Genomic DNA, 60948 nt, shown 5'->3' on the forward strand with positions numbered 1-60948 from the left:
GTTGAGGAGAAGGAGGAAGAGAGGAGGGAGGAGAAAAAGATTATGGGGAGAAAGAGAGAGAGAAAGAAAAGGTACCTGGGAAGATCACAAAGAGGTCCAAGGGGGCCCCGGTCTCAGGCCCCCAGGAAGCCAGGGAGCATGCCTGCCATCCTGAGGTGGCTGTTGTGCACACTGGGCAGCTGACCCTTCTCCTCCAGCAGCATTCTCTCAGAGGAGGTCCAGCAGGATTCCAGGTTGCTCCGACACGAGGCAGCATCCCTTGCTGAGGCATCAACTGCCTTGACATCCAGCATTTCTGTGTTCTCACTGTTACAGGCCACCTTGAAGACAGGCTCAGTTTTTTCCGAGCTCTTCTTGTTCTGTCATATTTTGCTTTCCCTGCCCAAGACAGAGCTCTAGAAGCCACGTAACATGTCCACTCATGTTAGCTCTGTATGACCACGGAGTGTTGTTTGTTGTATTTGGGGGAGGAGCTGGGAACAAAGTCAGGTGGGCCTCATAGGATGCCACAAGAGATCTCTCCCATTGAGCCAGCCTGCCAGCCCCCCTCAGCCCTCCTGAAGATTTCTGGTTCAAGTCATGTGAAATGGATCCCCATCTATGGAAGTGTTGGCTGGTCTAGTTTTTTTTTTTTTTTTTTTTTTTCCACAGCCTGCTGGGATAGCTAAGTTGTCTTTTCTCCCTTCAGGGCAGGTCAGATTCTAAGGAAAAGGTGAAGTTAGTTTGGCTTCTGCCCTTCTCCCCCCCCCCCCCCGCCCACTCATTCCCCACCCAACAGCGTTGCTTGTTCTTGGAAGTCTCTGCTCATGAGCAATCTGCCCTTTCCCTGCCATGATTGTTTCCGTCTCTAACAGTGCTTTCATTTGCTTCTTTTCTGTTTTTGATTTCCATCTGTATATATAGTTTTCAATGCTTCTTTGTCAAACAAAGTGCTCTCCACCTTAGAAGAGACCACATGATCCCATTTCCTCCTCATATTTTAAATTCTAAAAATAACATATTTCCTACTTTGATTTATGTTGTCATTTTAACTGTGACACATTCTTTGGAGAGTGTGTTAACATTTTAGGTGGCAAGTGTCAGGAACTCAGTTCAAAGAAACTTAAACAAATCCCAGGGCTTACTCATGAAGCCACAACCCAGGGATCTGGCCTCCAAATCAAGTAGGGTCAAGGGTGAAACAAAGTGTTCAGTATCTTTCTTACAAAGTCCTCTACCCATAGGGAACCAGCCATTCCTATTTGCCCAAATCTAGGGGGTGGGAGTGGGGCATGGACTTTAATGGCTAGAACCAGGCATACCCTTGGGCAACACGGATGAGTTGGTCTCCCTTTCTCTGTCTTGTTCTAACTTAGCTTCTCTTGGGCAGATTTTCTCTACACAGTGTCAGACAGGCCAGAAATGGCTCCAGCTTTACTTGGTTGGCTGGCTTTCCTGGGAGGAAGAGAAGACCTTTTCCTGGCAATTCTAGGAACAGATCATGGAGGGAGGACCTCACATTGGTACTGCTCTGTCCCTATTACCCTCAGTAATAAAGCCAGGGGATGAAAAATGCTGACATATCTTTCTGGGGTTGTTTTCCTGCCCTGACACTAAAGGCAAAGGGCCAGCCCTGGTTCCAAATGGCACTGTGGCAGGGTGCACAAGCCTGTGGCAGGATGTTTCCTTGTCCTACATGAGAAAGCTGTTCTTATTGTCCTTACTTGGTATTAGAGGGGAACCACCTATGTGACTTTAACCACGTGAGAAATTATAACTTGGAAATGTATCCTCATGGGAAAGGCATGACCTCTTCACCATATCTTCTTCCTGCATAAAACACTTATTTTTAATATATATTATTTGGATTGTTTCTTGAAGAATTTCATACATGCATACAACAATGTATTTCAGTCATAATTACTCCTCTCCCTAACTCCTCCCAGAGCCACTCCTCAGCTCCCTACTGTTCCCAATTGCATGGCTGTTTGTTTGTTTGTTTGTTTGTTTTTATAACCTGAGTCCAATCTGTGCTTCCCAAATGCTTCTGATTGGGGGCAATCCATTAGAACATGGTCAACCTACCCAGGAGCCATATCCTTAAGGAAAATTGACTCTCTCTCCCAGAAGCCGTCACCTAGCAATAGCTCCTCTGTGAGAGGAGGGGGCCTGATCCATGCTGGAAGGCTGACTGACTTGATCTTGCTCTGATCTTGTTCAGTCAAGCACCACGGCTGTGAGTTCATGAGTGCAGCTGTCATGTCCCAGAGACACTTTCTTTGAAATCTCTCTCCTGCAACCTCTGACTCTTCCTTCCACAATAGTCCCCAAGCTTTGGTGCGCGGGTGGATGTTACAGATGTCTTGTTGTGGCAGAGTGAGTGGATGTTACAGATGTCTTGTTGTGGCAGAGCATCCCCACAGATGTTTATTCTCTGTACTTACAACTTACCAGTTGTAAGTTTCAGCATTAACCACAACATACTGCACAAAGAAACTTACCTGATGAGGTCTGAAAGCTGCACTCATCTATAAGAGAAATGTATATGTAGAGATGAGTTTGATGCTCTGTCAGTTTAGCAAAGTGATAGTAGTTAGTAGGTTCATCCCTTGGGCCTGTGAGCTCCCCAACGATGGGTTCCTAGCCAGATTTACAGTCCCAGGCATGAGTCTCTTCCTGTGGAATGGATCTTAAATCCAATCAGAAAATGGTTGGTTACCTCCATCACATTTATACCAATTGTTATATCCATGGGTGTATGTTACCATGCCACTCATTATTGTAGTTCACATGGTTCACAGCTGGAAGGAACTGTGGATGAATCCTCCCTCCCCCGAGAAGCCTACATGGCATCTTCTAGTACTATGAAAGCTAGACAGAAAGAAGGAAGGAAGCTTCCTGGTCATTATCAACATGGTCTCTCCACATCCTGTGCCTAAAGTGTGGCTTTAGCAAAAGAGCTTTGCCATTAAGCTCTGTAGACAACCAAGAGCAGTGACAATTACCTGTATTATTTTGAAGGTCTCCAGAATATACCTGACAATAACTGGAGGGATGTATCCCATACACTGGGTTTCTCATTTGGGAACCTAAATTGAGAGGGAAACTTAAGCAGGGAGAGTGATGGGAAAGTTAGGGCAGATATGGAGATAGGAGGAGATATAACTAACACTAAGAATGTTTGAAAAAGCCATATGGAAACCTACTATAGAAGCTTCCTAAATATATGCAATGTGTGTGCATATCCCTAAATATAAAACATACATATCTGTATGCATTCACAAACACACATACACATATATACATACACATACACATTCACAAGAGTTTAATTGGAATTAGCCTGCACAGGGGATAATGCTTCTCCCAGAAGCCACAGAAGTCTTGGAATCACAATGTGACTTCATTGCCTGTGAATGTACTTAGTTTGCAAGAGGATTTCTTTTTTTTTCTTAAAATATTTGTTTATTTATTTTTTTATGTGAGTGCTCTGCCTTCATGTACACCTACATGCTGGAAGAAGTCAGATCCCATTATAGATGGCTGTGAGCCACCATGTGGTTGCTGGGAATTGAACTCAAGACCTCTGGAAGAGCAGCCAGGGCACTTAATCACTGAATCATGCCTCCAGCCCCGCAAGAGGATTTCTAATGCTGGATCTCTTTCAATGCTTATAACGGTCCTATGAAAGGAGGCCTGCTATTCCCAATGTACGGATGAGGAAACTAACGTGACAGTGTATGACAGGGGAGGAGTGAAAAAGCATCAGGTATACTGGCCTGGGACTAGTGGCACAATGGTAGAGGGCTTGCTTAGGATGCTCAGGGCCCTGACTTTGAGCCCCGGAAATCACACACACACACACACACACACACACACACACACACACACACTGATACATGTGTATGAAATGTCACAGTGACACTCATGTCTTTCTAGGCTACCAAATTAAAAAAAAAAAAGAAGTAAAGAACTTGTCCAAATACAAATACTAAGTATCCCTGGTAAGAAGGAAGAACAAACAGATCCATAGAATAAACGGGGGAAAGCAAAGTAATACATTATGTACTAATTTTAAATTAAACCTGGTTTTATTAATCCTTTATTTAATTATTATAATAACTCTTAAGAGTCCAGATAATGAAAGAACAAATTCTCATTTCATTATGCTGTGGAATGGTTATATAATTGGACCCACAAGAGTTTTTCCCATTCCTCCTAATGGTCTATTTTCTCAGAAATCTTGGCTTTTTCATGTGAGAGATCCCAGAAAGGGGAAGGAAATTCACATTTACTGATCATCTGCCTATGGGTCTACATCATCTCTGTTGAATCTTCACAGGAATCCTATTGGTGGGTACTTAAATTAGTGTTGCAAATGGGAAGATGTGCTCTGGGCGGATGAGTGACAAATACACTGTGCTGCAAACACTGGAACCAGAGAAATGCACACACATCTGGTGCTGTGCTATCCACGCTCACGGATGAACTCAGATGCTTCCCTCTGCAGGTCCCTGAACTCTACCTCTGTAGACTAGGATGTCTCCCACTGCCTCTCACCCTCATGGTGGAGAGCTGGCTTTGTCTGGGATGCAGGCTTCTGAATCAGAGAGTACCAAATCAGAGTCCTGGCTCTTCCAGCCCCAGCCGTGCAATCTGCCATTTGCAAAGTTTGTTTAGAAAGCAGATTTAGTCTATATGCTAAAAGCATACATCCTGTAGCCCAAAGTTTGAACCTTGGATAGGTTACCTAGCTTTTAAGTCCCAATGTCTCCGTCTGTCAAACACATGATGAGGCTTTAGTTAGTTAGCCAGAGCTTTGAGTGAGGGCTGATGGGTTACTATTTGTGGTAACTGGAGTTCAGGTTCAGTATCCCACATCGGAAATGTCTGGATCCAAAAATGTTCCAGAGTTTAGGATGCTTAAGCCCTTAAACAAGTAAAATGTAGTGCCTTAAAGATGGGACTCAAGTCAAAACATAAATATAGTGGGAAATTACCAACACGGAGTCAGGTAGAAATATAAGGGTATTTAATAGGGAAAAGCCTTACTTACAGAGCGAACCAGCCAGCTGGTGGTAGCAGTCTGTACAGCAAGAAGCAAAAAGAGAAACCGAAACCAAAAATGCAGTCCCCCTACTCACTCTGACCACACCCTCACAAGCCTGGTCAGGTACTCCTGTAGCCAGCCCCTAAGAAGGTGTGGCTACAGCTTCCCCTACAATTCCCCTTTTAGTCTAAAAGAGGATTAAAACTTAACAGTATAAAGGTATTTAATAGGGAAAAACCTTACTTACAGAGCGAACCAGCCAGCCGGTGGTAGCAGTCTATACAGCAAGAAACAAAAAGAGAAACCGAAACCAAAAACGCAGTCCCCCTACTCACTATGACCACGCCCTCACAAGCCTGGTCAGATACTCCTGTAGCCAGCCCCTAAGAAAGGCGTGGCTACAGCTTCCCCTACACATAAATTTCATCTATGTTTTATATACATAGATAGCCTTAAGGTACTTTCATACAATATTTTTAATAATCGGGTACACAAACATCCATGGTTGAATTCTCCACTTGTGCTGCCAGTATTTAGAGTGCTTCAGACTTTGAATGTTTGGATTAGGGATGCTTAATGGAGAGCATGGCTTCATCTGTCAAGTGGTGATTCAGTCAATAGATACATATGGAGCCAGATGCTGACTAGTTATGAGTTTGACAAATAAGGTCCCTACTTTATGGAGTGAATATTCTAGAAGGGAAAGGAAGAGGATAAAATTTTTGAAGCTAAGTCAGAGAATTAGAGATTGTGGTAAGTGCTATGACACAAGAAAGGACATTCTTTTGTTGTTGTTTGTTTGCTTTTCGAGACAGGGTTTCTTTGTGTAGTCCTGAATGTCCTGGAACTTGCTTTGTAGACCAGGCTGGCCTTGAACTCACCAAGATCCACCTACCTTTGCCTCCCAAGTGCTGGGATCAAAGGCATGCGCCCCCACTGCGTGGCGAAAGGACGATCTTTAGATCAGATAGGTTACAAAATCTTCTTGGCAAGGATGGCATACATCTCCAATGGCATACATCTCCAAATGAGAGCAGGCCATGCACTCTTGGGAAGGAAGTCTCAGGCAGAGAGAATAGGGGCTGCAGAAATCCTGTGGTGAGAGAGCCGGAAAGCAGCAGTGTGGCTGTGGCAGAGGGGTTGAGGGCAAGAGCTGGGGTGGAGGTGAAGTGGGCAGAGCATGAACTCCGTAGGCTCTTGTGTGAATACTGTAGGATGGTAAATACAGACAGTGCCCTTCCCAGGGAGTAGTGGCAAGTGAAGCCAGAGACAAGGGAAGTGCCTGCCAGGCTGAGCACTAGGTATGGGCATTCAGTAAGCTGCACCTAGTCACCAGCACCCCCGGCACCAGCTGCCTCCCTGTTTCCGCCTTCCGTCAAGCATCCTATGCTCCTCTCTCTTCATCTTCTAAACCTGACTCCATTCCAGACCACTCAAAAAATGGTTTGTGTTCCACTTTTATTACGGGTGGGTGTATGTATGCCACACCACAAGTGTGGGGGGCAGAGGACAACTTACAGTCAGTTCTAGCTTCCCACTGCAGGTTCTGGGCCTCAAAATCAGGTCATCAGTCTAGTGGGACAAGTGCCTTTATCTACTAAGCCATCTCACCTCTCCTGACCACTTTGGCCTACCCTCCAGTGACAGAATGACCTTTATAAAAGCATCTCTGGTCACACGGTCACTTCTTTCCTTAGAAACATGCATCTACCCCCTACAGTGTTACATCCTAGCCTCTTTGCTGGGTCCATGATGCTCACTGCCACCTGGATTGTGGACTTGCCAGCCACTCCTCTATCTGGGCCTCATTCTGTTTCACATTTTAGTTCTACCAGATACCTTGTGGGGGCCAGCTGTGCCATGTCCATCATCCCTGTCACAATCTCTGCTATTCCCTTTGCCAGGATAGCATGTTCTGGGACATTCTTCTAGTCTCATCCATACCTAACTGGCAGATGTTTTTCTTTCCAAATACAGCTTAGAATCACATTCACCAGAAAGCCTATTCTCATTCTGCTCTGCACTCCCACACTGTGGCTGTCAGTCTTGCACCATTGTCTTAACGTTGCTCAGTAGTAAGGGGTAAAACTCATGCCCAGCTTTCCTTTAGATACACCACAAACATGGATCCACACACTAGCAATGCTTAGTGCACAGGAGCCTTACATTCATGTCATGTACACACACTGGCCTGGATGATGGCTCTTGACTTTGCCTGAGGATTGGTGCAGAAATGCCTGTTCACTCCCAATAGGGTCACAGCCCACCAGAGAAAGGATTCCAGTCAAGGAAAAGTGTGTGTGAGTAAGGGGCTACTAGCAGGAGATTACTTACAGGAACATAGGAACTGTGTCCTGGGATAGCCCAGTGACTCCTAAAAACTGTGTCCCTGGATTTCCTGTACAACTTGAGAGACTGGGCATCTGAAGACACTCTTCTTCAATAGTAACCATTTACTGTTTCTATAACATCCTGGTAGGGTCTTTAGAGTTCTGTAAGTTTGTTTTTTGGTTTTTTGCTTTGTTTTTTGGCTTTTTTTTTTCAAGACATGGTTTTTGTGTGTAGCTTTGGAGCCTGTCCTGGCACTCGCTCTGTAGACCAGACTGGCCTTGAACTCACATAGATCCACCTGCTTCGGCCTCCCAAGTGTTGGGATTAAAGTCATGTGCCACCATAGCCCGGCTGAGTTCTGTAAATTTTGCCTAGCAGTGGTGGCACTCATCTTTAATCCCAGAACTCAGAGGTGGCAGAGGCAGGCGTATCTCTGAGTTCAAGGCCAGCCTGGTCTACAAACTGAGTTCTATGACAGCCAGGGCTAAACAGAGAAATCCTGTCCAAAAAAAAAGTTCTGTAAGTTTCTTATGGGTGTCATAAGACTCCAAACCTCTCTCCTCCCTTCAGGATAGAAGTTTCAGTCCTGAGGAAACACCATAGTATTCATACACTCTAAAGTAAGATTTATTTCCTTATTTCTTCTATTTGAGTCATCACTTTGTAATCCAGTCTAACCTCAAACTCATGTTCCACTTTTCTCAGCCTTTTAAGTGCTAACATTATAGGTGTATGCCCAAATTTTACATAAATTTAAGTGGTGGGACCAGGTGGTGGTGGCACATGACTTTAATCCCAGCTCTTGGGAGGCAGATGCAGAGGCAGGCAAATCTCTGTGAGTTCGAGGCCAGCCTTGTCTACAAAGCGAGTTCTAGGACAGGTAGAACTGTTACATAGAGAAACCTTGTCTCAAAGAAAGAAAGAAAGAAAGAAAGAAAGAAAGAAAGAAAGAAAGAAAGAAAGAAAGAAAATTAAGTGGTGGGCTTGGCCTCTATTCCACCCCATGAGTCTGGGGTCCATAGAGAGGCAAGGACACTGCTCGCCACTGTGCTGTGGTGTGGTCCCAAGGCTGGTTAATGTTAAGGCACAGTGTACATCAGGGCTGGCCAGCATCTTCATCTGTTGCTCATTAGGAGAAACAGCCATCCGGAGCGAGACTAAAGGGGGAACTTGCCTGTGTTGGAATGATAGAAAGCCTACATGTCGTCTTAGTATGACACATTCCCAAGGGATTTTCCCAAAGGGATTATGAATGTCAGCATCACAGTTTTCCAGTAATACACAGACTTTGTTGCCTGGCCCCTGTGAGGATATATAAAACTGCCTTAATGGCTTGATCCAACTGAACGTATAGAGAAGCTAGCAATGGCCAAAGCCACGGAAAATTTGTTGTCTTTTTTCATGCAATTCAGTGTTCTGTCCATTGTTCACAATGCGATATGCAGAATCATTCTTCCAGAGTTGTATGGTTGTTGTTGATGCTTGTTTTCTAGAAGCTGTCTCACATTGAGAAGGCAGGTTGGATAGAAATGACAGGGAGAGATGGCTCAGCAGTTAAGAGCACTGGCTGCTCTCCAGAGAACTGAGGTTTTGTTCCCAGTAGCTATAGGGAGGCTCACAACTGTGACTCCAGGGGATCCAGTGTCCTCTTCTAGCCTCCTTGGCACAGACGTGAGGATGGTACACAGGCATATCTGCAGGCAAAACACCTACACACATAAAGTAAAAATTTAAAAGATAAGTAAGTAGAAATAAATCTATCACAGAGAAAGACAGAAGCTAGCCGTCTTTGAATTGAGAATTTGTCATGAAACTCAGCTCCCACTTCAAGATCACGACAGGGCTGTCACACTGCCAAATGGGTCAGAGTTCATGGCTTTGCTAATCCCTCATTGGTGAACTTCCACTGAGATGGATAATTTTGTCCTTTGTGTATTCTTGGTCACCAGTTTTTGAAATGATTCTGGGATACCAGCTGAGTGTAGCCTGACTGTTCTTGGAGAAATTGGAATTTGAATGAAGGAATTTGAGGGTTTTGGTGAACGTGTTCCTTAATTCTGTTCTTGGTTTCCGTTTTTGGCTCTCACTGTTCCTTGTCTCTTGGCCATCTTGACATTGGCAGCACATCTCTAAAACCATGCACAGTTCACCTGTCCCTCCTGTACGTTTTCCTTTGCTTTTGGGGTGCCTGTTTCTAATCTCCTACTCATACTTGGCAGATCCTCCCTTCCATCTGCCTCCGAGCCCCCCCACCAAACTCATGTCTTTAGTCACCACCATTATTCCTGGTAGCCAACTTCTCTCCAGCCCAGACTTGCTGCTCCCTTCCTGTCATCCAACCAGCATGTTCTGGGCATCTGCCTGTGAAGATTCCTAGTGAGTTCTGGGTTCTCACAGTTACCACCCTTATCTCAGGCCCTTCAGCCCTCATAAGTGGACTGCCTTCTGATCCACGCAGATGGTCCCTGGCCTGTGTGCCCCTTCAAAATAGTCTAACTCTCTGGACATATTTTCATCAAGGCATAGCTCTGACAAAAACATTTGTTGATTCCAGAAGTTTCTTTAAGTTGTCACGACTTATTGAGTCACGTGGGTAGACTGGACTCTCAGAGAGAAAAGCCTTAGCATCCCGGGAAGTTCAGTCTGTTTATTATTTACAGTTGAACAGGATGTGTGCTTATTGTATACAGCTGAACAAAGAGACAGGGTAATTAATTAAGATAAACAAGGAGGTAGGGTTATTATATACAGTGGACCTACGAGGCAGGATTAGGTAATCTTGGCTAGAGCAGTCCCTATAAGGAAGCAGTCTTTAGGCCATAAACATGCAAGGAGAGAAAGGTGGGTGTTTTCTGCATACACTATTAACATCTGCACTCAGATCCTTGGGAGGCTTTGGCATCCCCGAGCCTCACCCAGGGAAAGCTTTGCCACTCCTGTGGGGCTGAGGTATTAGTCCCTGACATGGCTGTGCCCATGTCAACCAATACACATCCACTCCGGACTTTACTTAGTCACTACCTGATGGGGAAGGATTCTTATCCCTCTGGAATTGCAAACTCCAAATAAATCCTTCTTTCTACAATTTGCCTTGGTCAGGGTGTTTCATTACAGCAGTAGAGAAGCGGCAAAGGCAATGTGCCTGCCTGCTGAGTCACTGGTGGAACCTGGCTGTGGGACTGCCACAGGGCTGGGGAACCTCATTTCCTGAGTAGGTGGCAACAGGCTGTTCTCCGGGGGGGGGGGGGGGAGGGGGGCGCGACTAGGTGCAAATAGCGCAAGAGAAGGTTCTAGGGGAAGAGGGGCAGCAGAACTCTAGGAGGCAGGAACCTTGGGAGGCGGGAGGCAGGACACAGAGCTGGGCAGGTAGAGGTGCCTGTACTTCCTCTGAGGCTTGGGGTTTTAGCCCTTCCGGAACAATCTGCCCAAGAAGCAGGAGGAGAGGCTGCATGTCCCTGGACCTGGACTTCTTGATCTAAATGGGCTTTCGGACACTGGGCTTGATCCCAGGAGTGGTTTTCTCAGTTCCCACAGGACCTCCAGCTGGGGTAGGGGGCTTCTTCTTCTTCTCCTGGATGGTTTGTCAGGAGGCCATGGGGCAGGTGAGCCTGGTGGGGCCCACCAGCCAGGAGCCTGAGGCTCTGTGGGAGCAGGGAAGGAGGCATCATTGGCCTGTTCCGAAAATAGGCTGTGCTTGTCGTGAAGGTGCTGTTGCAGCACTGTCTGGGCCTTCTGGTAGGTGTCAGGCTCTGAGGATGGTAAGGGAGCCTCCCTCTGTGCATTGTTCACTGTGCACTAAAGAAGCAAACATGAGCAGTCAATAGCAAACCAAAGGTCAATGCTTCAAAGAACACATCTGGGTTATTATAAAGCCCCCCTTTTCATGGAGCTAACCTATCATGAGCTTAGGAGATGACCTTGCTAAAAGGGTTTTTTGGCAAGAGTATCTCAGTAATGGAAGAGGGGCAGTATTTGTAAAAGTCCCCAATAATATTGAGATCTAGGGTGCCTAGGTAGCCATTTGGATTGGTTATCTAAGGGATATTTGAGGCTAAATTTTATTGCAAAAGTGAATAAACTTGGAACCCTTTAGGTTGGTTACCAGGTGGAGATGCTGGAGGCTTTCTAAGAGGCATCCCCAAGGGGATGAGATGTTATAGAAGACACTGTTCTCGTGGATGAGAGCCAAGGTGTGGAGGGAAAATGTCACTGCGGGTGGACTGGAGGAAGACACAAGCTATTCAGTGGGTCATCACCATACTCAACAAGAGTCAGGGCAAATAGTTCAAGGAAATAGCATGAGGAGATTTGGTGCCTGGTACCAGGGCTTTCAAGTGAAGCCAAAAGGTGAAAAAACAAGCTCAAGAATGAAGTTTTACCCAAAGGAAAGGGTCGAGACTGGGGTTGGTGAACGGTCCGACCATGGCCTTAAAGGCCATGGCTAGGGGTACCTCTGCCTCCAAGAGTACCAGAGGGGTGCTGGACCCTCAATGGTCACTTTCTTGAACTCAGGGGTGTGTTGACACTGACTGAGAGGGATCATTTACCAATTGACAGTGATGGATGGAGGGTGGAGCAATTGGTGAGCCAGAGGTGAACTAACAGGACCAATGAAAGGGGTTTGCAGGGAAAGAGTATCTTGGCAATAAAGTCCAAAGAATGCCACAAAAATCACACCACAATAAAACAGACCTCATGCAAGAGATGTATTGGGGTGGGGGTGGGTATGTAAAATGGCTGTCTCTGGGCAGGGACAGAGATAAGGTCAGGACAGGCTATGATGGCAGGCGTTATAGGATGTATGGAGCATGTGCATAGGGAAAATACTTCTGTGGTACATTGGCTGTTGGTGATGGCTGGGATGTTGGTGCTGAATAGTTAAAGGTGGGGTGGAGGATGGGTAAACTCCAAAGTGTTCTGGTGGAAGCTTTACCTCAGCCCCTGGCATCCATATACTCAAAGAGTTTGGAATTTCCACCCCAAGCCCCCTCCCCTATCTCTCTACAAACCCTGCTGCATCTCAGAAAGCCTAAAAAATGATGACCTCTGCTCCAGAGATGCTCAAGTCCACTCCCACAGGGTATTTAAACTGGTCTGGTCTCTCTTCCCATCTCCTCTCTGGGGGGCTGGAAAGCCATCCGGGAGCGTTGTGTCCATTATGTGTGGACTTTTTTCTAGTTCAGTTTGATTTGGTCTGATTTGGATTGCTGCATTGGCGGAGAGGCTTATCAGGGCACAGAAACTTTTCACAAGGAACCTGGTTCCAGAATGTGGGCAAAGGACTTCTGGTGGCTCTTAGAATGTCCAATATTTACTATCACTTGGTGCACCCCTGCCTTTAACCCCGAGTTTTGCAGCAGACAATTTTTAACCTTAGAAAGCTGTGTGTATTTGAAGCAAATTTGCATTCATTGCTTTCTCCTCTGCTTTTTTTCTTTTTCCACACCATACACCAGACTGACCTTGAGCTCATAAAAATTCACCTGCCTCAGCCTCTAGAGTTCTGGGAGTATATGCATTACAGTGCATTCAAGGTGGGCATGGTGGTGTATACTGGAGTTCTGGGAGCCTAAGTACACAATGGCATGCCCACCTTGAACAAGAATTGAAATAGATTGTGTGTGTGTGTGTGTGTGTGTGTGTGAGAGAGAGAGAGAGAGAGAGAGAGAGAGAGAGAGAGAGAGAGAGAGAGAGAGAGAGAGAGAATGTGCAGCATGCATGTGTGTTTGCAGACACGGGTGTATCTGTGCTATGGCTCATGTGTGGAGGTCAGAGGACAACTTTTGGGAGGCGGTTCTCGCTTTCCACCTTATTGAGGCAGGGTCTCTCTTGCTTCTTCTGTGCTGTATGCATACCTGAGGATATCTGGCCTGCTGCCTACCATGTTGCTTGGGCCCTGGAACTCTGGATAGGGGGCAGTGAGGCAATGAAGAAAGGACCTATATAGTGAAGCTGGCATTAGGTGGGGTTCTCTAATCCCTGCAACCCCAGAATCTCTAGTAAATTCATTGAGTATGTGAATGAGGAGGGGGTATAGGGGGTGAGGCTTGGTTAGTATCCACAGGAGATCTCTCCAGGGGAGCAGTCTTAGGCTGTAAATGTCCTGGAGGAGGAAGCTGCAGTTGTTGTCTTTGCATACACTCTGATCTACGGCTGCAAGGGAGTCTTTGCCATTCCCTTTGAGCCTGGCCCATACAGCTTTTCCAATTTGCCATAGGCCAATTGGTCTTGGAGTTCTCCACAGGCCATGGTCATGTCAAAATATATGCTCACTCAGGACTTGGCTCACTCAGGGCTCTACTCTGCTCCCTGCACCACACCGAAGGCTGATTCTTGCCTGCCTCTCTTCTCCACTCTAGGAGCGCTGGGATTACAACAGCACACCACTACATCTGCTTTACACTTAACTCGTGGGTTCCGGGGTTAGAACACAGGTCAAACTACTTCATCAGGCTTGTGGGGATGTTAGATCCCTAACTGTCTGAACTACATTTTAATGTGATTCTCCATGTACTCAGAGAACTCTCTCGCCCTCTGACCCACACACTATGTGAGTCTTTCTTAAGCAGTTTCTGGACAAAGGCGTGAGTGTCAGAGATGTCCCCAAGTGTGTTTACCTTGTGTGTCCCTTCAGGGTTCTGATTCTAGGAAGCAGTAGGGTGGAGTTTTCGAGATCAAAGCCTGTGTCCCTGAACCTTGCACTTCCACAGTCTCCATAACTCATGGTCTTTCTCTTGACCGAAAAGATCAAACTTTAACTGTGGAGATACAGGAGGATTCAGCGTGGTTCTTTCTCAAGAGAGTGGATGCGCACTCAGGTCAGTTTAACAGATTTAGCTTTGTACCAAGGTCAGCCTGTCCCCTCTCCGGACACTTCGGTTTGACTGCCTCTGCAGCCATCTCCTTTCAGCACCCCGGTCTTTGTCTAACTCCTCCTTCATGGAGGCGTACTCTAGTCAAGTCTGAGTTCCATCCTGATCTTGGGGTTCCGTACAAAGAAAACCCCAGCCTCCATCTGCAGCTCTTCTCCTGTTTCCCTGGCCTTCTCCAGACCCAGCAGTGCCAGGAAAGGGCTGACCACTCCCTGTTTGCTTTCTCTTCTCCTACACAGTTGGTGCCTGAGCTGGCCGCCCTCTACCCCACTTCACAGCCTCTTTGGTTTATCTCTATTCTATTATCTTACAACATTTGGGCTTCCCCTGGCAACCCCTCAATCCAAACCAAGCCTCCCATTGCAACTTCCCTATAAAAACAGCCCCCCCTCTTTGTGCTGGAAGCAAGACTAATGATGGTATTTCAAGCCAAAGGGAGCCATAGAATGCGTTCCATTCCAAACCTAATGCACGAATTTGAAAATTATGAGCCAGAGAGATGAAATGACTGGTTGATTGGCCTGACCTTTAAAACAATTTTCAAGCCTCTTAACCACTTCCTGGCCGTCTTAGAATAAACATTCTCATTCATAAAATCATCCCCCTGTTTTTAATTAATGCCGTGCAACCTAGCAAGACCTCCAGCTCACATTACTGGGGCAGCGGGGAGTAGATATGGTATCATTTATGATAAATATCATCTTTTTAGGTTTCCCCATCAGTTGTGACTAAGACCTCATGTCCCCATGGGGGAGTGGGGAAATCGTGGTTAGCTTGGTTTAGGTGCATTCTTCTAGGTTCACTGAGAAGCCATCCTGTGAATACTAATCACTCTGCCCCCATGCCTCACCAGTTTGGAGAAATGTGAAGAAGTGTCACGCAGACTTTTTGTGTGCTGGGGATACAGTGCCAGTTTGGTTTATTCCCCAGCCTTGCTTATGGTTTGGGGGTTCTCTTTCCCTTTCATTCTGGTCAGTTAGTGGCTATTCTACAATCAATAGTACCATTCCAATAATGACTCTCAATCTGGAGGTAGTTGGGGCCAAAGGTACCCAGGGGAACCAGTTCTTCCTGGTTTGCCTAGGACTTACCAGGTTTCAGCATTGAGCACCACATGTTCTGGGAACTCCCTCAGTCCTGGACAAACAGGGATATCTGGTCACCCTGAGACTCCTGGCCCCATCCCCACTCACCCTTTTCCCCAAAGCATATCAAAATCAAGAAATAGAGATCTAAGATGTAGCCCAGTTGCTAGAGTTCTTTCTAACATGCACACCACCCTGGGTTTGATCCTCAGCACTGTATAAACTGGTATGGTGGCAGTTTGGTCTCAGCAGGTGAACACTGGAGGACCAGAAGTTGGAGGTCATCCTCAGCTGTATGGTCACAGGCCAGAGTCAGCTCTTAAGATTTCTCTGTTCCCTTCACTGATGCCTCTTGTGATAACTGCTTAGCACCTGACTGGCTGTCCAGAAAGGCTTTCAACGGCAGCTCAGCAACTCCTGTAAGTACAGATACGCAAGCATCTAGACACTTGAACAACACATTCTGACAGGTTGAGCAAAGTACTGGATACACAGTTTCACCATCTTAGGAAAAACAAGGTTATAGGTTAGTTATATTTATTTCAAACGTTAGTGAATTCAAGCATAGCAACTTTGAAACTGGAGTAGGTGCTCATTTTTACTCATTTGGGTAAAGAAAGAAAGAAAGAAAGAAAGAAAGAAAGAAAGAAAGAAAGAAAGAAAGAAAGAAAGAAAGGAAAAGGAATTGTGGTTAAAAAAATGAAATATCTCTGTCCCCCGGACCAGCACTTTGAAACTAAAGCCAGTTCATACAGGGGGAGCAGCAGATACAGAACTGTGGTGCTAGGGAAGGACATATATTACAGGCAGGTTTGTGTCACTTATAATTTCCAAGGGAGCAGAAGAAATACCTGAATTTGGTGATTTGCCGATAAACTCTATCCAAACAAACTGTCTAAACTCAAGCAAACATCAGACTCTGTTGAGAAAAAGTGGATTGGGCAAACTAAAAACAAATAAAAAAATTTTATAGGGTTATTGAAATTAGAACTTGGAGCAAACAGCTGCCTTGTTTTGTCTCCATTTATTTGAAAATGTCCAGACAATGGGATCTTGAATATACAGACTCCTGGCGGCAGCTATGTTATAAAATGTCTGGTCTCCCGTCTGGTTGGAGCTTAGTGGAGGCTTCACGCTTAGCTTGTGGGAGTTGGAGATTCTGTTCCCAGCACCAGTACAGTAAACCAAACAAACAAATAAACAACAAATCCAATTAACCAAACCCTTGTGGATCTGAGAGCAAGTTGGAAGTAGTTGGTGTGAGATGAGACCCCCACCCCACCCCCAGAACATGCAGATTTGAACCCAGAGTGGGGAGACTTGTCTCATGAATTTGCAACTTTTTCTTTTTCCCCAAAGGAGACATTGGGGATCAGATAAAGGTTGTTTCAAAAGATAGATGGTTACTTATGCTATTCTTTGAAATGGAACCAAATAGGAGCATATAAAATGTAGGGTTGAGGTTTCCTGTTCTCTGCGAGGTTTGTTTTTTGCTTAGGTAGAGATACAGCTGGTGAAAGGAGTAAGTACTGCTACCCAGTGGGGCTGGCTAAGGAGGCAGAAAAAAGCGAACTAGGCATGAGGGATTTTAGGGAAAGAAGACACAGGTGCCATTACTGTTCCCCTAGATTTTTTTCTTTTTTAATTGGAAGACTTAGCTGAGCATGAAGGCACATACCACTTGAAATCCCAGCACTTGTTGCGGGGAGGGCACAGTCAAGAGGATCAGGAGTTCAAGGCCAGCCTAGGCTACATAAGATTCTGTCTCAAAAAATAACCCCCTCCCCAATTAAACTTAATAATTCTCAGGGTACACAATTGAGCCACCACACTGTGCTGTGCTTTCGTATTTCAGTCTTGTAATAAGCCTGTAAGGCTAATTGTGAGTTCTTTTTATTTCTTCTTGTGTGTGTGTGTGTGTGTGTGTGTGTGTGTGTGTGTGTGTGTGTGTGTGTGTTGCTTGCATATGTGCCAGAAGAGGATGCTAGATCCTTTGCTACCAGTAGTTGGGGGTTGCCATGTGGGCACTGGGAATAGAACCTGGGTCTTTTAGAAGAGCAGTAACTGCTCTTCACTACTAACCCAGCTCTCCATCCCCTTTCGGCTGTGTTTTTAATATCCCCGTTTTATAGAAGGAGAAAGGAAACTGAGGCATACAGGAGCAACCACCAAAATGACAACATCGGACTCTGCCCTGACATGTCTAGGTCTAGCCAAACAAACTTGTCCACTCTTGATTCTTCTGGCACCCTCGTAGAAACCAGGGATGGGTGGCACCAGGGTATGTGTATGCAAGTGCTTTTGTGCATACTAGCCCATTTGATCTCCACAGCGCTGTAGCTTCTGCTATCTATATCCTACAGATGAGGAACTTGAGGTTAAAAGTGTCAGTTACTTGTCAAAGCTCTTTGTTAAGTCCAGCACTGCGCCCTGTCAAACAGTGTAGGTAAAAGGGCTTCTCTGTTTATATAAGGATGACCAAGGTTTCCACCACTCCATACTTCCTCCTGGGGAAAGATGCAGATGTTACCGTGGATTTCAGCAACAGTTAAGGGGTGATATTCAGCCTGAGGGGTAGAACTAAAAGTCTAGGGCAGAGATCAGCCTGAGACCGCCTGTGGCCTTACTCTGTTTTGGTATTGTCTACTATTTCTTCCTCCTCCTCCTCCTTCCCCTTTCTTTGTTTTGGTTTGCTTGTTTTCAAGACAGAGTTTCTCTGTGTACCCCTGGCTATCTTGGAGCTCACTATGTAGACCAGACTGACCTTATACTCATAGAGAACTGCCTGTCTCTGTCTTCTGAGTGCTGGGACTAAAGGCTTGTGCCAGCATGCCTGGCTTCAGTTTTTTCTCTTTAAAATTTTATTTTATGTGTATGAATGTTTTGTTTGCATGTATGCCTGTGCATCGTGTGTGTGTGGTGTCTGTGGGAGCCAGAAGAGGGCATTAGATTCCCTGGAACTGGGGTTACAGACAGTTGTGAGCTGCCATGTGGGTGCTGGGACTAGAACCCAGATTTTCTTTCTGGAAAGATACCCCTTGCTCTTAACCCCTGAGCCAACTCTCCAGTACTAGTTTGACTTTCTGTAGACCAGGTTGGCCTTGAACTCAGAGACCTGCCTGCCTCTGCCTCCCGAGTGCTGGGATTAAAGGTGTATGTCACCACCGCCTACCTGGTTGATTTTTGACCAGTTGAGAACAGCATGAAAAGAACACATTGCTTCTCGATGTGTGTTGCTTTTGGATTTCAGTGTGACTTTAAAACAGTCACAGTATGATTTTGTCACATTTGTGCTATGGCAGCAGGAGAATGAATGAATGAGCTATCCACAAGCTTAAAATATTTACTACCTGGCCCTTTGAGAAAACGTATTATCGATGGATATAGTATGATAAATATATTTGCCTGGAATTTTTGAAGAAGAAGTTGGATCATGATTGTGAGTTTCCTAGACAATACAAGCCTACTCTTTTAAGCACAAAATGATTAGTTAAAACATGCTGCAGGGTTGATGAGCAACTCAGCAGTAGAATGTTTCCCTAGTGTGCCGAGGTTCAATGCTCAGCACTACACAAAAAAGTTACTAGATATGTTTCAAAACTGTGCCCTTTTTGTTGTTGTTTAAAAAACAGGTTTAACTCACTTGATTTTTCTTGTATAAAACTCTATAAGGTTGCTGGGGGATATAGCTCAGTAGACAGAGTACTTTCCCAGGCAAGGTTGGCTCATGCTTGTAACCCCAGCACTTAGAAGATATAGGCAAAAGGGTCAGAAATGGAAACTCATCCCTGGCCACATAGTGAGTTCAAGGCCAGCCTGGGGCACAGGAGATTCTATCTTGAAAACAAAAACAACAGCAGCAACAAATATGTATGTGTCTCCCATATCCTATGCAGAGAGACTCTAGCATGAGTTTTTCAGAACATGGTCTACGGATTCCTGATGGGGAGAGTTGAGAAACATGGTATGGACTTTGAAGAGGTTAGGGGTCAGGTAGCTATATGTCTTAGAAACAACATGAAAAGTGGCCTCAGTGAAGTCACCCAGGTGTCAGCACAGCCTCTTTTGATCTAGAGTGGTCACTAAAAAGCCAGCATCAGCAGGAGGAAGGGACGCTGTACAGAGGTCTGTCATCTGTCACAGGATGGTATGGTACTTAGTGACCTTGTCATCTTAGCCGTCTGTATGGATCCGTGGAGATCATGACCAAGGTGGAGTAGTTAATACCAAAGCCGTCATGACCACTTTAGTTTCCAATGGTGACAAAAATCTTCAACCTCGTCTAATGGCTAATAGTCTACTTCTACACCAGCCTGATTTTCAAAACCTCACCCTTGAGGGATACCCACAGGGAAAAGCCAATAATCTTGGACTCCTTGATGGTCAGAGGGAAAAGACTGATCTTTCCCAGGGACTTGCTCTTTGTAACCTTGACTCAGCCTCTTAGATGGAAGGCTATTCCTGGTCTTCATCTCTGCCTTCATGATCCCTGTGGTCTGGCCCCAGGCTTCCACCACAGTCCTGGGAAGCCATCATAGTCCCCCGAGGCCACTGCTGAAGCATCTGTGACCTTTCGAGCATAGGTCCCTGGAGCATCTGCCATTTGCTGTTTTCTCAGGAAAGACGGAAGCCACTTTTTCAAAAGGAATGTGCAGACTATATGTCTGTTAGTTTGTCTGTATTTCTATTTTAGCCTTTGTACTCTGCTTATTTTCAGAGGAGCATCTGGCATTGATTTAGACTTGCTGGCATGGTTTTCACGTCCTTTCACAGCTAATAATTTGCCCAACTTTGTAAAGACTTGAGGTGTTGGTCTTACATGGTAACAAGATAGGCATTGAAAGGAGATATGGAGGGGGCACAGAGTTGTAATCTCAGGCCTCAGGAGGCTGAGACAGGAGGACTGCTGAGAGTTTGAGGATAGCCTGGGTTGCCTAAGTGAATTCAAAGCCACTGTCGGCTACGTGAACAGAATCTAAATAAAAATATGGCTTCTGAGCTATACCATGGTGGCTACTTGGAATCCAAATGAGCTCATGTGTTTTTGAACTTGAACCTGTTTCATTCTTGGACCATCACCTGTTGCTCACAAAAGAGTGCCTCTGTCTGCTGGTTCCATATCCCTGCTTGGCTCTGAGAAAGTTTGTTATGATGGTATGCAAACAAAGGCCAGCTTCCAAAGGGACTAATACCGCCTGAGTTTCGATGTGTAAATGGAAAGTGGTAAAAGCATTATCCTGAGGACCAGGTGTGTGTGTGTGTGCGCGCGCGCACACACACACTTTGATTTTAAAATCTTTTAATTGTCTGATAGTAATTTAAAAGCTGTGAACTGTTCTGATAAAAGTCAGATTTTTCTCATCAGAAGATGTGGCAGCACCAGGCCCCTGGTTCAATGTGGTGCTAATAGCTAGCATGGCAGGGGAGATGCTTGCTTTGGGAGGAGGGTAGGGGTACAGGTCCTCATTCCCTCCCTACTGCCCCCTCCCTCTTCTGAAGGCCAAGTGGTAGCTGCTTCTGTTAGCTCATTGTCAGCCTGCCTTCCTGTCTCCACCAGTACCATGCTCTTATTTTCCCGTGCATGGGAGAGCACAAGGCCTACCCACAACTTCTGATCATTGTGTTGGTTGGTGGAGGATTTTCTGTTTACTTTCTGAACTCCTTTTTAGCTGAGGAGTTAGAAGTTGCTGGACAGATACGACTGAAGACTTCCATACAGGACAGGATAGAGTGATCTGACTGGAGCCTGGAGGATTCAGTCAAAGCAATTCTTTTGGAGTTCCCACAAATGAACGGGACCATGCAGTATTCACCCTGTGTCTGAGAAGAGTCCTTGTGCTGTATGGCATGGGAGAGCAGCCATGATGAAAAATCAATTCTGCCTTTCAGAGTAACCAGTGCAAGGAGATAGAGGGCTCCTAGCAGAGAGGTAATGGTGATTGAGCAATGGAAATGTGAAATTCTCTGATGGGAGCCCATATGATATGGGAATATGCTGAATGGCAATGCTGTGCCCTACATATGCAAATGTTATGTCAGTCGACACATAAATAAGCATTACCTTGGTCCTATAGCCAAGAATCACACCCAGCTTCACCACCCTGTTCTGCTTTCGTTAACTGCAAGTAAAGCCTCTGCAAAGTTAATGAGAAGTCAGTCCTTGCAGGGCAGATGGTCCTACGGCTGCCTCCCGATTGCTCAATTTTTTTGTTGGTGTGTGGGCCCACCCATGTGTGCTGTGAGTCTTCTTCTGTCTCTTTTGTGACCATAAAGGTTATCCTGAGCCACAGAGGGGTGGGATACAAAATACTCACTTGAGGAGTTTTTAGTAGTTTTATCTACCTAGAGTGAAGACAGCAGAAACAAAGCCCGTGTTGAAAGTTAAGCACTCAGCTCTCCCAATCATTTGCTAGAAGAAGAATGCCTGCCCGGTTACCACATAGACCAGGCAAAACAAACCCACTGCTTAGGCTTGTCAATAAAAAGACATCACAGATTCCTCCCGGCCCATTCATCAGAACCAGGGCAGACATGCTAGCACAAACTACAAAAGCGTGTTGTGAACTATGGTTTTGGTGGTGGTGATGGTGGTTCTATACCCTGGCTTTGAATCATAAATCGTATGACAATACCCCAGCCTCCCACTCTACCTCCACCCACTCTGCCCCTCTAGTACAATCTGCTTGATAATGAATTCTTGAGTTCACTTTATTTGGCATCCACTGGCACTCCCTTTGTAAGATCAGTTTGGGACAAAGGGAAGGGGCAAAATTAGAACCTCTAATTTCCCCTCTGCCATTAGCCGCTGCCCAGCCAAGGATATATTTTGCATAAATGAATAAAGCCATCAGAATGGTCTATTCAGGCATTCCGTTTATATAACTGTCTCTGTCTCCCTGTCTCTGTCTCTGTCTCTGTCTCTCTCTCTCTCTCTCTCTCTCTCTCTCTCCTCTCTCTCTCTCTCTCTGTGTGTGTGTGTGTGTGTGTGTGTGTGTGTGTAATTATTTTTTTTTCCTGATGAAGGAAGAAAAAAAATGTTTTGTTTAAGGAGTTGGTTTTTTGTGTGTGTGTGTGTGTGTATGTGTGTGTGCTTGTTTGAGACAAGCTTTCTCTATGTAACCCCAACTGTCCTGGAACTTTCTATATAAACTAGGCTAGCCTCAAACTCACAGAGATCTGTCCCCCTCTGCCTCCTGAGTGCTAGAATTAAAGGATTGCACCACCACACCCAGCTTGATTGGTTTTCTGAGACAGGATCACATTCGTAGCTCAAACTAGCCTAGAGTTTGGAATTTGCAATCTTGCTGTCTCAGCCTCCCAAGTGCTAAGGTTACAGGAGTGCACTGCCATACCTTGTTCAGTGTAAGGTGTGAGTTTTGGGGATTAATTAGCCCACTTAAAAGCCTTAAGCAAAGTTTTTCTTTTTTTTTATTTTTTGGGGGGGTTTTCGAGACAGGGTTTCTCTGTGTAACTTTGGAGCCTATCCTGGCACTCACTCTGGAGACCAGGCTGGTCTCGAACTCACAGAGATCCGCCTGTCTCTGCCTCCCGAGTGTTGGGATTAAAGGTGTGCGCCACCAACGCCCTGCTTTCTTTTATGTTATTAAGAACAGAAACCAGTCAGGCGTTAGTGGTTAGTTAGTGGTTAGAAACCCTGTCTTGAAAAACCAAAAAGAAAAAAAGAAAAAAGAAAAAAAAAAGAACAGAAACCAAAATATCAGTTCATCAGCAGGATCAGGAATATAGGCTGCTTTTCAAAAAGAGCAAAGGGCGGTGGTGCATGCATTTAATTCCAGCACTTGGAGTCAGAGGCAAGAGAATCTCTGCGAGTTCGAAGCCAGCCTGGTCTACAGAGCGAATGCCAGGACAGACTCCAAAGCTACAGAGAAGCCCTGTCTTGAAAACAAAACAAAAAGAGTAACCAAAGGCAACACTTTCTGAGTCCACACTCAGACCAGGCCTGCTTCTTGCTCAGTGTGAACAGGAGGAATCTCACTTAATTAAACTGGAGCTGTAGGTAGGCATTTATTTGCTATCTCACAGAAGGAGGACCTGGTACTTACAGAGGCAAGGAACTGCTCCCTGGAGCAACTGCCAAAGTCCCCCCAGTATAGTATCCATCTGTGTGGCACCAGTCTGAACTAAGCCGTGTTTGTGGGCTTCAGTGGGATCCTGTTAGAGTCATAGGACCAGCTTTTGTCCCCCAGAGCACTCCACATTCTCTGTGAGCTGGCAGGCCACAAGGTGCACAGGTAAGCTAAGAGAATTTGGAGCCTTGTAACCAGACCTGCTCTTCCTGGTTTCCCGAGTCACAATGACTGATACTTCCAGGAATTTTACAATGGCCCAGAAGCATTTGTTCTTTCTTCAGAGTACAGGAAGGGCAAGAGTAGGCTGGGTGGGAAAGAGACTAGAGAATACCAGGAGTTTTAAAAAGTGACCACAAATACCATGGCATCCTGTTAAAAGAGACTTTGTGGCTAGGTGCTCCAATATTGCAAATAATACTGTGTTTGACAGTTCAAGACATCTGAAGCTCTATGTGAAACGGAAACCAATGGCTATCACATTTCGCCACAGTACGTCATCAGTCTAGACCCTCTGATGAGAAAGAAGTCACCTTCAAATAGTGTCCCGCGGTTTGATTCTTAGTTCCCTCTTCTCATAGCCTGGGTAGGCACAACACCTCGAAATGATTTAATCCGGCACAGTACACCACAGTCTCCCCCCCCCCTCTGCTGACTATCTATTTAGGCATGTTGCAATGCCCCCTTTTCTTATCTCTGCCCCCCAAGGTAGAGATAACACAAAAGTGAAAAAAAAATGAACTAGAAAGAAGAGAAATAAACACCGAGAAGCTGTTGCCCTAAGGCTGGCCAGAAAACACAGCCACCTCTTCTGAAAGGTCAGGAGTGTACTCGAGAAGACAAGAGGGCAGTGTAGAAGGAGGTGGGTGGAGTTGATGCTTGAGAAAGTCGGTTCCAGGTCCCACCATTGGGTTCCAGAGCACAGCTTGCTCTTGCTTTTGGTGTGCAAACGAGGAGGCTTCCCGGAGGCTGGGCGGGGCTGGGCTCCTACTGGCGGGGATTTGGCAGCTAGGGGCTTCAGGCTTCGGATGCCAGCGTGCAGTGGGAAAGCGGCGCATCTCCAGCCTATTCCAAGGATGGACCGGACTTAGAAGCACTGGAGACCTGGGGAGCGCGAGGCGAAGAGACCTGCGGGAGAAGCTGGCGCTTCTGGGGGAACCAGGTCCGCCTCTCGCGCCTGGATTTTGAGAACTGTGATCGCTTCTCAGTCTCCGGAGGTAATTCTTCCCGCCCGGAACCGAAAATAATGAACCTATGGATGAGTTGCGTTTTCACTTTCCTTGCGCTCAGTGTGGTGATTTTTGTGCTCTTTTATCAAAGCCCGCTAAGCCCGTCCAGCTTCTTCCACCAGCCGCGCAACAGCTCCAGCGAAAAGTCGTCTGACATCGCCTGTGATTTCGGCTCGCAAAATCTTACCTACTTCAAGTCGGGGAACACATTGCCACATCCTTTGGGAAGAATCTCTTGCCAACTGTACCAGACCCAAAGCCACTATATCACCAGACGCCTGTCGGAAGAAGAGGCTGCCTTCCCCCTGGCCTACGTTATGGTTATCCACAAAGACTTCAACACCTTTGAAAGGCTCTTCAGGGCCATTTACATGCCCCAGAATGTCTACTGCGTGCACGTGGATGAAAAAGCCCCCGGGAAGTTTAAAGGGGCGGTGTGGCAGTTACTGCAGTGCTTCCCGAACGCTTTTCTGGCTTCTAAGTCTAAGAAGGTGGTCTATGGTGGCTTCTCCCGCCTCCAGGCTGACCTGAACTGCATGAAAGATCTGTTGGCCTCCCCGGTCCCCTGGAAATATGTCCTTAACACCTGCGGGCAGGACTTCCCCCTCAAAACCAACAAGGAAATAGTTCACCATCTGAAAAGATTTAAGGGGAAAAACATCACCCCAGGGGTGCTGCCTCCAGCGCACGCAGTTGCACGGACTAAATACGTCCACCGAGAATATGCGGGCAAAGACGGTATCCGTTTGAAAAGAACAAATACTTTGAAAAGTCCACCTCCACACCAGCTGACCATCTACTTTGGCACGGCCTACGTGGCCCTCACCAGGGAGTTTGTCAACTTTGTCATGACTGACAAAAGGGCCACTGATCTCTTAGAGTGGTCTAAAGATACCTACAGCCCTGATGAACATTTTTGGGTGACACTCAATAGGATTCCAGGTCAGTGCTAACTCGTCATTGACAATGTTTCTTTAAACTGCATATTTACTCTTTATTTTCAGCTTGCAAATGTGTGTCGGTGTAGAAGTCAGAACAACTTGTGGGAGTCATTCTGCTCGTCCACGGCATGGGTCCCAGGGATTGAATTTAGGCATCAGGCTGGGTGGCAAGTGCCTTTTCCTGCCCATCCATCTCAATGGCCCCATTGCTACTTTTTACTGGGTTCTAAGAACTTGTTCATTTAAGTTACTTGAAAAAGTGTTTAAATTCTTGAAAATGATTACTTTGGTTGCTTTTACTGACAGTTTTGTGCTGGCTCTGTGGCCTTAAAAATATCTGAGAAGCAGTGACCAAAGGGATACCTCAGGAACTGGCAAAACTGTGCTTGTACCTTCTACTGTGTGTTAGATGGGTGTTGGGGTCTCACCCCGTCTTTGGAATTAGCCCTGGTCATAGTCCGTGATAAGTACTGAAGTCTTTTGTTGTTTGTTTGTTTGTTTTTGTTTTTCGAGACAGGGTTTCTCTTGTGTTGCCCTGGCTATACTGGAACTTTCTCTGTAGACCAGACTGCCCTGGAACTCACAGAGATCTGCCTGCTTCTGCCACCACTGCCTGGCCAAGGACTCAAGTCTTAAGTGCTAGGAGACGGATTTTTAAGTAAGCACTCTAGAACACATGAGGTGAAATAGGCTGTGTTTCTGAGGGAAGTTTGAGGGAGCAAACTCCATGCAACATTGTGGGCGGGGCTGTTTCTAGTGGACCTCTTTGGATGTTCACAAGCTGTCACTCTTGATTTATCTGGTGCCTAAGTCTCAATTAGTCTCTGTTGAACAAACCCAGCCTGACTTTTTGTTGCCTAGAGGAGTGGGTAGCGGATTGAAGACGGCCACACGGGGAGTGCATGCTTGTGGCTGGAGCCGGTCCGAATAGAATTCTCAACTTTCAGGTTACAGTATTTTCTTATTAGCAATTCCTGTTTACAGCCTTGCGCTTTCACACAGGGGAAGTCTTTTTGATGGTTTATGGTAATTTGGAAATGGAGCCAAGGTATGCCAGGCAGCTGAAAGCCGGCAACAGTAACAAACTCTTCCTTTGAGTCAGACCTGGGCTGCTTTTCAAAACTGTTTCGCATAAGTTGTGTGAGCTGCAGTGGGAATGTCCTAGTACACTGGTTTCCAGTGTTGCACCAGGTGGCCTGTGGGTGTCAGTTCTAGGTAAGGATAGCCCTATACCTGCCATTTCTTGGAATAGTTCCTGACTTTGCGAGTGGCAGCCTTATCTCTGGCACACTTTTGAGAGCTGTTGGATACCTTCATACTGGAATCAAAGCAGTTAAACATATGTAGATCTACGATAATTCACCATCCCTAATTGAACTAAAAGGGTAGTTACAGAGTTCTCCTTAGAGGCAGAAAGTGGACAATCCTGGTGGCTAGGGACAGACATATAGGCTGTCCTATGAGAGTTTATTTCAGAGATAGCAGATTTTCAGGTCACAAGGATTATTCACAGGAAGGGGAGTGAACTAGCGTCATTACGGTGAAATAATAACTCTACCCATTTCTTTTTCTTGAATTTTTTTATTTTGTTACTATTTTGTTCGTGTTTATGATGTATGTATGTATGTATGTGGGCCCATGTGTAGAGAGGTCAGAAGACAGCTTGGTGCATTTCTTTCTAGGGACTGAACTCAGGTCATTATGCACCTATACTTGCTGAACTATCTTGTTCATCTGACCAATTTCTGTTTAAGACAGGTGTAAGTACTCTGCACAAGGCACCTGGTATTGTTTTTATTGGTATAGTTTGTACCAGATGTTAGGTTCACCTTTGTTACCTCCACCTGCAGATGAGTGGAGCCTGAGATTGGATGTGGGTCACACAGTCGGTCCCAGGTCAAGCTGGGATCTGGCCCTCAATTCAACTAGCCTGAAGTTTCAACTATTTCTGTTGCAGCAGGAAAAGAAGAAATAAGCATCTCTTCTTCCCTTCATATCAGAAAGAAATGTCTTACAGAGAGGACGAAGGATGGGGGAAAATGAGGAGGACTGTGGAAGTAAGCTGTCCTGGAAATTAGGTTAGCAAGGACGTGTGTGTGTGTGTGTGTGTGTGTGTGTGTGTGTGTGTGTGTGTGTGTGTGTGTGTGTGTGTTGGAAGGCAGCAAGCACACGAGGCCTTTTTGGTCCACTGTGTTAACGAAGTCATAAGGTATCTTTTTTGAAATTAGTTATCACCAACCCCTGCAGGCTGCAGTGCCAGTTTCCTCGTGTCCCCTGACGCAGGCTTTGGTCGGTCTCCTCTTCTCTAAGCCAGCCAGCAAACATGGGGAGTGTCCATCAATGAACATTCTCAGGGGCTGGGGGTGTGCCCAGCAACTGGGCCAAGACAGTGTCTGCAATTCCTGTGGCAATAAGAGAATAAACGATGTTTACCTCTTGCCACGCCCTCTCACTTTCTCCCCATCACTCAGTGTGCGCACCTGACTTCATGCCTCACTGGGTCCTCTTAATAGACTTTCAGGATCAAGAAACAAGAACAAGGTTGGCCAAATCCCTACTGGACTCTTATTCTCTGTGTCTCTTTCCCGGATGACCCACCCCTTACTTATATCCCAGCCCCTACAGTGGCTTCAGATGAAACTGTAATCAAACCAGTTGTGGTTCTGAAAGGAGATATCGGAAGCCCAGAAGTGGGTCTATGAGGAATTTCACATGAGCCAACTGATGCACGGATGTAAGCTGTAACTGGTCATTGTCATTATCGACACATTAAGCTGGCAGTGACACCACTATCTGTGCAATGAACACTCCTTAGGCGGAAGCATTCTTTTCTTTGTCTCTGTGCTCTGCATTTGTAGGTTGCTTTCGGTAATAAACATGGGGACCCCACTTTCTTTCTTTCTATTCTTATTTATTTATTTTTGAGACAGTTTTATGTAGTGCAGGCTGGCTTTAAACCTGTTTGGTGGCCTGATAGTGACCGTGGACTTTTGATTCTCCTCCTTCCACCTCAGAGGCTGGGATTGCAGGCTTCTGAAGCTATGCCCAATTTATGAGGTGCTGGGAATTGAACCCAGGGCCTGTGTATGTGAGGCAGGCACTCTGACCAACTGGGCTACATCCTCATTTGTAAAGGAGAAATAAAACAAAGTGTCTCAAGGACTTCACTCTCACACAGAGTGGAAAAGAAATATTTCCAAATGGTGAGCTGTTTTCCTTTATCTTTTCATTGTAATGTGTGCGAATGCCACCAGTGAGCTGGATTGACTCGACATTTTCAGACATCAACAGATTCTTTAGTTCTCCACTGTAACAAGCACTGTTCTATGTGCTGAGGACACAGCCAGAAGCAGACACAACTTCATACTATTAAGTTTGTGGAGTAGAGCAGATGAGCATGAAGTGTTTGTGTTTGTTTTCATTTGGAGCTAATTCCCACCTCACCCCACCCACCCCGGGCCGCTGTCCCCCCCCAGCCCCTCAAATTGCTTTGCTTTTATGGGGTGGAGAGGCTGGAGTTTGTTGTTGGTTTGGATTTTGTTTGTTGTTATTTTCTTTGACTATCTGTTTCTATTTTTTAAATATTGAGCTGGAGAGATGCTCTTTTAGCAGTTGAATTCCCAGGCCTGAATGGTGGCTCACAACCATCTATAACTATAGTCTCATGGGCTCAGATGACTTCTTCTGGTGTGCAAATAGATGTGCATGTAGACAAAACATCCACATACATAAAATAAATGACTTTAAAAAAAATAGGAGGGACCAACGGTGTAGCTCGGGGATCAGAGTCCATGTTCATCATACACAATGCCCTCCCTGGGTTCAATTCTCAATGCAAAAACAAATTTGAAAAAATATTCAAAGGCTCAGAGTTGTGAAGATTATGTTCCGCCAGCCACACAATGCAAGAACTTGTTTCTTTGCTTTCCTACCAAAGGTAATGTATTATGTTTTTAAATAATACTACTAACAAAACACTGTGTAGGAAACACTACAAGTAAGTGTTTTATATGGGGACGTATTTTTAATTCAAAAGCCAATTACTTCTTTTTAAAGCATTTTAAAATCTAGGTCTCAAGAGCTCTGCGAGGCTTGGTGACTGGGAACTCTTGTCCCAGTGTGTGATGGTAGTAAATGTACAGTGTGGTCAGGCAGGCTTGTGAACACATTCCATCCCTGCTTAAAGCTTTGCCATGGCTTCCCATCCTCTTCAGGGCCATGACCTTGACAGTGGCACGGCTTCCATCACCCGAGCCTCACCCATCTCCCTACCCTCGTCTTTTTATAAAATGACCCGCACTTTATACTCGACCCTAACACTTCTGCCATTTACACCTTTATATTTAGTGTTGTTTTATGACAACCTGTTGTTAAGGATTCCCTTTCTGCCATTCTGAATCCAGCCTCCCTGTATGCTGTGTGACCGCAGTAAATGACATGTCTTCCTTGGCCTTTCCGGTACCCTCCTCCCAGACAGCTGGTGGCTCTTCTGTAGCCAAGGCTGCGTCTTCCAGCACCAAGTAACAGTCACCAGAAGTAAACATCCCACCCCCACCTCCTCAGCATTTGAGCCTCTAAGAGCAAGAAATGTGGCATGCATCTTTGTGTTCCGTGACTACTGCCCAGCGCACACTGCCACTTGTCACCACGCTCACAGAAAATACACAGAATGCTGGATAGTTATAGAGCCTGAGGAAGGTCAGAGAAGAGCAGAACAGTTAAATGTGGGAACGGCGTAAAAAACGTGTCCTGTGCCTGAGGTGTGGGAATAAATTTTGATCATGGAGAAATAAAGAGAACAGTAGGTAAAACACTTCGTGGTAATATGTTCCAGTTAGGCACACAAATGTTATCCATCAGTGAGGCAGGGGAAAGAGAGAGACGGGGTGGGGGAAGGTAGGGCACATTCAGTAAGCTCCAAACTTCTAGATGGAATGCTAATAAGACCAAGAGCTTTGTTAAGAATATGGTTCTTGGGGGCTGGAGAGATGGCTCGGTAGTTCAGAACACCTGCTGTTCTCCCAGGGAGGGGAGGATCTGACACCCTTACACAGGTGTACATACAGGCAAAACACCAATGTCCACAAAGTAAAATAGAAAGTGAAAATAACAAGTCATAAAAAAATAGAAAGTAAACGTAATAAGTAATTAAAAATAGAAACTGAAAATAAGTCATTAAAATAGAAACTGAAGATAATAAGTCATTAAAAAAAAGAAAATATGATTCTAAGTAGCCACCCTAGGACAGTGATGCAGTTGGCACCTGATGCCAAGACAGGGCAGCAGCAGACAATGCATACAGCCGCCTCCACTGAGTTTCGAATTACACACACCTGCTTTTTGTTTCTCCCACACCCGGTACTTCGACACTGTCGGTACCATGGGCTACTCCATGGTTCACGCAGTGCCTGCTCTTGTGAAGGTGCTCCGTAACGCTGGCTTAGGAAATAGAGCAAGAATATGAAAGGTTAAGAAAAGACCATGCCCAAACATAAGGAAGAAACCTAAAACAGGTGTAGCTCTCAACAAGTGTAGACACTGGATGTGTTCACTACAGGAAGGTCACAGGAGCCTTAAACGGGAATGGCTGGATTGGTCCCAGTCTTTTCAGAGCGTGCATTATGTTCTCTGTGCATCAGCCCCAAATTAGAATGAATTTCTAGAATAACATAGGACGAAGTTACTCGTGTCCACTGTCCTCATAGCTGAGACTGAAAACGCCCATGGGCCGGTAGAGTCAACTTTAGTCAACAACTGCTAACACTCAGGTCTGTTTTTGTGTGTAGAAGATGATTGTTTTGTCAATGTGGATATGAAGTCAGTATAGTTAAAGGAGAAATTTCACAAAATGTGCTTCCATGAGTTTCTACCTACTGAATAGTTTCAAAATACCATTTTTTCTTTTGCATAGATAGATTATATCAAATTCATGTGATCAAAAGAGAATATGATTTCAAAATACTGCCTTGGTGATAGGTGACCTGTTTGGCTTGTTTTTCTTCTCTCGTAAGAGACTGCAGACTAGCTGGGCAGTGGTGGCACACACCTTTAATCCCAGCACTTGGGAGGCAGAGGCAGGCAGATCCCTACAGACCCACAGAGAAGCCCTATCTGGAAAAACAAAAACAACAAAAAGAGAATGCAAGCTCTTCTCTGGCCAGAAATCCATATAGGCTCATGAGGCTCATGGGGAAAGATTTGTATCTGCAATGTTCCCAGGTGTTCTGTAACCTAGACTCATGAGTCTAACACCATTAAAATATTTCCAGTGCTTGGTAAAGAAGATCACAGCACCTTTGGATGATAAATAACGTTTACACTGCGACCGTTTGTAGAATCATTGTAATCTGTCCAGCCTTGGGCTCCAATAAAACAATGTGAGTGCCACTCCTTTAGTGGAGAATCTGTGCCCCGGTGTCTTTGCTCTCTACCCACCCTGAAGGAAATGGAAGCACTTCTCTTAATTAGCATTTAATTCCAAATCTCTAGACCATTTTACAAGATAAGAAAATTTGGAAATTGGGCATTATTAATTCTGTGCATCTGTAATCTCAGCACTCCACAGGAAGATAAGGTGGTGGGAAGATCATGAGTTCAAGACCACCCTGGGTTTCATAGTAAGATCTTGTCTACACAAATGGATCAGAATATTTAATTATGTACAAATTATGTACAATTATGCAGCTATAATTGGCAAGCATCTGCTAAACTGGATTTCACATGAATTTAATCCCAGTAGAAAAGGCTGCTATAGTTTTTACTTTAGAACTAGCAACATTGCTTTATTTCAGCTCTGCCACCCACCCATCATTCTCTGACAATTGTACAACCAGATCTTTTCTGGAAGTTGAAGGGATCTTTTTTTTTTATTCAACAACAACAAAAATGTAATTATATTTCAATGATTCAATTTTGCTTGTATACCAAACCCACATATAGTTGCTATAGGTACATTTCAATGTAAATAATGGTAGATATATACTTGATACCTTAATTATCTCTATAACAGAAATAGCTATACCTTATTCCTTGAACTGAACACCTCAGCATTTCTTTCACTCCTCCTTGTGTTTCCGTGTTATCACACACACAAAAAGTTTGGACTGTATTCTCTCATATGCAGAGTCTATGCTTAAGTTTATATATGCACACACGTGTATAGAAGCATATAAGACATCATGAGGCCTAAGGGAGGGCGGAGGGCGTGGTTCAGCACATCTTTAATCTTAGCACTCAGAAGGAAGAGGAAAGAGGATCATGAGTTCAAGACCAGTATCAGTATCTGTTCTCAAACATAAATTGAGGGCAACCCATTTTGGGGACCTCCTCCTTGTCATAAGGACAACTTTCAGGGGTTACTTTTCTCCATTCCTGCTTCTTAATAAAACCTTGCTTGCCCTCCTATGCTGTCAGTAGCTCCAGAGCAGCCATCCACACACAGAATAAATAAATGAATGTTTAAAAACTATTTTTAAAGAACTAGCGGTAGGCATGAAGTATCTACTGACTAACGTGAAGATAAAGAAAGCCTGAAAATGGCCTAAGTTCCTATATTGCAGAAACCCTGAAGATCTTAAAAAAAAAAGACATTAATTTTAGTCTTTTTCACTACCAAAGGATGCAGGTACCATGGCTTACCCACCATGTAAAACTAGGTTTAATATCACCTCTAAAAAAAACAGACCAGAGATTCAGATTGCTTCGACCAATGTTACTGGTGTGGTTTCTAAGACTCCTAAAAACCCAGTTGAGTCTGCTCCACATAGCAGCGTGTTAGCCACTAAAACAGCCTGTCCACAGTAGCACAAAGAACGGCAGCCGAGTCTGGGGGTTCCTTCTGAAATCATACTACATAAAAGGAACAGGACTGGGGTTAACTGACAGCTTTATTTTCTTTAGTTTCAGAAAGAACTTGTTTGTGTAGAGTGTAACAATTACTTGGAAGAGGAAATTTATGCATCCAGGTTTTATAGGCATCCCAGAGCCCTTGATGTGATCATGGGGGCTCACAGTTGGAGGTGACAGCGGTGGAAAGCCACAGTAGTAGAAGCCTGCCCTGCAGCAGCTGGTCACATTGCACCCACAGTCAGAGAGAAGAAAGCAAAGGAATGCTTCTGCTCGACTCACTTTCTATTTATTTATTTTAATTTTTGAGATTATAATTACATTTCTCCCTTCCCTTTCCTTTCTCTAAACTCTTCCATATACCCTTCCCCACTCTCCTTCAAATTCATGATCTCTTTTGACTAATTGTTATTGTGTGTGTGTGTGTGTGTGTGTGTGTGTGTGTGTGTGTGTGTGTGTGTGTGTACATATATATTCTTAAATATAACCTGTTCAGACTACATAATGTTACTGCATGTATGTTTTCAGGGCTGACCTTTGACACTGGACCATCAGTTGGTGTGTTCTTTTCCCAAAGAGGACCATATCTCCTGTTCCCAGCCTTTATCCAATTGCCTGTAATTCCTTGTGCATGGCTGAGGCCTCATAGGCCTTTTCCCATCCAGTTTTGCGTGTCCACTAATGTCGCCCTTGTTTGGACAGTTATGCTGGTGAGACTTCATGTTGAATTTACTAAGAGACACAATCTCATAACAAACTCCCTCTCCTCTGACTCTTACACTCTTCCTGTTCCCTCTTTCACAGTGTTTCCTGAGCCTTTGAAGTATTTTCTATACATATAGACACACATTGGGACTGGGCTACCAATTCTGCATTTTGATTAGTTGTGGTTTTCTGTAGTGTTTTTCGTTTTTCCTCCGGTGGTTTTTCCATCTGTTGCAAAGAGAAGTTTCCTTGATAAGGTCTGAAGCCTATGATTCTCTGTGGGTATAAGGACAAATGTTTATAGATTGCTGTTAGGGATTATTCTGGTTTAATAGATAAGTGGTTGTAAATTCTCCTCCAATAACCATGGCTTCACTAGCACTGAGCAGTTGACTAGCCTTCCAGTACTATCATGGTTTCCCTCTTGTTAAACAGGTCTTAAGTCCAATTAGAGAATTGTTGTTGCCACCAGGTTATATGTATCACTGTACACTCTTTTTATTTGTTTGTTTTGTTTTTCCAGACAGGCTTTCTCTGTGTAGATTTGGAACCTGTCCTGGAACTCACTCTGTAGACCAGGCTGGCCTCAAACTCATGGAGATCCACTTGCCTAAGCCCCCTGAGTGCTGAGATTAAAAGTGTGCTCTGTCTCCAGCACCATAAAAAAAGGAGAGGCAGGGCAGTAACCTGGTTACTCATGATATAAAATTACTAAGTCCTAACCTCTGTCCTCACTGTTTGTCCTGGGGTATATCATATAACCTTCCTGGGCTTCAGTTTCCTGCTTCGTAAAAGAACAGATTGGACTAGGTGATCTCAAAAGAGGTTCACACCTAAGAATTAACACATCCCAGGTGGCCCTTCAGCTTATTCATATGTTACTGATCTCATAAGATCCTTAGGAGTTACAGGGCCGTGGGAGCCTGGCTTCCAGCTCAGTCCTTAATGCTTTTTATCATCTCAGACCTTCCCTGCTGTTTCTTTCTATGTAATAAATGCAATGACTCCTATTTATGTCACACCATGACCTGCAGGGTTGATGGAACAATGGCTTCTGCACAATCAGTCTCTCTCCTTGTCCAAGTGACTATGTCCATATGTAGGTGCCGTTCATCATCACTGGCAGGACTATGGACTCAGCCAGTGCCCAAGGGCGGTGTATGGATCCAATGAGGAAACTAGATTCTGAGCATTCTTGTATCATTTCCTCTTCTGTGGCTCTTTTAATATGGAATGTTTTCCTCTAGTTTCTAGAGAGGCATCGTGGTGCACCCATAAATGCAGGGCTAGTGATTAGTGTACAAAGACAGAGGAGACATCCCCTTGTTCTTAACCACTTGGCTTCAGAATGGAGCTCTGAAGACCTCTCGTGTACAAGGGAAAGCGCGTAACCTCTGTGTGTTTCTATATTTGTAAACTGGAAATGATAGTGGTCACCTTGAGTGCTTGGTGGATCAAGGCATAGTAAAGTTTTTAGGTATCTGGTGACTGGCATTAGTTTTGTTTTGTTTTCCCCATTCCTTTTCCTTTATTAAAGGCATTTTATGAGGAACAAGAAGCAGAAAAATGCAAAACTCCAAATTCCTGATGTTTCTGAGATTAATGCAACAATCTAGAAGATTATCGTCTTGAATGCCTCCTTCGCTCAGTTTTCCATCTCAGTAGGGCTCTTTCTACTTTGGGAAGTGAGAGGAACAGAGCAACTAAGAATATGCGCTGGTGAGTGGTACCAACCATACCTCGAGTGGTGTTTGTAGAGCATCAGGTGTTTTAGTATTAGAGAACACAGTCGCCAACAACCCTGACAGTGTGGGTGTCTCAACTCTGTGGAAAAGGATACTTGTAATTTCCAGACAACCTGAGTCCAAACGAAACAAACCAGCAATACTGCTTCTGTCCAAATGAAAGGACACCACAGCCAGCTTGAAAGAGAGGCCTATGAGGGACATCTTGTAGTCCCCCTGTCAGTCTCTGACCTCTGTCCATCAGGGGCAAGGGTAGGGAGGAGTGTGTCAAATGAATTAGAATGGGCCTTGTTTTTTTCAGGAGCAATGACAGGGGAGAGAAAAGTGGACCCTCCCCATCAACAGCTGGGGGCTTGAGTCAGAGAGAGGGGACTAGAGAGAAAGTATATATGATTGAGAAATGAATGCTAGCTCTGTAATGGCATGTAATAGAGCAAAGAGCCCCTAGTCTGGCACATAGAAAGCCCCATTGGGCCTGCACACCACCCCCAGTGTCTGAGCCCCAAGGGTTTATCACAGGCAGCCCTAGTTAGTGCTTGGGAGGAAGAAAGTACTGAATGTGGTGGTGATGACGAACGAAGGTGGTTTTTGTTCAAGAAGATGTGAAGTTAAAGGAAATGCCTAACCCAAGGACAACAAAGTGGCCTCACAGAGTAGATTGAGTGAGTGACTTCAAGCCAAAGTTAGGAGTAAGTAGTCTCATTAGTAAAGATAAAGGAGGAGACCCAGTTTAGGAAGAGAAAATGGTCAGTTCGCATGACACTAGTTAGCAGCTGAACTGAGGTAGAAGATGGGGCTTAAAGAGATTCATTTTTATTATTTCTAATTATGTGTAGGTGTGTGTGTTTGCATGTGGGTGTATGCACATGTGTGTAGGTACCCGCGGAGGCCAGAGTTTGAATCCTTTGGAACTGGAGTTGCAAACAGTTATGAGCTCCTGATGTACTGGGTACTGGGAACCAAACCCAGGTCCTTTGGAAGAGCAGCAAGTGCTCTTAGTGCTGAGCCATCTCTCCAGCATGAATTATTGTTGATATTAATAATAAAAACCCAGAGATGGATATTGGGGTTAAAACTGAAGATAAGAAAAGCAAAGCAGCCAGCCACTAGAGAGTTCTCACCTCTACCAATGCTCAGACCAAAGTGGTGATCCTGTCCTCAGGCTGCATCTCCAGACTGCCTGCCTTCTCCTCAGACTGCACTGCTCCTGTCTCCTCCCGCCTTATATGCCTCTTTCTAGTGCTGGAATTAAAGGCATGGGATCTCAAGTGTTAAGATCACCTTTGTGTGAGCTCTGTTTCTCTTTTAGACTGGATCAATCTTGTGCAGCCCAGAGTGGCCTTGAACTAACCAAGATCTGTCTGCCTCTGTCTCCCAAGTGCTGGGATTAAAGGTGTGTACCACCACTGCCTGACCTCTATGGTAACTAGTGTGGCTAGCTTTGCACTCTGATCTTCAGGCAAGCTTTATTTGCTAGATCATAAACAAAATATCACCACAGACCTTCTGAGTTATAACGCAATGTTCTTTTTAATTTTGATTTCAGTTTTAAATTATATGTATATATGTGTGTGGGGGGGGTATATACAAACACATGTGAGTGTGGGGTGCCCATGGAGGCCAGAGCCGTCAGATCCCCTTGGAACTGGAGTTATAGGTGGAGCTACCCTGTGTCATTTGCACCAAACCTGCGTCATTTGTAAGAGAATAAGCTTTCTTCCTGAGCCATTTCTCCAGCCTCAGTATTCATTGTATACCTAGTGTTTCTCTCAGTATTTTCTAGAATATTCTAGATATTGGAGCAAAAGATAGATATTGGGGCTGGAGAGATGGCTCAGCAGTTAAGAGCACTAACTGAGTTTTCCCTGCTTCTTACCTTTTCAGCCCACATGAGAAAGTGCATTCTCAGTACTTCTGGCACCACCATCGAGGGTTCACTTCCAGTCACTTCCCACTGGAGTGACTATTCTGACCCCATACATTAGATGTCTGGCCTTGTGTTGTTGTGTAAACTTCTTTTAAAAATTAATTATTTTTATTTTGTGTGTGATATGTCTGTACCCTTCTACACCATATTCATGCAGTGTCCTCAGAGGCTAGAGGGCATGGGATCCTCCGGAACTGGAATTACAGGTGATTGTGACTGTAAGCTACCCTGAGGTTCTGGGACCTGAACCCAGGGCTCTCAACTCCTGAGTCATCTCTCCAGCCCCCATGCTATATAACTTCTAATTGAAGCCTGGTGCTTCTCATCCAAATTTTCAGACTAAATGGATGTTTGTGGGGGAAAGCTACAGGCCTAGATTTCTTCATTGCCTCATGCTTCCTGAGGACTGGGCATGAACAAGGGAACCCATGGATCCCATGCCCAGGGCAAGACTTTTCTCTCATGATTCTTCTCTATTTAAGTTAGCTGACAGAACATTACAAATAGAATTGTACTGCTGTTTTGCAGAAAAGGCTAGGATAGGCAGTTAGTTCCCAGAACTAACAACCTATATATATCCCAGTTTGTGCAACAGCAAATGGAGTTCGCCCCTGACCTTCGACAACTTTTGACCAGGGTTGGACTGTGAGTCAGGGTTAAAATTAGACAGCCACCCTGTGTGTGCGCGTTTTTATTTGACTGTTTGTACATGGATGCAGGGGTGGGGGTGAGGATGGTAGTTACAAGTTGTAGATGAATTCTTGAGTTGCAGCCAACCGGGTGTAGCCTGTTGCCTTGTTTTGAAGGTGAAGAAGGCACTGTGTATAGAGTAAAAAATGACAGTCTGCTAATGGAGTCTGGAAGGGATTTACTCTAGGCAGTAAAACAAACAGCACCAGCCAGGCCATGCTGATGACTTTAGGAAAGCAGGACCCTGCTGCAGGAGGTAGAGCAACACTGTACTTTTTAAATTCACAGTCACATAAAACCTAGTCAATATCACATGGATTGAAAACACTCCACCCAAGCTGTATGTAAACATTTGAGCTGTACCTAAAGACAGGGGCTGCAGGGAAATCTTGAGCCTCCCAGATTAAATAGTGTCCGTCCACCCCCCCACTCCCCCACTCCCCCACCCCGGCTCACAAGCCCAGCAAAACTCCAAATGTATATGAGACACCTGAACTCTGAGTTAAAGAAACCCAACACAGCCTGGCAGGAGTAGCACATGCCTTTAATGTCCTTGATCCCAGCACTCAGGAGGCAGAGGCAGGCCGATCTCTGAGTTCAAGGCCAGCCTGGTATAAGATCGAGTTCTAGGACAAACTCCAAAGCCTCACAGAGAAACCCCATCTCAAAACAAAAACAGCCAGATGGTGGGGACACACACCTTTAATCCCAGCACTCGAGAGGCAGAAGCAGAGGCAGAGACAGGTGGATCTCTATGAGTTCGAGGCCATTTTGCTTGCATAGTAAGTTCCAGACCAGACATGGATACAAAATAGAGAGACCCTCTCTCAACCCTGTCCACTAAAGGTGACTTTCAAAAGGTTATTTGCCACCTGTGTTCAGTGTAGACTAGTTAGCTAGTTAATAGTCGTATATTTGGGGTTGGGAGTGTAGGTCAGTGGTAAGCGATGTCCCAAGCATATGTAAGGTTCAATACCCTGGGTTCAATATCCAATATATAAAAAAGAAAATACTATGTTCTGAGCTTAAAGTGACATATGAGTATTTATTTGTTCAAAAATACATACTTTATGAAATAGTGTTCCCTCATATATACTTGCTCTGTCATTTATGGATGGATATATTTTAGGAAGTTTCTAAATGTATTAGGCATCCATACTGCCTCTCAAATGCCCTTAATTTTAGTCTCTTCTCATCATTTCCTCCGGTACCCCTTCTCCTTTCCCTCTCCCCATTTGATACTCCCATTCCAGCCCCTCATCCATCCATCCATCCATCCATCCATCCATCCATCCATCACTATCTATCTATTCTATTTCCCGTTCCTAATGAGATCTATATGGTCTCTCTGGTCCCTTACTCTATATCGACCCTCTATGGTTCTATGGATTGTAGCTTGGTTATCATTGGCTCAATAGCAAATATCCACATATAAGTGAATACATATCCGTGTTTGTCTTTCTGGGTCTGAGATAACCCCACTCAAGATGATTCTATCTAGTTCTATCATCCATTTTCCTACAACTTTCATTTTTTTAATGGCTGAGTAACACTCCATTGTGTAAAATGTACCATGTTTTCTTTATCAGTCTGGCTATTATAAATAGAACAGCAATGCACAGGTTTGAGAAAGTGTCTCTGTTGTAGGATGAAGCATCCTTTGGCCAGATGCACAAGGGTGGTATAGCTGATTTTGAAGTAGATCAATTGCCACCTTTCTGGGGAGTTGCCACACTGGTTTCTTTAGTGGCACTCCCACCAGCAATCTGTGAGTGTTCCTCTTACTCTATCTACGTGTCACGTGCTTTGTTGGTCTTTGCCATTCTGACAGTTGTAAGATGAAATCTCAAAGCAGTTTTGATCTGCATCTCCCTGAAGGCTTAGGATGTCGAACACGTCTTTAAGTGTTTCTCAGTCTTTTGAGTTTTCTCTTGAGAATTCTGTTTGGATCTATACCTCATTTTTAAAAACTGGGTTATTTGTTTTCTTCATATCTGGTTTCTTGAATACTTTATATATTATGGGTATTAGCGCTCTATCAGGTGTGTAGTTGGTCAAAATCTTTTTCCATTCTGTAGGCTGCTGCTTTGTCCGAATGACAGTCTCCTTTGCCATGCATTCTCAGTTTCATGACATCCCATTTATTAATTGTTGACCTTAGTGCCTGTGCTATCGGTGTTTTGTTTGGGAAATTGGCTCCTGTACCAAGGCATTCAAGGTTATTCCCCGCTTTCTCTTCTATCAGGTTCAATGTGTCTGGTTTCACGTTGAGGTCTTTTGTAGGGAACACCCTAACCACGCCTGCTCGGGGCTGGCTACTGGTGTGCCGGACTATGCCCACTAGGGTGTGGTCAGGGTGTCTGTGAGGAAGGTTTAAGAGTGAGGGGCACGCACATGGGAGTCCCTTCTTCCCTTTACTCATCGGCTTGTTCTACTTACCTTGTTCCCTGCCGGCTGGCAAAGCTGTCCTGAGTAAGTAGGGCACTCCCTAATAAATATCCTAATTTCTATACCTGACTCTGTATTGGTATTTTACCTTTAGTCTTTTATCCACTTGGACTTGAGTTTTGTGCAGGCTGATAGATACAGATCTATTTGGATTCTTCTACATATAGGCATGAAGTTTGACCAGCACCATGTGTTGAAGATAGTGTCTTTTTTTTCCCTGTGTGTACTTACGGCCTCTTTACCAAAAATCACGAGTCCATAGGTGTATGGATTTATATCTGAGTCTTCAATTTGATTCCATTGATGATTGTGTACGTTCTGTGCCAATACCACTCTGTTTTTATCACTATAGTTTTGTAGTGCAACTTGAAAGTGGGGATAGTGATATCTCTAGCAGTTCTTTCTGGGCCTTTTCTGCATCTACTGAGATGATCATGTGGCTTTTGTCTTTTAGTTTGCTTATAGGGCGAGTTACATTTATCAGTTTATTATTTGTAGGCATTAGGTTTTGTAGTATCTGTGTATTTTCGATTTGGCCTGTTTAAATTTTCATGCACTATTTAAATCAACCTTTATTACCTCCTTTCGCCCCTCCCCTACAAGCTGTAGAATAGTCACTTGAGAGGGAAACTGTAGATACATAAAGCAAATGTGAAGCTAGGAGTAGCTAATTTAGGTAAACCGAAAAAAAAAAAAAAAAACAGCTGCTTCTTCAAACTTTACCCTTTAAATTCCTGAAAGTTGAAAATAAAACTTCGAAGATTTGAAAAGAACCTCTCGCTGATGCTCAGTTCTTAGTTGTGGAAGGTGGCATAGATGACACTGCAGGAGTATCAGGGAAAGTGGTCCATGAAGAACCAGGTGCCAGGCAGATGTGGTGGCAAAAGCCTGTAATCCCAGCACTCAGGAAGATGGAGCTGGAGGGTCCTTCAAATTCTGAGGCCAGATTGGACTACATGGTGAGGCTGGGATCAGCCTGGAGTACAGAATTAGACCCAGTCTAAACACATTCCTTCTCAAAAGCAAGCAAACAACCGGAAAACACCAACCCAGGGGATGTAGCTTGGGGCACTTACTAGCATGTGTAAGATCTGAGTTGATTTCCCAGTACCTCAGGGGAAAACATCAAAGTAAGTTCCCTTTTGGCCTTTAGAAAGGGAAGGGGAGAGGGACTGGGAAAGGAAGGCTAGGTAGGCAAAGTGCTTGCCTTGCAAGCTGGAGGACCTGGATTTGATCCCCAGAATTCACAGTTAAAAAAAATCCAAGGTGGGAGCCACACCTTGGTCCATCAATGGGAGGTAGGGCCTGCTGTTACTCTCAGCACCAGAGCAGCAGTGACCAGAGGATACTGGTCTCACAGGTTGGTCCTAATCCAGATCCCCGAGAGGGAGCTGGGGCTTGGTTTGTTTGTGACAGTGTCTCTGAGTGTTTGTAGTCCAGACATGCCTGGGAGCCACAGTGCTCTAGCTTCATCTATCCTCTCCAGAGCTGAGATCACGCTCTTGTGCAACACTGGTGGGGAGGTGCTGGATTCGTATTTGTTTTTCAGAGTTCCTCAGATGCTTCTAACCTACTTGTGTGTAGAACCTAGATGTAGAGATGCAAACCTAAAAGATAGGGGCTGGAGAGATGTTTCCGTGGTTAAGAGCATGTCAGAGCCCCCTGGCCTCCTCCCTGCACCCATGTGCGCCTGCTTCTCTGGCTGGCTCTTCATTCAGTCCTCACCAACTACTGCTGCTTTTAAAAATCAGTAAAGAGTTTACTAGGAACAAACTGTTAGACCCCTGGAAAACTCAGGCCTCGGGGGTCCCAGCCTAGGACCTCGGTCACCCCAATCACCAGGCGGATTCGAAAACTTGCTGCAAACTGCATGAGGCTTTATTATTGTTTAACGAGCTAACCCCATGTTAGCTTGGGTCTTTCACTCACCCACCATGGCGGAGGGCCAGCAAAGACAGCTCAAAGGGGCTGCATAGAGATCTTGTAGGGCAGCGTAAGGGGAGTGTCTAGGGGTACGCACAGGCTCAGGATTGGTGTGCCTGCAGGCTTGGAGGGCTTGCCCTGTGTTGATTGGCCAACTGGTTGTTATGGCCCATAGGCCCTCCCAGGGTGGTTGCTATGCTCTACGCGTCATTGCTGTGCACTTGTCCGTAAAGCCCACCCAGAGCCGTAAAGCACAGCACCACCAGCTAACTTCTGATTGGTTCCTTGCCACGAGGCAGGCATCTGACTTCTAGTGACTAGGACAAGGTCATGGCAAGCACATGTTACTGTCATGGCTGCCGAAATGGGGAGTTGGTCCCTTCAAAACAAACAAACAAACAAAGGTCCTCCCCAACTTCAGTGACTAGAAGGAAGTTTTTGAGGTTCTGTGGGTTTTTCTGATCAAGGACTGCCAGAACTCTGGGTGGCAATTCCCGAGGGTGACCTGATACCCTTCCCACATGTCTCTTTTGCAGACACTCTCCCCCAGACTTACCCCACTCCTCATCTGCTTCTTTTGGTAGCTTGAAGAGCCATTATCAACAACTTGTGATTTCATGTCATTTTGTTTGTTGAGATAGGACCTTGAAACCCTGTCTGAAAAAACAAGGTGATGGCACCTAAGGTTGCCTTCTCTCTCACACACACAGTACTAAGGCACTTGACTACTTTAGTACCTCCTATTACTGGTAAAAGACTAGGTGTGTGTGTGTGTGTGTGTGTGTGTGTGTGTGTGTGTGTGTGTGTGTCTGTCTGTCTGTCTGTCTGTCTGTCTGTCTATCTGTCTGTGTCTATGTACCAGCATCTACTCTAGGGTGTAGGAAGTACGCAAAAAAGAATTTAGATAGGTCTTATTTTAAGATAAGTTTTTATCTTGAAATAAAATCAACACATTGGGCTGAGCTGCAGCTCAGTAGTAGGATGGCTGTTTAGCACGCATAAAACCATAGCAAACCCCCTCCTCTCCTCTCCCTTCCCCTCCCCTCCCCTCCCCTCCTCTCTCCAAGCCACATTGTCTCACCCCCTCCACACTGCTGAGTCACATCTGTTTTCCCAGTTCTAGTTTATAGAGATTGGCATCAAGCTGGGATATATTAGGACATTTATAAAATCACTTAGGTTCTAAAATGGGGGGGGGTCCTTTCTCTGGTCTGCCCATCCCCTTTTATGGCTAGTAGCCCATTTGTTAGTAGTTATCAGATAAATGCAAAGATGTTCTATGTGGATGCCAGGTGACTGTTTAGGGACTGAAAAGCTGTAGAAAACACCCACAGTAAACCCTAACTGATCATATTTATAATCAGAATGGGATCTGGATTTCTTAACCCCACATTCCCGTTATTAGAATTCAACCTGTTTATTATTAAAGACAATCAATCAGCAGTGACATTTTCTATATTTTTCTTTGGTTGAGTTATTAGCATAATCATAGGCCCAATTACTAAAACAACGATTCAGACATATATATATGTATATATATATATATATATATATATATATATATATTGCTATTAAGAAGTCTTAAACAACATCTTAAACACTTCCCAGCGGTAGTGGTGGCACCTTTAATCCCAGCACTTGGGAGGCAGAGGGTGGTGGATCTCAGTGAGCCCCATCTACAAAACAAGTTCCAGGACAGCTAAGAGTGTTACACAGAGAAACACTCTCTAAAAAACAAACAAACAAAAAAGTCAACATCACCGACATTTTCCAAAATAAAGCAAACTGCTATTTCCTTGTCTCCCCTCCTTTTTTTGTTTTTGTTTTTTGTTTGTTTGTTTGTTTTCAAGACAGGGTTTCTCTGTGTTGCCCTGGCTGTCCTAGAACTCACGCAGTAGGCCAGGCTGTTCGCTTGCCTCTGCCTCCAGAGTGCTGGGACTAAAGGTGTGGGCCACCACTGCCTGGATTTGACCTATATTGGTGTTTTGACTGCATGTATGTCTGTGGGAGGGTGTCAGAAGTTCTAGACCTGGGGTTATAGACAACTGTGAGCTGCCGTCTGGGTGCTGGGAATTGAACCTGAGTCCTCTGGAAGAGCAGTGGGTGTTCTTAAATGCTGAGTCATCTCTTTCGCTCTGCTTGACTTACATTTTACATGCAAGTGTGTGTGCCTGGTTTATTAACATTATACAAGTTGATATTCCGGTGTATGTTTTGCTTTGTTTATTGTTTTACCGTTCCATATAATGAAGGGTAATCTTGAGCCTCATGGGACATTTCGCAGTACGTGTAGAGAGAGATGTTCAATTGACACATTGGGATTGGAGGATTGCTACTGGGCAGTGGCCGGGGCTGTTGCTAAATTCCTTGCAATATACAGGACATCCCACAATAGAGAATCATATGTAAGCTGTTGTCGTTTGAATATAAAATGTCTTCTGGGAGCTCATGTGTTGAAACACTTGGTCCCCAGCTGGTCTCGGTGTTTGAAGATTGTGGAACCTTCAGGGAATGGAGACTTGATAGAGGAACTACATCATTGGGGTGGGCTTTGAGGTTTTATAGCCTGAACCACTTGCTGTTCACTGTCTGCTTCCTGAGTGTGGTTGCAGCGTGATGGATTCCATCTTTTTGGAACTGTAAGTCAAAATGATGTCTTTCTCTGTTGTTTCTCATCATAGCAATGGAAAAGAAACATACGTTTCCTGAGGCTTTGATAGAAGGATTATGTTTTCAAACTTCTAGGAAGTGATTAATTGCTAAACACAGTACGTGTGTTGTATCTCTTTTACTAGTTGTCTGTCTACCTCCATTTACTTCTACATCTGCAAATTCAACCAACAACAAACCAAAAGTGCTAAAAACAAAATAATCAAATCTCTGTGGAGCACGTACAGATGATTATTCCCTAAACAACACAGGATGAGAACTGTGAACACAGAGTTATATTCTGTTGGTCCTATGTGATCCAACGACAGATTATTTCCAATGTTGCTGGAGTTACTAGAGCCTGAATTCTGACATCCTTAATAAGCCTGGTTTGGCCACCTACTCTCTTTTAACCCCGGGGAAACAGCTGATAGTGAAAAGCAGCCAAAGGAGATTTAGTCAATGTTGGCTACGTTCGGAAGGACAAAGAGATTCACCCCCAAGCCCCTCCTGATATGACCTGGTTGAAGTAGAGAGTTTGAGGCACATGACGCTAAGCAGACCCTGGACAAGGTGTGGTTTGGTCCATCATTGTCTCTGCTCTGAGTCCTCCTGCAAGGCGGTCTGCAAGGTTGCCAGAATCTGTTCCTAGGAGGCAAGTTCTCCCTCAGGCTGGCACCAGGTTCTGCCAGCATGCTATTCCTGGGGAAATCCCAATTCCTTAGGGACCGTTGTTTCAGTAGTCAGATAGCCAATGGGAGGGACACAGTGTCTCTAGAATATCCTTCTTAGGCTGGCCATGGTGACACATCTAATTCCAGCACTCAGGAGGCCCAGGCAAGCAGATTTCTGGAGTTAGAGGACAGCCTGCCTGGTCAACACAGAGTGTTCCAGGACAGCCAGGACTACATAGAGAGACCCTGTCTGGGGGAAAAAAAATAATGAAAGAATAACAATAACAAAAACAATATATAAACAATAATAAAAAAATATCCTCCTTCCTGCCAGGCCAGTTATATGGGAAGATCCTATACCATTTTCTATGAGGGACTTGACCATCTTCAGATTTTGGTACCCAAAGAAGCAGGGGGAAGAGATCCTGAATCCAATCCCCCAAGGGTAGCCAGAGATGGCTGTGCTGACAATATCCTGCCAGGATTTGTTATACCTTGCCTTCAAAAGAATGATTAGTTATTTAAAGTCAAACAACTAATAATTGCAGGCAGACTTGAAGTCATGACTTCAGAATTGTATGTCAGTCAGTATGGGTAATGATATCATAGTCAACAGCCTCAGCTAGATCTGTATCTTCCAAAAATTAATTTCTCATCTTATTTTGAAGAAATTGGTTTGAATGGACCAAAGCAGGGTGCAGTCAAGGTAGCTTTTCCTCCTTGTTAGCCGAGCTCATTCTAGAATCATCTCCTTGTCTAGCACCGTCATTAAATTGTGAGACATCTCTTTCAATATTTGATATTTAAATTCCTCTCATGTCTAACAAGAGAGTGTCAGAGGCCAGATCTGAGCTTGAATCAAGCAATTGCTGGAACTGGTTGTTATGCACGAATTTCCCCAAATGAGGAGGAAGCTCTGGGAAGATAATGAGGAGAAATGAGGTTTGTATAAATAGAGCTCGCATTTCAAAGAATCTTATTCATTTATTTAGCAAACATAGTTATTTGACCAGTAAAGGCCGGGACCCAAGAAAAACATTCCAGGTCACTCTGCAAACCTTACCTCAAATGTTCTATTTACAGAAGCCTATGAAGAGCAAATGAGAGAAGTGGGGTTTTTTGGTGAAAATGTTTTCTCTGGTAACATTGACAATCTTTTTGCCCTACCCTGGAAATAATGAGGAAAAAAAAAACAAAGAAAGAAAACGAGCCTTTGTCTCGTTTCTTGTGAGTCAAAGATAAATTCTGTCTTACCCAGATGCCCTGTGAGGATCCTCCCAGACCCCTGACCAATAAAATAATAAATAATAATAATAATAATAATAATAATAATAATAATAATAGGGGCAATGACAACAGAATTGAAGCCTGTGTGTAGCAGTTATTTCCCATCACAGTATTTCGAAGACACTTTAGTAAATTGTTTTTTGAGGCAGCGTCTCATATATCCCAGGTTGACCCCAACTCTCTATGTGGTAGAGGATGGTCTTGAACTTACGATCCTTCTGCCGCTACTTCCCGAGTGGTGTGATTTACCAGCCTTCAGGCTTTTGCCACCACATCCAGTTTATTCAGTGCTGAGGATCAAACCCAGGGCTGTGTGTGTGCTGGGTAAGCATTCTACCACCTAGACTATACCTCCAGCCCCCACTCAGCTCTTTTTGGTCAGAATTTTTTTTAAAGGAAGCTAGATAGCAGTTTAAACAAATGTCATGTGTGTAAGAAGCCCGAGTACTGTTTTATGAAGCATCTGTTTGTATTATCTGAATGTGTGTGTGAGAGATGATGTAATTTCCCTCCCCCGTGGGTTGCATACAGTCTAAACTGAAAAGCCACAGGTTTCATTTACTGACTTCATTGGTACAGAAACTCTCAGACAGTAAGGGGGAGGGGGGAATGCCCCATAATACTGAGCAGAGGACCTGGGATTGGTTCCTAGCATCCATGTGGCAGCTCACAACTCCAGTCACTCCAGTCCCTGGGGATCCAATGCTCTCTTCTGGCTCCTAGGATACCAAACACATGTATACATGCAAATATGCATGCAAGCCAAATACACATAAAATAGAAATAAAATAAGAAACAAATACATATGTCCTAGCAATGGAGATGAATTAATTAAATTGAAGAAAGGATATAAAGTAACAATTTGACCATTGGAGCAGATTTGAGTGTTGTTGGTTTTTTGTTTGTTTGCTTGTTTGTTTTTCTGTTTATTTACTTACATATAATGTGTTCTACCTGCCTGTATTCCTGCAGGCCAGAAGAGGGCACCAGATCTCATTACAGATGGTTGTGAGACACCATGTGGCTGCTGGGAATTGAACTCAGGACTTCTGGAAGAGCAGCCAGTGCTCTTAACCTCTGAGTCATCTCTCCAGCCCCAATGGTATCCTCTTAATGGTGCCTCTCGTCGTTTCTCACACTTGGTTCTGCACAGGATTCTGCAGTCCTAGGGAGGGAGGTGCTGGTCTTTGTTCAGGAAGTCTGGGTGGGGGCCCAATGATTCTGCATTTCTACTGAATTTCCAGGTGACGCCAATATTGCAGTCCACGAAGCACATTGGAACAGCTCTCTATATACCAGTAGCTACACCCATTTCTTCCAGACTTCTCTATGCCCCAGGAGACTATGGGAGATGAGGGGTTGGAGAAAGTGGAATTGTTCCTCTTATGTTAATAAATGTCATTTTATGCACAAACATGAACCACAGATAATATTTAAACAGACATGTTTGAGGCCTGTCATTAGACAGAAAGCATAGGAGTTTGGAATTTCTTTCCTTTTTAAGAGTTAGGTTATCTATTTATGTATTTACTTATTTATTTTAATGTGAATCAGTGTTTTGCCTGAATGTATGTTTATGTGAGGGTGTCAGATCTTGGAGTTACACAGTTGTTAGCTGCCCTGTGGGTGCTGGGAATTGAACCCAGGTCCTCAGGAAGAGAAGTCGGTCCTCTTAACTGCTGCGCTATCTCTTCAGCCCAGGAGTTTGGGATTTTATTAGCTAGGGATTAATGAATGTATGTATCTATTCAAAAGGTAGGGAGTCACTCCGTTATCACTGTGATAACAGAATGCACTTCTCCATTTGTACAATCAATATTAATGAGGATAGGAGAAAAAGATATCTTCTCAGAAATGTGCTTGCTTAAAGAGTAATAGCTTAAAGATAGCCATGAGGCAGATGTTTTATTCAGTTGTCTGGTGTGCTTATTTAATCTAAATAGACTCATAAACATCACATACAGATTAGTTTGACAAAGTAAAATAAATTGAATTCCTTCCTGGCTTTCCACGATCCCCAGGCAAGTGTTAGTATGAATTATTTTTCTTTTAATCTAGGTTATTTAGGAGTATGTATCAAGAGCAAAATACAAAAGCTTCTTTTGGCTAGGCAGGCACTATAATATCAGTTATGATGTCTAAACACAGAGTTGCAGGAAGTGGTGGTACCTCTGTTGTAGTGTTTCTGTGGAATGCTTTCAAGTTTCGGAGACAAAAACCAATAAGAAAAAGAAGAAAAGGGTATGTGGTAGAGAGCCCAAGGGTTAAAGATCCACATTATTTACAGGAAAGGATGTGACAATATTTCATTTTAGTTGGGAGACATGGTACCACTCTAGATTTAGACTGGTACACAATTATCATGTATCAACAGGTTGACAGAACAGGACTGTTTTCTTCTGAAATATACATTTTTATTAATTTTCTTTAATGAGATGTGTTAGTTTATTGGTTTTGGTTTTTTGAGACAGGGTTTCTCTGAGTAGTGTTGGCTGTCCTGGGACTCGCTCTGGAGACCAAGACTCACAGAAATCCACCTGCCTCTGCCTCTTGAGTGCTAGGATTAAAGGCGTTCGTGATCACCACCACCCAGCTAAGATGGGTTAGTTTTAAATGCTCAATTAGATTTTTACCCTCTACCCCTATTGGAAAAAATGCCATCTTTTTCCATAATCAGTTTTCCATTTGAGACTATAATAAATTACATTCTAACTGTCCTGGAAGAGAAAGGATAATCCAGAGATACATGAGCCCCTCCATCAGACTTTAAGGCAGTGAATTCCAGAGTTAAAATTCCCCAGAAAATCCTTGATGGGAGAAGGGGAAAGCTGAGGGTCTGGTACCACAGAGGGGGACCTCACCTCCCAGGAAGGGATTTCCCACAGTTCTGACCACCTTACAAAACAGGGCAGAAAGTCAATGGTAGGTGAGACCACACCATAACCAAGGCTACTGAATCTTGCTCATTCCCTGGCCTCTATTTAAACCTAAACCTCAGACAGGACACTAAAGACTGGCTTGCGGGTTGGGTCAGGACCTCATGATTCATTTTTCCCATTGTGACCACTTTGAATAAACTTTCTCTGCTTTCCACTGTTGCTTTTGTCCAATCATTGGCTGGCATGCTGGGACAGACAGGTAGACAGTCCTGGCTTGTGGGAGCTCCAGAGCCCAAGCCCTTACCCTAAAAAGTCCAGTAAGATTATCACAAAATTGAGAATTAAAAACAACACAGAGATTGTCTTGCTGTTCTGAGATTGGAAGTAACACTAGAACCCAGACACTGGCTGGACTGTGTTCCCATCCGCTTCTGGGAACCTCCATTTTCTTGCCTTTGGACCTGAATTCTTCTCTGGGGGTCCTTCCCCTACCTTCAAACTACCACAGCTGACCACCTCTTCGGCCTTCCCCTTCCACTGTTGCTGTAAACTGAATCCTAGGGAGCCCTGTACCCTCATCACAGGGAAACTAAGACTGGATGAAAGGCTGGCCTTTTTGTTTGCCTTCCTTTTGTACCTGCCTCCTGAATTTTGCTTACTTCTGCATTAAAGGGGTGTTTGTCTAAAATCTGAGGCTTCGAAAACTATCTCATCTCACCGGAGGCAAAAAGGCATGAAGATAAGAGGAAAGGAACCTCCCTGTCAGATTTTACAGCATTCAGCTCTGGAGCCCCACTCCCATGCTCCACCCCAGGTGGCAGGAAGTCTCTAATGATTGTCCTGGACCCGTGCTTGTGCTGAGTCCTAGGAGCAGCAGAGCCTCATAGATCTGCTTATCCTCTGGTAAGATCACACCCAAGCAGGAGGGGCAGTCACCTCCTGGAACTGCCTCGACCCACCAAGCAATCTGAACGTCTTCCAACCACCTTGCACAACCAAAAGGGAGATAATTATCAACCAGATCAGGCTTTGACAAGACTTGCTTAATCTGCCTGCCTCTTGCCTCCATCCCACCCTTTAAACAGTCTCCCTCTGTTTAAACGTAAAGCTCGCATCAGTACCCCAAAGATGAAGATGGACAAGGTGTTATTGGCCCCCTTTCTCTGTACTTCCCAATGTGCATGAGTTCTTTGTTCTTTACCTTTGATAGTGATCTTATCTTTGATTGGTACACTGGAGTGAAAGGCCGAGTGTAGTGTATCGTGCCTCCCAGTGCTAGGGCCTTTGCCCTAAAGCCGGTTATGTAACTGTGATGAAATTGCTCTCATCCAAATAATTCAGGAAAACCTATTGGAAGCCCAGCTGAAGCGCAATCGCCATTCCTCTTTGTCATGCAATTTAGCATATCCACATGTTCCAGTATTGAGAGAGAGAGAGAGAGAGAGAGAGAGAGAGAGAGAATGTGTGTGTGTAAAAGGGCCATTATCCTCCCTACCAAAGTATATTTTAGCATCTTAGATTTTCCTATGAGAGGACTGTTGCATTTTGAGTACAGATACTTGCATAGCATCATTACCTCTAAATAGCATTCTATATAAGTTAAATTATAAATTGTATTCATCATGGTAAAAAGTGCTAAAGTTCTCACAAAGCAGAGTATGCCTCTTTCGTATTTGTATCGATTCTTATATACACTCTCAAATGCCTTGGAGGTGTGGATTCTAAAACCCTCCCCCTCATTTCCAGCCATGAGTTTTGTATTATTTGAGGGTTTAACTGCCCTGTGTGGCTAAGTGGGCCCTTTCATGACTTATCCAGAATTTATTGAGATAAGTGGAGGCTACTGAGATGGCTTGCCACCGTGTTGCTCAAATGAGACAATGTTGCTTCCCCATAGGACATGAGGCAATGTTTGCAGACATTTTTAGGTTGTCACATATGGGAAGAGAGTGCTATTGCTGTCTCCTGGGTAGAACCCCAGGGGAACAACTGTCTTACAGCACACAACAGCCTGAAGGACAAAGAAGAGCTGTGGAGACTGAGTAGTGGGTTGAGCTCCTAGTTCTTATTGCTATTTTATTATCATTGCAGGAGTCCCTGGCGCCATGCCAAATGCATCCTGGACAGGTAACCTCAGAGCCATCAAGTGGATGGATATGGAAAATAAGCACGGAGGCTGCCACGGTAAGGTCTCCCCCTCTGAGGCCGTACTGCCTGTTGCTGTTGGCACAAGGGTAATTGTAAACTTAATAGAGGGGTTCTTGTGCAGAGAGAGCTTGGAGTGCACAGACTGATCTGTGGTTGTTAGAGAAGCCTGGCGCCTCAGACATCAGATAAGTTTCTATTTCTCAGACATTCTGTTTTATTGCTGCTGCTGCTGTTGTTTTGGGTTTAGGGATTTTTGTTTGTTTTTTGTTTTGTTTTGTTTGAGACAGGGTTTCTCTGTGGAACAGCTCCAGCTGTCCTGGAACTCACTCTGTAGACCAGGTTGGCCTCGAACTCACAGAGTCCCACCTGCCTCTGCAAGTGCTGGGATTAAAGGCCTGCGCCACCACCGCCCGGTTTCTCAGATGTTCTTAATCTCAGAACTGCCAAGGAGAGATGGTACTTTCAACTTAAAATGAACTTTGTCCTTGCTAATTTCTGCTTTCTCATTGTCCCTTGCTTACTGTTCCTTTTGGGAGTGCAGGGGCTGGGACAGGTGATGTCACATTCTTGTGACAGAGCATGCTCACACCTTGCCCCCACATCACTCTCTTCTCTGCACACACAGGCCAGGAGTGACTTGGAGAGCTTCAGATGTTTGTGATCACTCTGCCACATGGCAGGTGACATCAAGGAGAAAGGTTTCTTCCCTAAATAGACAGAAACTAGTGACCCTAAGTCATTGCCTTTTTTGGCACAGTAGGGGATGGAATGAGACAGGGTCTTGTGTAGCCCAGAGTAACCCAGAACTTGCTATGTAGCCAAAGAAGACCTTGAAATTTGGATTCTCCCACTTCTATCTCCAAAGTTCTGGGATTGCAGAAATGTGCCCCCCTCTCCGCTAGTCATTGTCGTTTCTACAGACCCTTATGAAGAAGGAATTCCATCCGGCCTGGGCATCGTCCACTCCCAACACCACCTAGCACGTAGTGAGAGGGTGTATCTACCTGCTTGTGCTGCTATGCCAAAGCAGCCACAGGTTGGACAACTTATATATCAGAAATTTCCTCATTTTTCTCAAGACTGAAAATGTGAGATCACATGCTGTGGAGTCGGCTCCTTTCTTGTCCTTTCTCTTGTGGTTTTTAAATGACTTCTTTTCCCTGCGTCCTCTTGTGTCTTTTCACTGTATCCTAATTTCCTCTCACAAAATCCCAGTCAGAGATGGGCAGAGTGGCACATGCCTTTAATCCCAGCACTTGGGAAGCAGAGGCAAATAGATCTCGGTGAGTTCGAGGCCAACCAGGTCTACATAGTGAATTTCAGGACAGCCAGAGAAACATAGTGAGACCCTGTCTCAAACAAACAAACAAACAAAAAACCCCAAAACCCAGTCAGATTCCAAGGGTCTGTATACATCATCCTCACCACAGCCTCAAGCCAGCCACACTGCCTCCCATAGCATTCATACAGTCCCCTCTGAGCTGCCTCATCCACACCAGTCACCCAGGTGGCATCATTACCCTGAGCTATAGCCTTCCCCTATCAGAGAAGCCACTGTCCATCCCACCAGTACAGACTTGCCTGCAGCCTCTTCTCTCTGCCTTCACCCATGCCCCATCCCTACTTAGTCGAGAAGGTGTAGACTGGTCAGCCTTGTGTTTTTGTAGGTGCCCTTATTGATCACTAGCTAGGAACCATGCTAACTGTACAGAACCTGAGTGGCCCAAGCCCACCTTGGACTCATATTTCATCTTTCTCCTTTAAATACCCACTATGCTGATGAACACCTGGAAGCTTCATGCAGTTTTGGTCCTCCAAACCAGTATGCAAGAGAGAAGAAGGAGGCAGAGTCCAGAAAGGGGCTGGGGCACTTCCGGCCATTACTGTAGTGACTCAGTAACACAACATAGAAGAGGCTCTGGAAGGACACCCAAGTGCTCACCCTCTCTTTAGACTCTTGAAACAAAGCACCCCAAGGCATTAGGGATTCCCCAGGAATCTCCTGCTGGGAGAAGGAAAAGGCTAAAGCTTGGTGCCAGTCAATGGGAGAACTTGGCTCCTGGTAGACATTTCACACTGTCCTGACAGCTTGCCTGACCAGCAGACTCCTGTATTCCAACAGACATTTCCCCTCTCTACAGTGTTTCCAGAGACACTGCCTTCAGTTTTTCCAAAACCACTACCAGTCACCCTGTGCTTCCCAGAAGAACCCATCCACTCATCGGCCTCTTGACCTTTTCCATCCCATCACTCAACAGCTACTAATGCAATTGAAATATTTCCCAACCATTGTTCTGGAGGCAGAGGACTCACAGTCCAAGAGTAGCAAGGCCTTGCCTAGAAAGGACAAGAAATAGTATCTCATATATATATATATATATATATATATATATATATATATATCTCTGCAAACAGATAAATGCCATGTATATCATAGAATGTTTGTGTCATTTATAGTCTTATACATTTTAAGATATATTTATGAAACAAAATGAATGTATATATAAAATCATAAATTTGTAAAGTTTATGCATAATTATATTGTATATTTATATGTATATTCCCTATATGATACACACATCCTATGCATGTGTTCCTTTGTGTTGTGTTTACACGTGTGCATGTATACACATGTATACATGTATACACATGCACACACATCAATTGGTAATAAATACCAAAACACAAATGAATGAGAAAAATGGGGTGGGGAGGGCCTTACTGAGAAACTGATCTTGAGGTGGTGACCAGTGCTGGGCTATATGTTATCTGAGAGAGAACAGGGTTGTCGGGGTGTAGGGGAGCCCCTGGGAGAGTCAGGGAGAGTGGGCCTGCTGTGCTTGGAACTGACAGGGGAGATGGTGTGTCTGAAGTGATTGAAGAAGAACAGAGAGTGACCAGAGTCAGGGGTCTCAAATGCCCGTGGTGAGAGTTCTGAGCACAGAACATCTATTCCACCTGTGTGTTAACAGAATCTCTCCGGCTGCCACACTGTGTGTTTAACAGGGCAACGGAGTCACCAGAGGAGCCGCCCTTTAGAGTAGTCCAGACAGGAAGATGGAAGGAGCATGGGCCAAGATGGTGGCTACAGAGGACAGTGGGGACAGTTTGCAGAGGAGCAGTTGTGAAGGGATGGATTAAGAACTTCAGTGCTATCCTGGCACAAGAGTGGCACTCACCATCCCAGCACTCAGGAGAGGCAGCCTGGGCTGCATACAGAATCTGTCTCAGAGTCCTCTGCTGACATGCTACATCAGTGAGGCTTACTGTAGCCCTCAGAGGTGGGGCTGACACTGGCGTAGACTCCATCAGAGCTCAGAGAAGAGACAACACAAGGCGAAAGGCCCTCTTTCATCCCTGTGCTTCTAGAATTTACCTGCCGCTCTCATGCGCTCATGCATGAACTCCTTCAGGGCATGGTTTTCATTGTATTCAGTGCTCATCTTATTCAAGTTCATATTTGTGCCATTTGTCCTAAGCAGTTTAAGCTCTTGGTGGGTTAGGGCAGCCCAGTCTTGTTTCATTGGCATCTCACCATACTTGATTAGGTTTCCACTATCTCAAGTCCATCATTTGTGACTTCTAAAGACAGGGACGTCTAACTGTTGTCTCTGTCCCCTTCCCTCCACAGGTCACTATGTACATGACATTTGCATCTATGGAAACGGAGACTTAAAATGGCTAATAAATTCAGAAAGCCTATTTGCTAACAAATTTGAGCTCAACACGTACCCTCTCACCGTGGAGTGCCTGGAACTGCGGCTTCGAGAGAGAACCCTCAATCAGAGTGAAACCACCATACAGCCTAGCTGGTATTTTTGATCCGCAGCAGCTCTGGCCTGAAGGGAAACCCAAGGCATAAAGAGGAGCCTTTCTCTCCAAGAGACTTTTGCACTGACTGTGCTGAAGGCTTCAAAAACTTCTTTCAGGAGAACGTCAGGACCTGGCTTCACGACTATGCTGAAAGTATCAGCTGGACACTGATACATCGGCAGGTGGCTGGATGCAGCTGTCCTGCCATTTTTAATGAGTCTGGCCATTTCTTTTGAATGTTTTCTCTTCCTCTTCCTCCTCTTCTTTTTATTTTATTTAATTGGTTTTTTGAGACACAGTTTCTCTGCGTAGCCTTGGCTGTCCTGGAACTCACTCTGTAGACCAGGTTGGCCTCTAACTCACAGAGATCCACCTGCCTCTGCCTCCCCGAGTGCTGGGATTAAAGCTATGCCCCACCACCACCCAGCATTTTGCTTCTTTTTTAAAAGACAAGCTCTTGCTATATATCTCTGGCTACCCTGGTTCTTGCCAGGTAGCCCAGGATGCCCTTGAACTCTCTTTGGTTCCCTCACCTCCCTCCACCCAAGTGCTGCTATTACAAGTGTACAGCCACACCTGGCTCTGATGTCTGCAAGTCACCTGATGCTCGTCTGCATCTTAGTCTACTGCTGTGGTCAGTGATGAATTTAAATGCATCAGTCTCTGTGCCAGATATTCATATTAGTATATGCTGTTAGAAAGGAGAATGGTAGGTAATATGTCTGAAAAAACCAAATCCTGGTTTATTTTTTATATCATATTTGTAGCAACTATGTACTCAGTCACACATAGGCATAGAGACAGCTTTCTAGTAACTTTACTAATTTCGTTTACTCAAGAACTGATCAGAGGTGGTGGTGCACACCTTTAATCCCAGCACTCTGGAGGCAGAGGCAGGCAGATCTCTGAGTTCTGGTCTATAGAGCGAATTCCAGGACAGCCAGAGCTATACAGAGAATCCTTGTCTTGAAAAACAAAAACCAAACAAACAAAAGGAACTGATCTTGAAGAGCTGAGGAACTGTATAGTTCAGTGTCTGAGCATTTGATTGACGTGTGTGGACCTGGGCTCCGTCTCCAGCATCACAAACAGGCCTGTGAACACTGCGGTTCTCAATTACTCGTGTCTGAAGTTGTGCATACAGTATAAAGCCATTAACATGACAGAGCATGTGCTTAAGACAGGAGCCACTGTGTGGCTGCAGGAAAAGGACCTCAGGGACACCGGGCATTTCCGTGTTCTGTTCCAGAATGTTCTCTTTTCCACTGAGAACACTGAAACATCCTCACAGGAATGAAGGAATTCTTTCTTTCCCACAGGAAAGGTGCTATTGTGTGGGTCCAGAACCTGTGGATAACTTATGTCTGGGGTTCCGTTTCTATATGAGAGATGGGGACCCGGTTCTGTTGTACACAGTTTTAACCACACCAGGACAGCCTCCAGGTAGCTCGAAATGATTGGTGCTGACAGGAGTTCCTGGATACTTAAGAGCTTGTGATTGTAAGTGGACTTCTGTGTCATTTTTCAGTTATTCATTCATCCATTGGTTGAACCTGCATTCACTAAATGCCTCTTGAACATCTGTGATCCTCTGGACACATGTTGACACTAGAGGGAAACAAGACAGATATTTTCTCTGTTGTAAAACTGACAAGTGGTGTCAGCTTTTGAGCCCCTGCTCTAAGGCTTACAAAATGGCTACACATTGTACAAAGTGTACAAAGCAGGCCATAGGGATGGGTAATTATAGGGAGATTAATCTGGAGACGTGGAGGAAAGAGGAAACAAAAGCTAAAGCCTGTTGGCCCCCACAGCTCCTTCTTGTCTCATTTTATTCAAAACTCGCACGCCTCTGTCTCAAGGGTGACCTGAGTACCTGCAGATGATATAACAAGCCTTGGGATGGCTAACGATCATTAAGAAGCAAATTCTAAGGATTTAGAAACTTTCTGATCCTCTCAGCTCATTTCCCTAGGGTTGTTTTGAGAAGGTAAAAATAAAGCCATACTTAATATCTCCAAAGAAGTCAGAGTTTAAGAACAGACTCAGGGTTCATTTTGAGAAAAAGTTCTGTCATTCAGAAAAATGTGTGGTAAGGACTCAGCATGTGGGGGTGTTCGCCGCCAAGCCTAACAACTTGAGTTCAATTCCTGGGACCCACACAAGGGAGTTCACTCCCACAAGTTACTCTCTGACCTCAACACACACATCATTGCATATAGTCACTCCCCAACACACAGATGAGTAAATGTAACTTTAGGAATGTGATCATCTTTTTAGCTCTTTAGCATTCATAAATATTTATTTGTTCTAATGAAAAAAAAAACTTGCTTTAAATGACATCACTTGCCAGCATTTCATTTTTGTGCTGTAATTGTGCCTGCTGAATGTTAACCATCTTTAAAGGGAATCATTTTCATGTAAAACTTTCTTTTTCCTTCTCCTGAAAAAAATAAAATGGGACTGTATTGAGTACTAAATGGTTGAAAGGCAGAGATGCTCTTGATTGAGGTGAAGTCTAAGACGGGTCTCTTTTTACTTGTTACGTAGATGAGAGCACCTGAAAAGAAATGTTTTACACTGGATCTCTCATGGGAAATGAGAAGTTTTTCTGGAGTAGAAGTTTACATGTCCATTTCTGGTCACCTCTTTATCATAAATATTTTAATATTGGAAGAGAGTAGCATTTGAGCTAGTGAGCTAGCTATGAAGGTACCCTCCTCTATGCTATCCATTTTGGTTTTGATGTTTTCTGTTTTTGTTTTCTTGGAAATAAATTAATATATTGTTTTCCACCTTCAGGGATAGTGTGTATATTTATTTGATACCTGGTTAACATGTTCAATGGTAGAGTTCTCCCACCTTTAAAAAGGACAAACACACACACACACACACACACACGTATGTGTAGTTGTCTAAAATAGTCTATCAACTAAAAAAAAATTGACGTTTCTCTTTGTGGGGTGAGTGGGAGAGCAATTGAGGATAACAGGATGAAATAGAAAATTGGTTTTATTTATACATTTGTGTGTGTTGTATGTTTGGAAACTGCCTTTCCTAGAACTTTGACCTTGCCATCTGGGCTGGACTAGCTGGCTAATGAGCCCCTAGGATCCACCCATCTCCACTTCTCCCTAGCATTGGAGTTATAGACATGCCCCCTTCCCTTCTCCAACTTATACACAGATACTGGGGATCCAAACTCAGGTGTTCATGTTTACTGAGCAAATATTTTATCAGGCATAAGTCATCTTAAAATTACCTTCTGTGTTGGTCAGGCTTTCTGTCGGTCACTATGATCAGATGCTCAAGTAAAGCAGTTTAAATGGAGAAGGATTTGTTTAGGTTCACAGTATTTGGAATTGTCAGTCTAGCATGGGGGGAAAAGCATGGCAGAGCACCTGGGAAACAGAAAAGGGATTCAGGAGGGAGCCAGAACAAGGTAAAGGTTCCAAAGACACACTCTCAGCAATCTATTTTCTCCAAGGAGTCCTCACCTCTTACACAAAAAGTTGTACATCTATTCTGGCTACCTGCAAGGACAACTGCTTCCTGCCTGGTAGGTACTGAGTTAATTATTGGAGATCAACAGACAGAATCCTGTGTCACAGAACTTATCACAAGTAAGGTATCCATTTTTCAGGAGCAGTTTGCATCAGGTTGTCTAGCAATAGGATGTGAATGATATTTGTCACAAGAAACAAGTCAAATGTGATCTCTCCTAGCCACCATTAATTTTTTTTAAAAAAAAAAAAAGGCAGGTTCTTTCTACTCTAGATGGAGAGAGAAAGCAAAATTCTGAAACATACTAATGAAGTATTAACAGAGTGCTACAAAGCCACCAGAACAATGTGGTAGCCCAGGAGCACAGATGGGAGTATGGGGGAGGGGTGACTTCATTAGATGAGGCCATCAGGAAGACCTGCCTGATGGGATACTTTGCACTGCAAATTTGCCATCTGCAGGTGAACACAAAGACAAGCTGGACACCACGGTTTGCTTTCATCATTTTTCCCCCTGCTCTTGGGGAAATTCCAGTCAGTCACAGACTCCCTGGAACATAGCTGATTCCAGAGCTGAGGCAGGGAAGACCTGAGATGAGCCTGGAACCTGCTGTTGCAACATGTGGTACAAGAATCCTAAGTGAGTGAGAACGTGTCATGGGTTCAAGATTTGCCTTGAACTCTCCTACCGCATTAAAATTACGACAATAATACTTTGTGAGCCAATAACTAAAATGAGCCAAGCATGATAATACATGCACAGCACACAAGTGTAAATACATATGAATGCATTATAAAACATACATATTAATAAAATATGTAAGAGGCTATTGACATGAAGTGAGTTCCTGCTCTTGGTTCCAACAATCAGCCAACAAATGAGTCATGGTTCCTTCTTTCACCCAGGGCTGAGCAAACCGAATCTGTGATGGGCTAGACAGTAAGTCACATGGTTTCTATTGTAATTATTCACTTCTGCTGTTAGACTCATAGATGATGTATAAACACGGGCTGTGTGCTGATAAAGCTGTCCCTCTGCTGTGGCTGGAAACTGTGATCTCCTGCTCTCCGCATCCTTCTCTAATGTGTGTCAAGCCCAAAGAGGGTGAAAGAGCATTCTCTTAGGAGTGAATTACAT

General features: G+C 44.5%; 1 protein-coding gene across 1 annotated transcript; it reads left to right on the forward strand.

Annotated features, from left to right (window-relative positions):
• Window positions 1–24650: 24650 nt before the first annotated feature.
• On the forward strand, window positions 24651–56316 carry LOC100760161 (N-acetyllactosaminide beta-1,6-N-acetylglucosaminyl-transferase). Its single transcript, XM_027410400.2, has 3 exons — window positions 24651–25575; window positions 52438–52530; window positions 56126–56316. Exons 1-3 carry the CDS (start codon window positions 24651–24653, stop codon window positions 56314–56316), a joined length of 1209 nt encoding a protein of 402 aa, XP_027266201.1.
• Window positions 56317–60948: the final 4632 nt, after the last annotated feature.

Source organism: Cricetulus griseus, chromosome 3 (genome assembly GCF_003668045.3).
Source record: "Cricetulus griseus strain 17A/GY chromosome 3, alternate assembly CriGri-PICRH-1.0, whole genome shotgun sequence".
Lineage (NCBI taxonomy): Eukaryota > Metazoa > Chordata > Mammalia > Rodentia > Cricetidae > Cricetulus > Cricetulus griseus.

What these genes read in the sequence shown, in the direction of transcription:
- LOC100760161 (XM_027410400.2), top strand. Translation starts at nt 24,651, where the DNA reads ATGAACCTATGGATGAGTTGCGTTTTCACTTTCCTTGCGCTCAGTGTG. An exon ending in GACACTCAATAGGATTCCAG is followed by an intron (nt 25,576 to 52,437) that starts GTCAGTGCTAAC and finishes TTATCATTGCAG; the next exon opens with GAGTCCCTGGCGCCATGCCA. An exon ending in TAAGCACGGAGGCTGCCACG is followed by an intron (nt 52,531 to 56,125) that starts GTAAGGTCTCCC and finishes TTCCCTCCACAG; the next exon opens with GTCACTATGTACATGACATT.